This window comes from Capsicum annuum, chromosome 2 (genome assembly GCF_002878395.1).
Source record: "Capsicum annuum cultivar UCD-10X-F1 chromosome 2, UCD10Xv1.1, whole genome shotgun sequence".
In the NCBI taxonomy this organism is placed as follows: domain Eukaryota; kingdom Viridiplantae; phylum Streptophyta; class Magnoliopsida; order Solanales; family Solanaceae; genus Capsicum; species Capsicum annuum.
In genome coordinates this window covers 143,617,254-143,687,078 of record NC_061112.1, presented here as the reverse complement: position 1 = coordinate 143,687,078, position 69,825 = coordinate 143,617,254, and the positions used below count along the sequence as shown (strand labels likewise).

Sequence of the window (69,825 nt, the reverse complement as noted above, 5' to 3'; positions counted from 1 at the left end):
AGTGGTGAAATAACACAGTAAGTAAAAGAAATCAGCTCAACATCAATTGGTGACATTTCTTTTTAAAAGAAAGACACATCTAGTTTGAATTTTTGGCCCTAAAATGTTGCTTTCGATATATCATAGAATGTTACTTTCACTTTCTTTTTTCTTCGACAGTCAGAAGCAAAATAATTAATAAATGAGAAGTTGATCACATATATACCCAAAGAAAAAAGAACTAATTAAGGTTAAAACTATGATATTGTGACAGGTCCATTTTATCTAAAACTTTAAGTTATTCATGTAAAAACTAAACCATCAGAGAAGGGACATATGTGTATTTTGCATTTACATTGGGCTTCAATGCTATAGGAAAACAATTGACTTTAAAATTTTAAGCAAAAACTAAAAAATCGTAGATGAAAAATTTTAAGTACCAAACAAGAGACACACATATCCAAATTTCTTCAGGTGAAAATATTTTCATGCATAGGTAACGGAATCTGATCAAAGTATCTATAATTAGCATCAATTATTGAATGTCAATAACGACCTATAATTAAGCACGAAGTAAAAAGAACGCTCGAATATAATCAAAACAATCCGAGATTAGCTAGGAAATATTCTTCAAAATTGATCATGATGATCCCCAAAGCCATAAAGAATACGAAAAAACCAGACTTGATTTGCGGCAAACAATTGAAGTTTACATCACTATAATTTATAATATAAACAAATTTATAAAAATGGGGATCTATATAATTTAAAATTATAAATCTGTTTTGTAGATTTTTCCATCAATGCATGCAGCTAAAAGTCTATCTTGGTCCGGATATTTCTGACTATGATAAGGTCGTTGGTGGGGTGGCAATAGAACAAAAGATTGAAATAAATTAAATAAGGCAAGTAGGATTTTTGGACTATTTCCATCTTTGTCATGTTGACTATTTGCATGTGCCCTAAAAAAATAAAAATACGAACTATATATGGAGGAGCACTAGTAGTATATACTATTATTTGATCTGCTCCTGTATTATTTTCTAACGAAATCATTAACAATCATTCAGTATCTGATACGGTTCTATTCACACTGATTCATCGAGCAACTATGAGATTTTGAAAAGAAAAAAATTATGAGATTTTGGACGGTCTTAAAAACCTTGATATTCATAAATTAACTAACAAACATACATTTTTATATTAGACGAAAACTTGTTCTTTTCTAGCTAGTCGACTATATATTATAATAATCTGTGTTCTTGAAAAGGAGCTACAAAACAGGAGAAAAAGGTGAGAAGTTTCAATCAAGGAAATTTCCCAGCATTAACTTTTGTATTAGAAATTAGCTTACAACTTAGCAAAGTAATTAGTCAACAAGCATGTTGCTTACAAAATGGCTTTGAGTGGAGACATGTTCCAACATCCTAGACAAGAATTCCTTTGATTAATGGAATTGTTTAATGTTAAAATGTGGAAAACATCTAATATTAGATGTAGACAGTAACCACATTAGTCTGACAAACCGTACTAAACTATAAAAATTAAGGGGTCATTTCTCATGACAAAGAGACAGAAAGCTAACCCTATAAGGCTATGCTAATCATACTTAACTAGCTATAATTGAAAGCTACTCCATACAACAGAGTTAAACATTGGAAATTTGGAGTTTCGATGATTTGGATATGTGAAAAGAAGGTGCGTGCATCCCTAAGAGATTGGTTGTATTATTAGTTAGGAGAGGTCGAGGTAAGCCAAAGAAGAAATTAGAGGAAAATGCTGAGACAAGATATGACGCATCTTTAACTGACTAAGGACATTGACTTTAGATATGAAGATTTAAAGGTCAAGATTATGGTAAAGGATCGGTAAATAGCTAAATGTTATCGTCCGTTGTAAATATATCATTCAGCCGACCCTTCCGGCTTTTAGTTATGAAATTATGTTAGATGTGTTATTTTTCGTGGGACTCTTGAAATCTCCTAGTTATTTTCAGTTTATTAATATAATAAACTACTAGCAGCTGCTATATGGCAGGCAAGAGGACAAAATTTGATTGAGTTGGTATGGAGAGTCATGTGGGTTTCACATGAAGAAGCCCATGCAAGCACATGCAAAAGAACAGAAAAAACCTGCACAATAATCTCTCTATACATACAAGTCGGGTATTGGAGTTTTTCCTCGTGCTTCATTCAAGAGCTTAACTGCTATAACTTCTTTCCCTTCACCATAGACAATATGTTGGCCTATTCACTCTAATGAACATGACACTTTGTCTCACCTAATAAATTATACCTCTGACTCTGACCCTGCCCCTGCCCCACTTCCCATACTTGTATATTTCACTAGTACGTAATTACTTTACAACAGAGATCGATTCGATATATTACTTGAGCAAAGAAACAATTTCATTGGATGGAGACGAGTTTAATATCAGTAAGGCGATATATATATGATTAATGAGAAAGCTAGCAAAAGGGAAAGCATGCATGCAGAAGAGAAATTGGAAAGAAACTGTGGCAGAGACCCTCTACCTCCAATATAATATGGTTATATTAATTCTTTGGATTTCAACTAAAAAAGAAAAACACTAATTAAACAAACTCGGTAATTATTATGAAATAATAGAAAAGGATCGATAGAATATATGAGAAAAATTGTGGCACAATTGGATAAATTTATATTTGTAACTATCAAATATCAATTGCGAATTGCTACATGGTAGCTAGCTAGCTATAGGTGCAGTAATTAACAGGCATCCCATATCCCACATGCATGTCATGGTTCCGCCAATCATAGGCTTTGCCAGGAGTGGAAGTTAGCAACAACAATTTCTCCATTGTATTTGTTTTATTTGTTGCAATCACTGAGAAAATATTGTGTAGTTTTACCTAATTTGATACAATATACTAGTATATACCTTGTGGTGTGGCTCATAATTTATTGCAAAACTGTTGGCATTCTCAAATTTATGGATGTTCGGCTGATATATTTAATCCTATGCAGTAGCCAGCAAGGTTGATTATTCATCTTAGCTGTGCGCAGGATCAAAGAGTGCATGCAGCACCCTGTTTTATAGTTTATGGCTTTATGCCCCTATATGCTAGTATTAGTTTTTAATTTATTTTCTTTTCATATAATCCATCGGCCAATGAAAACAAATCGGGAAAAATTTAAGATTGATTGAAGTGGAACAACTAAAACGGTATAGTACTGTATAATAAAGACTTCAAAAGGAAATTTATACAATTAATTAAGAAGGCCTTGCAACAAAATGAACCCCTAAATACCTATAAACCTCCAAAAAATAGTTATTTATGTAATGATCTCTTATTCATAATATGCATGGCCTGATTATAAAAAAACAAGATACATTACATTCCTGAAACTCTTTCGTTACATCAAATATCTTTTTTGCGTGAAAGCATCAAAAACTCCTTTTAATTAGAGTATCTGTCAATGCTTAAAAATAAGAGTATCAAATAGGCGAGTTAGAGTGAAATTAGGCGTAAACTAGCGAGACGTTAAGCGGTTCACAAACGACTAAGAGCCTGTTTGGATAAGATTAAAATATGGTCAAAACAACTTTAATCTCTTTTTTAACTTTTTAAGGTGGTTAGTAGAATTAAAAAATACTTAAAAAAAGTTAAAAATTAATTAAAAGAATCAAAAAGTGATAAGCTGGTACTCCAGTTTTTTGCTTTTTAGATTAAAATTCTTTTAGGTTTGACCAAAATATTTACTTTTTTATCACTTATATTTTCCTCTAATTCCAACAATATCTTAAACTTTTAACCCTTCAATATATAGTTTTTTTTTTATTTTTCTCTTTGCCGCTTCGCTTCATCTCTTCCCTCCAATTTCCTCTTCATCTTTCTTCTTTGTTTTTATCGAATCCATCATTACATCGGAGGTTTGTTAAAAAAAAATTATTTTAGAATTAAAAATTATAAATAATTCATCTTATTTTTTGTGTTAACAATTTTAAGGACATTTAAGTCATTTTAACAGCAATAAAGTGCTTAACATCACTTATTTACCAAACATATCAACAACTTTTTTTCAGTTTCAATTTTCTATCCAAACACTTATCTGCTTAATTTATAAACACTTATTTTATACTTTTAATCATTTAACTAAAAAACTATTTTTTTTAATCCTATCCAAACGAACTCTAAGTTGGAGGAGTGACATATTAGTGGACTAATTTTGCTACTCTATACGGAATAACTATACTTGTCAGTAGTCTATATGATGGTTCTTTTCCACAAACTGCGAGAAAAAAAGATATTCTAAGTGGCATGAGGCAAAAAAAAAAGGCCAATTTCTTGGAGCACCTCAAATGCCAGATTCATGGAATACTGCAATCCCTAATGACAAAACAAGAGTAGAAAATATTTTATGGACCACCACACATTCAGTTCCGTTCAATCTTTCCTTCTATCAGATCCCTAAGAGATATGTTTGTAAAGAGACTAATTGGCCATAATAATGGCATTGGAATTTGAAGCCTCGAAACACCGCCCTTTCCTATATCATTGGGAGAAACTTCCAAAATCATACTCCCCATTCCATTTTATTTTACTTGATCCCAAGGCGGCTCAAGTGAATCCGTCGCCTAATATCAAAATCGAACGGAGACCTTAAGTTCTTAAGAAAAATTAATTATGTTTATAAAGTCTATTTTTTAAATTATATAATCGTTTTTTTCTAATAATTATTTTTTAATTAATAATATAATCAATGCATTAGTTTCTTGAGACACACTAGATATATCAAACTCCTTCTACATTTTTTTTATATAATTTTTTTCTTTATAAATAGTATTTAATATTTTTTTTAAAAAAATTGTAATCTATTATTACTAAAAAAAATAATGAGGACCCTCAAATTTGATGGGTTAAGGCGGCCACTTTTTTTTCGAAAGGATATATAGAGCCGTCCCTGCTTAATCCTTATATTAAAACTAGTCAACTTTCGCAAATCAACAGTCAAATTAAAAGTTACAAAACATTATTAATAAGATTTAGAAAATATATCTCCAATTAATATATTTTTAAGAAATGCCAAGTAAAATGAAAACTAAAAATTACATAAATACACAACTTATTTTTTCAATATTACAAAAATTCTCAACTATCTAAATATATTATAAAAATTTCAATATATACACAGAATGCTATATATATGTCGGCTATGTTATGTATATTAATAGAGAAAAAAAGTAAAATAATTAAAAAAATAAGAGAGTGTAATTATGGAATGGGATGGTATTTATGTTATTTATAGAAATGAAAAAGTACTCCGCCAAAGACTGAGATAGACCCCACCCATTTTTCAACAAAATTCTTGGGGCCAATAGTTTGAAGCTAGTGGGCAAATCCTCATGTCCTAGGTCCTTCGATATAACAAGCCCAATAATGAAGCCTGCAAATGTAAGCCCATAACTTTCGTTACTGCCATCACCCGGCCCATGTGATGTGTTATGTTTTTGTGCTCAAGATTGTCGACTGGATTAATGATCAATACCAAGTGGGCCTTGTTGAACCAAATTGGGGTTGTGAGAAAATGGAGATATCCTTCTAGGCTTTCATTATAAAGTAAGCCGAACCAAACACAACCATTAGTCATATATACCAACAAAAATATACACTAGGAAAAATTATGTATTATATTAATATCTAAAGAAAAAAAAAATACATAAAAAAGCTCTCTTCCAAATATATAATTGCAATTGGAAAATGGATCGATTCAACTGATATAATGGATATCAGAGGGAAATTGTGTTATATTTAGTTAGGATCTTTGATGAAGGACTAAATAGCAAGATATAAATGTTTATACGAAATAACAATTACATTCCTTTTGTTAAATAATTTTGTAGAAGGCGTGCTTTTTCATAATATTATTTTCTAAGCAAAGTTCATAGTAATAAACCTTGGATGAATTATATTATTAGTAAACCACATATTCTACTTTATGGATACTTAACAAGCAAAGATTAGTTTAAAATAAAATAAAATGATGGTAGAAAGTTGTGAGGACATGATGATGGTGGAGTAGTTATCGTAGCTTAGGCGAATTTAGTGCAATAATCACGGATTCATTTGAGATAATAAAACTCAGAGATTACCTTTATTTTATTAGTAGTTGTTTTTTTGAAAGTTATCGTAGTTGTTCCGGCAGATGCTTGAGAATTCCCTCTGAATTTTATCACAAAAGTTATCGAAGTATGCGCTCTTTGATATTTTAATATTATTAGTCATTTGAAGATGGAAATTATTTCTTTTTTTTTTTCACTTTATGAAAAAAGTGAAAACAAGATGCGTTTGACCATGAAAATTTCAAATACAATTTCGGATTTGTATTTGGAAAAGTGAAAACAAGTTTTACTTGTTTTCCTTTTTTTTCACTCATACTTCTCTCACAAAATTTCAAAAACAACTTTAATTTCCAACTGCAACTTTAATTCTGAAAAATTATGATTTGCATGGCCAAATGGAGCCTTAGTATGCACAGCCGAAAAACTATGCGCAAGACGATAACTTTAGTTTATCAGGATGCTCTCTTTTTTCCCTTCAGTAATATAATTATTGCACTGGATATGTTATTATTGCTGAACTTTTTGAGTAAAAATGTGAAAGTTGAGTGACTTTCTGAGTAAAGATCAAATTGAGTGACTTTTTGAGATAAAAGTTCAAAGTTGAGTGACCATTCGAGTTATTAACTCAATGTTTTGTTTGTTTTTTTTTGAAAAAAAACTCTTGCCTCCTCCATGATTTTGTAATTAAAGAAGAATAAGGAGTTTCTTAAATTGTAGTACTTCTAAAGTTGTTTAGACTTTTTAACCCTACTCTACTTTTGGACACAATAATTGCGAACTGGATTTGAAGTTGAGAGTGCAGGTTGCAGTACAATGCCGTAGCTACTTTTTTTAACCAACTCTTTGATGCAATAAACAAGTAATCATGAAGTGATCATCCTCTCTATTTTCTTCAAGTTTTTCTTAGATGAATGACAAACCATTTCGCTTTTTTTTTTTTTTTTTCAATCAAATTAGATTATTTTCATTATCTATGTAGAGCTTATTTCAAAAAGAATTGTTTCTTCCACACTAAATATCCGCCAATTCAAATCAACTTTAAATAAGTTGTTTACAATGTGAAAACATTGTAAATCATAAAATAAAATTTTCAGCATTTGGATTTTAGATTCAAAAAAAGTGAAAATTACTTTGCCATAAAATATATCAAAGAAACATAAACTGAATATTTTGTTAGGTAAACTTATCAAAAAATAAGTAGAGTATTTTCTTTCAAAGAAAGAAATAAGTTGAAGTAATTCCATTCTGCTCCAAATTTTGAAAGTTTGAGTATCTTCTTATCAAGATTGGGAAACAATATCTATTCTTTTAATCATGGTCAATTATCAAATTTCTTTAGTTAAAAAAAACCGACAAATCTAGACTTTTGATATTATAGCTGTCACATATAACTAAGCAATAGCTCGAGAGAGAGAGTGAAGAGAAGTAACATTTCTATATATGATGATCAATATTCAGATTGTATATAATTTGTATAGATTGTATAGATTCATCCAGATAATTATAAGAGAGAAATTAAAATGACAGTATATAATTTGAAGGGTTTAATAAATAGGCATAAAGGTGTTACTTTGAATAAAATGGACGTCTGCTATCCGGAAATTCCTCGCATGTGCCATCAAGAAATTAACTATACATTTGACAGATTTATTGTCAAATTAAAATTAAGTGCTTTTGGTAAAAAGGCCTATTATGATAGTAGAGAATTGATCAAGTCCCATCTCGAATGAGATTGCACCTCTGTCAAGATCATTAAAATCTACCTCTTTCAACGATTTTGCAAAATCAATTGGCAAAAAACGTTAAATCATGTATGTCACCTACCACGCTGATATAGGTAATTGGATTGGGGTGATTGTCTAAAAACAAAGAAAAGTGGAAAAAAGGAACCAAAATAAATTTTACGTACTATACAAATTTTGTGCTGACCGGGTAAAAAAGAATAAAGTGAACAGTTAGGTAACAATCCACATCAAAAATGAGAAACAGATCGTATTCTTGAAGAAATGTATGTATAAGAATATGTCACTCTTTCCTTGTTGAAGTTAATAGTAGAAAGGTTATTCATAAAGAGAGTAACAGTTTAACTCTGGTTGACGCTAGTACTACTTGCAATTTGAATCAACTAAAAAAAATAAGTAACACTAGGTCAATCCTTTTGGTGTTTTTGTGTGGCCCATTTCTTTTTTTTTTTTCATCTGCTTTTGACTTCATTTCTTAGTTACACCAACCAGCAAGTTACACTGTACGTATCTTTTTCTATTTTCAGTGCAGGAAAATATGTATATGATGAGTGTCCTGTCAAAGAATGGAGTGGAGGGTGAAGAATTTTTTGGCTAGTGAAAATCTTTGACAAGTACAATTCAAAATCATGTGAGTGGACTACAAAACATTCTGCTCTATATATCCAGATTTATTTAGTATTAGTTATAGTTATTACTAGTAAGATTGCACATCAACTACTTTTGCGTAAACAGCAAGTGAATTATTGCAACTCCAATTTGCTTCTTTGATTGGAATTAAAACCAATTGATCTTTTGCATCTTAAAATAGATTGCAACTATAATTTGCTTCTTTAATTGGAATTAAAACCAATTGATCTTTTGCATCTTAAAATAGATTGCAACTCTAATTTGCTTCTTTAATTGGAATTAAAACCAATTGATCTTTTGCATCTTAAAATAGGTGCAGTTTTTACCAAGTACTCCCTCTCTTCCTTTTTAAACAATTTTCTACTTTTTTTTATTTGGTCCCAAATAAGTGGGTTTTTTTTTTTTTTTTTTAAAAAAAAAAAAAAAAATCAGGAAAGTGTAGTAATTTGTTTCCAAGAATACTCTTGTCTAGCAATTGATTGATCAATAATTTTTTAATAAGTCTTTACAATTTCCATAAATAAATTTGAGATGAGATTAATAGCATTCTTTTTAATGTTTCAAATAGCTTTCTTAAGAGTAGGGAGATATTTCTTTAAGAGGATCAATAATGTTTTCATTCACCCTCCAGCCTAACCCGACGTTTCCCTCTATCAATTGATCACGAAGTACCTCAACCATTTAAACAAACCTCACTTATAGATATATTTTGATTTAAAGCTGATAAAAAAAGAAAAAAAAAAAAAGAGAGTACGTAAGCAAAGTGCAGCGTGACGATCACTTTCTAATCAAAGAATGGGCAAATGGGTCAGTACGCTCATGCAAAAGGGGCTTCCTTACAACTTTATTTTTTTACGTGGGACTCTTATTCTGCCTAGGAAAATAAATAATCAAATAAACAAAAGTTTGATGATTACCAAATTCACATGGAAATTTAATTTGAAGCGTGAATTTCAGTGTTAGGGCTTTTTCTAGTGCAGGCACATTCTTTGTTCAATCATCTCTATTTAAAGAATAAGGACCACTAATAATCCATAGAAAAAAAAAGTATATTTTGTGTATATAGTGCTAAAAACTTCTCCTCACATAAGAATATTGCAGTTTCTAAGAGAGGACAAACAAGTAGTACAATATTAGTGTTCATGTTGAAAGGCACCACTTGTGATACGGTGACATTGAAATATTGGAAAGCGATATATAATTTCAGTAAGGGTTACTAATATGACTTTTATAAATAAATGTTACCTATATATCTCAAAAATGGAGAATCAATATCCGACATTTTAGTCTTTCTGTTCCTATTGGAACAACATGACACGAACCTTATTATAAGCTTTTCCTCGGCTTGTTGTTATTTGTATTAATTGAACTCAACATAATACTAAGAAGAAACTGACATATATTGATACCCTACATGCTAAAGCCAATCAGGTTGTGGCCAAAACTTCAAAGTACCTTTCCAACTTTCATTGCCAATTTGCCTTTTCCAATGGAGATTTCTCAATATGCTTTTGTCGTACATATACTTTAAAACTCCATGGATCGTGTATTAAATTGAATTATTATCTGTTGATTAAATTTATCAAAGATGAATGCGTATATCCAAAAAGGACCCTGTGCGTGGAGGAGCTAGAGTATCGGCTACGGATTCAATTGAACTAAATAACTTTGATATAACCATGTCTTTATCTTAAAAATCAATCAAAAAGTTATTATTTTAGAACCGAGTAACTTAAAAATATTCGAATCACGAACTCATCTTTGGCTCAGCGTCCGATAGTACTTATCTAGTATAAGTAAGTACAATGAGGTAAAGTTGTAAACAAGCACTGAAGGTCTCTATCTCTAGGATTCCATGCTCACAACAACCATGTGAGCTGGTACAAAAACTATCTAAGACAACAGATATAGCACGTATATATATATCATGAAATATGCGCACATATATCGAGCAAATACAAAGAATTTTATACTGTAGTAGTAATAAAGATATGTGAAAATGATAGTACAAAGTAACCAAACATATCTCTAAGTTTCAGTGAATAGGCACACTGAAAAGTCGACTGAAACTCGTAAAGTTACATAGTAATATATATGTGGCTAAAAATAATGTTTTACTGTTTCAACAACCCCAGGTACCTTGGCTCTTCAAATACATAATAAGGTGATACGGTTTCGAATACTGATGCAGGATAATTAACAAGAGGGCTCAATTCTTCCCAGCTTGTACTTTGATCTTGTGATGTGGTACTAATAGTGCTACTATTGACCATTTCCAATACACTTTTATCTACTTGCTGAGAATGAGCAGTACTAGTACTGTTGAGCACGTCATGATCCAGCCCAACGGAAATGTAATTGTTATACTCTTGCAGACCGTTGTTGCAAACCCCGTTGCTCGGGTAATAGGCGCCACTGCTTACCATCATTGAGGAATTACAGGTAGCGCCATCTACCGGATTCATCGATGCAAGATGATTGGTGGAGCTAATTTGACACAATTGATCTTGGGAGAAATAAGCTTGATCAGTGCTGGAGTATTGAAAGTTGTGGCTATTTGCACTGCATTCTGCCAGGTCATGATTTTGTGGTGCAATTAGTGTAGAGAAGAGTATTTGTTGCGGAGACCAAGAATATGCATTGTTGGTGGTTTGATGAGTAGCAAAGAAATCCTCCTGTTCCTTCATCATATCTACCTTATTGTGATTGTATCCGGTCCGCGGCCGATGATCCTTTCGCTGCTTATTGCATAATAGTAGCTTTTTCTTCAGCCTTGTATTCCAGTAGTTCTTGATATCATTATCCGTTCGCCCAGGTAATTGTGCAGCAATAATTGACCACCTTTGGTATTGAGAAATCGTAACATGTTAATGAATTATCGATGTAGAATCTTAAATTACCTATCTAATACAAAGGGAATGAGCAATTACTTATACTATACCTAGCCTTGAGGGTAACCCTAGAACTGAAAAATTAGGTGATGCATATATATTACCTACTGCCAATACTCATGTAGAGAGTGCAGATTATGTTGTCTTCCTCATCGGTGAACTCTCCGTGCTTGATGTTTGGCCGGAGATAATTCAGCCATCTAAGCCGACAACTCTTGCCACATCTCTTGAGACCTATTTAAGCCATATAAAACCAACATGAATTATAAATTAAACCTCAATTTGTTCAAATAGAAGCAAGATCATCACAGAGATGTTACGTTAAATGTTGGGAGAATGCTAGTAGGACTTGCAACTATGATGATTACTTGGCTTGTGAAGATACAATAATTAGGATTTAGAGACTTTTGGATGAATTGATCACATAATTAAATTCATCGTTACTCACCGACTTTCTGTGGAAGGGTAATCCAGTTACCACCCGTGCCATGTTGCTCAATATAGGCCTTGAGTTTGGAATCTTCTTCAGGTGACCATGGTCCTCTCTTAACATTGGCTTTATCACAGCAAGGTGCTCTACCCATTTCGAACTCAACTTTAATATTTACCGGACAGCTGCTGACACTGTTCTCACAATATTAGTCTCTTAATATATATAGATAGAGAAGATAGGTAGATGGAAGAGGGGAAAGTGAGTGAGGGAAAAGATATATGGTGAGACTATAATAGCTGGAGAAGGAGAGGCATGGGGATGGGAATGATTACCGGCTTTTTCAATAAAGTGGAAATGGAAAAGAGAGTAGTCTTTATTGATAGAGATTAAAATAATAGGGCACTTTGAATGCCAGAAGAGTTGTATATCAAATGTTTTCTCATTGTCTTACTTAATTTATAGGAATCTATCTATATACCATCATGCAATTCATCATCCACTTCCTGTTCACACTCACAAATACACAGAGTACTCTGGTGTCAATTTAAAGTTAATTAGAGCCTGAACGTTCTTTTTCTTGTGTGTATACTTGAATATTTTATGTTCTTATACATGGTACGTCCATAGAGTACATAGTATATATATATACACACGAACTTAGCACCGTATGCATAATGATCTAAAAGATATTGTGCCTCGTTTATTCATCCTAGCTTTATGTGGAAATGTAAGATGGCAATTTATTTATGTAACTCTTGTATTATATTAATAATTATTGAAATTTTTTTTAAAGGTTATTGAAAAGTAAGCTAGGAGGAAAAAATATCACCTCAAAAGTAATCAATTTTAGCCAAAGGCCGAGAAACGTATGTAGTTATCTTTCCTATTGTTTTGTGTTTAATTATATTTTCATCTTACTTTATTGTTGAAAGAAACCAACAAACTAGACCTAGCAACGAAAAAAAATTCCTATTGCTGTATATTTTCTTTGCGTTTTCTATATATGTTTCTAGTTTTCGAAAGTTACCATTCATCAGTGCTTCAACCCCTCAAAACTATTATTTAAGTCATAACTATGTGTGATCTTCATGCAAAACTTCCCCTAATTAATTACATCCTCCAATATCTCAAGGGTCCAAATAACAATAGGATGAGGTCGTGATCGGTTAATTTTGAATTTTTGGTCCCGTTAGCTTCAAAGTACTCTAGTAAGAAATTCCTTGTTGGATAGGGGATATTGCTTGCAAAGTCCTTTTCGGTCCCTATCATGAATATTTGAAGTATGTCTATCTATTCATGATCAGTGTTTTTCCACTCATTATTACGGTACAATGGGAAATTAAATTAAATGTGTACTCATATACTAGTTGGTAAAGGTTTGTAGTAATTCTTTTAACACTCCTATATGCTATTTGAGCAGTAAATACTAATTTATATATACACCAAATCAATAAATACAAGTCACATGGAAAACATTTTTCAACTATTAACTTTAGCCTATATGTTTTATGGCTTACAATTAAATATTTACACCGAATCAATAATGTAACTGCTAAGGTTAACTGATTAAAAATTTGAGTTTGGTGTTACAGTGTATAATTACCTCGTCCTATGAGCCGCCGAACTTTTGTTTCCAAGCATATAGTACATGTAATTAAACAAATTAAGAAACAAGTTGCATGATGCTTTGTCTAGGCGTCTAATTTAGGAACAATAATAATCAGAGCGAAGATAATGGAAGGAAAGATACATCATAATCCTGTATATGAATGACCATATCTTATTAAGGAATTTAGGATTAAAAAATAGAGTCCACTATCACATCTTATGCCAGAATTGCCGTCATCGAAATTGACCGTTGTTGTCCCTACTTTCCTATTGTTGCTCTGGTAATTTAATTTCTTGGACGTCGTCTTCACTTTTCAAGTTTTAATTTTCAATAGTAAAAAAGTGATTCATTTTTTTCAACGTAAGAATATAAAATAAAGAACTCAAGATTACCGAAAAGTATTCTTGGTTTACACGCACCTTGCGTCGGTATGGATGTTTATTTTCAACTTTTCAAAAACAAGGGGAAGAATTAGGTGGATTTTGGTTAAATTATTTTGAAGAATATATATTATTTGCAATTATTTTCTTCTTCAATTATATACAAAAATTATAGCAATCAATAGCCAAGAAGAAAAGTTCTTCAACTCTGCAAAACAAAAAACTACTCTAATATGACTTTGTCTAAAGTTGAGGAAATGTATGTCCATTAATAAGAAGTAGAACTAATTGTCTAAAGACTTGTTCTTAGTTTTCGGACAACAATTTTAATTTGAATTCTAGATGGTCAGTCAGTCTTAGAGCTCGTACTAGTTTTCTTTCACCTAGCCACAATTCTGAGTAATTTCCTTAATCAAAGATGTCATGATAAACTGCAAATTTAATTCTTTGCATCTCTAAAAACATACGTGCTTAGCAGCAAGTAGCAACATTTCTTTTGCATGACATGACATCAATCCTTCTTTTCTAAAATATATTATGGAAAGAAGAAGTCAAGTATAGCACCTGGATTGCAGCTATAAAGCAATGGAGAAGAAGCAGCTGTTCGGTACATATTACCTGCACACACACACACACACACACAAAGGTAAAAGAAGTAAGAAAAAGTCCATCCTAAAAGTAATGTTAATTATTGGCTTCCATACTATAAACACTGCCTGGATAAGAATGTCTCAAATATGAGAGAGAATATATGGTGGTGGCCTACTCCATAGACCGTTTTCTTCTTTCCGTGTTGAAAAATCTTAATCTTCTCTTTAATTAACAATGTTTTAATTAATTTTCCTGAATCATGATTAACTTTATGAACTGGTTTATTATACATAAAATATTTTCAAAACCACTGAAATTCAACAGCCCCATTTTTAGGTAAATGATAAAATAAAGAAAAGCCACCTTTGACTTGTTGCAATTTCATAGCCCATAGTCAGTCCTCAGATATTGTTCTTATTGGTGTTCATACACCTTTCTTTCTTAAGCGCAATATCACTCTATGTAATATATATATATATATATATAAAATCTATATCTATGTATATAATCTATACCTATAATATATTAAAAGTATGAAAACCCTTAGAAAAATGATTTGAACTTTTTACCCATCATTAAAAGACTCTTTTTTAGACAAAATTGTCTTTTCACTATTTTTTAATTTATTATTTAATTATTTTTTATTATATTAACTAGACTTCCTAAAATATGTGGAACTCCTAAAATATATGGTAGGAGAATTAATTAATATTTTCTTTTCAACTAGACTTCTTAAAATATATGAGACTCCTAAGATATATGGTAGGAGAATTAATTAAAATTTTGTATCCGCGTATTGATAGTGATTCTAATTTGTGTTTTGCGCAGAAATACTAGCAATCTGCATGATACTTGTGTTTTGTTTTGTACAGAGAGATACTAGAAATCTATGTGATATTTGTGTTCTATTTTGTGCAGAAATACGACTAATCTATGTGGTATTTGTGTTAGCTTTGGTTCTCGTTTGGGCTGCTTAATTAAGATAAAAATCTTCTACCATTCAATTAGAAAAATATTCCTAAAATAGGACTGATTAAAGAAATACTTCTATAAATATTGAGATATAATTTCTTCACTGTTTTTGTCATCATAATAGAATTCAACATCTGTGTGTATATATATATATATATCTTCTTTATTTTCATTCAAATCCTTCTTTATGGTCAAAATTTTCACTCAAACAATAATTAGTTGGATCAAAATCAAAACTTTGTAATCATTATTATATTTTTTTATAGTTTACAGATCCTAGATGAATGTCGGTTGACTTTAAAGAATTTCTTATGTAAAACATTAGGTTTAATTGTATTGTTTTGATACCTTTATTATCTTATTATTTTATTTTAATTTACAGATGCTAGATGAATGTGAGTCGGCTTTGAAAATTTTTTTTAGGTAAAGGTAAGGTTTAATTGTATTATAGTAATATCTCTATTAGTTTGTTATTTTGTGATAGTTTACAGTTCATAGATGAATCTCGATCGGGTTTGAGAAATTTTTGTATGTAAAATTTAAGTTTAATTGTATTGTTTTGATATCACTTTTATCGTATTATTTTGTTGCAGTTTATAGGTGATAGATAAATGTTAGTCGGCTTTGAGGAATTTTTTTATATAAAGATTAGGTTTAGTTGTCTTATCTTGATATCCCTATTATCGTATTATTTTATTATTATTTACAAGTGGAAGATGAGTGTTGGACGACTTTGAGAAAATTTTTGTGTATAAAGATTAGATTTAATTGTATTATTTTGATGTATCTATCATTGTATTGTTTTATTGCAATTTATAGATGGTAGATAAATATCGATTGTCTTTTAAAAATATTTTTGATAAAGATTAGGTTTAATAAATAAATTCTCCATCTTTACATACTCAAAAAATATTAAATTTAATTATTATATTTATCTTTATTATTTAAACAAATATTCTATTTAATGTAATATTTAAACTCATTAAAAAGAGGTACACGCACGAGGCGCGTACGCCTAAACTAGTATATATATATACTCCTAATCGTTTTTTTCTACATTTTGTTTTCTAGTGGTTTTGGTGACAAGACTTTAATTTTTCCCCTCTTCTTATGACTTGGAGTGGATTTTTCTCAAGTTTTTAGCGTTATTTTAGTTCTCTGATTCTTTATCTTAAAACAGTAAATTTTTGTATCAAATAGCGCAAGTATTGTGGAAAAGTTCATGAGAAAACTTGAATAAGTTTGTTCTCAGGGATAAAATGACAAATGAAACATGGAACTACAAGAAATAAGATAAGTATTGAGAGGAAAAAGGAGTAATGATGTATGTGTAAAAAAATAAAAATAAAAAATCAAGTAGGAAGAATATGATCTACATTATGATATTATTCCATTGTTTCATTTGTGAAATCTTTGGAAGGTAGAACTTCAGTTGTCTTTAAGAAATAGTTCTTGTCATAAAATTTGAATTTGACAGGCGAAATTTCATGATAATATCCTATAATTTCACATGTAAAAGTTGAAATTTTATGATAATGACTGTTTTAAATAAGGTCAAAGGCATTGATAGGCACTCAAACTTGTTGTCAAAATTCCCTTAAACCCCTAAATTATGGCTTATACCTATCAGGATCCTAAACCCCTCAAATTTTGTTTCAATTGGGGAATTTTTGCCTACATGGCACTGCGCGTGTTGTTTAGTCGCGGGTGACGCGTGGCTCATGAAAAAACTGTCTATGTGGCAAAAGTTAACGTTATTTAATGTATAGTTTTGTCATCCCCTTCAATTTCCCTCTATTTTTAACCTAATTTCCTCTTCTTCTTTCTTCATTCTCTCCTCCATAGCTGATTTCTCTCTCAACTTTTCTCATCTCACTATCAAATTTATTTCATAATTTCTATTAAATCAATTTTTTCTGTCATTTTCGATGAGAATTTCGGAAAATTTCGTTAACATTGAGGTTCCCGATTTGTGTTATTGTTCCGAATTTTGTCCATTAAGAACTTCAAGGACTCCATCAAACCCTGGTCGTAGATTTTTCGGATGTAAAGTTCCAAAGGTTTGTATCATTTTCACAAATTTTAATTTTATTTTTTTAGTGATTTTTTTATTATTCTACGGTTTTTGCATTTTAGAAAAATGGTGGATGTGAGTACTTTAGATGGATTGATCCAAAACCTTCAATTTCTGTACATCAATATCCTGAGGTAGAATCGAGCTTAATGATAAAGTGCAAAGATGGTGGAAATCCGTGTGATCGATTGAAGCAAAAGCTCAAAGACGTTGAACAAGAGAGGAACACTTTGTGTGAGAAATTGAAAGATAGTGAAGGGAAGTTGATTGCATTGAGGCAAAAACTCAAAAAAGTTAAACTTGAAAGGGAATGTGCTAAGCTCAAATTGAATAGACTTGTTCTATTTCTTCTCATTGTTCTTACTGTAAAGTGGTTCTTTAATATGGTATAATGGTTAGTTTGTTGTAGTTGTTTGGTTAGTTTAGTCCATAATGAATTTGTAATGGTTAGTTTGTAGTAGTAGTATTAGTTTGTTGTAGTTGTTTGGTTAGTTTGTAGTAGTAGTAGTTTGTTGTAGTTGTTTGGTTAGTTTGTAGTAGTAGTTTGTTGTAGTTGTTTGGTTAGTTTGTAGTAGTAGTAGTTTGTTGTAGCTGTTTGGTTAGTTTGTAGTAGTAGTAATTTGTAGTAGTTGTTTGAATGAATTGACATGTCACTACTAGAAATTATCCTTATTGCAACGAACTTTTTGGCAACGGTTCCAAAAGCGTAGCAATAGACCCTCTATTGCAACGGTTACAACCGTTGCAAAAAAAAATTGTTCTAATAGAATGAGTTTATAGTATAACCGTTGCTATTGTTGAAGAACTGTTGCAATAGAGTGTCTTATAGCAACGGTTGTACGAACCGTTGCCATAGAAGTCATCTATCGCAACGCTTTATTGGGAAAAAAATACTATTGCAACGCTTTTTTTATTTCCCTCCCCAATATTGCTAAAAATCAAATAAATATAAACATTATGTCTCTAATTTCACTGATGTTTCCTTAATTTCACTGTGCTATTTCATTGAGCTCCGACGAATTCAATCTTAAATTGACCGCCTAATTCGGATCGTTCTTCTTCTTCTCTACATCATCAACTTCACTTTCATCCTTCTAGAAACTTCGGTTCTATAAGCATGGATGAAATTTTCAAGAACATTTATTCTTATTCTAACCCTTTTGCTTCTGACCCCACTGCTACCTTCACTGTCACCACTATCGCTGTTGTTAATTCTGTTGCGGTGGTCGCCGGTGGTGGTGGTGGTAGGGATGTGGTGCCCAGTAAGACTGTGAATGAGGTGTGGATAGAGATTGTAGCAGGAAGTGGGGGTGGGGGTGGGAGTAGGGAGACGGAGATGACTTTGGAGCACAGTGCTCCGACCGCTGCTACTCCGACTTTAATTTCAGCTCCTTATATTTTACTTGTACTGATGCTACTATAATCTTTTAATTTTCAGTCCTTGAAAATACAAGGAAAGCATTCTGAAGCTGTGGTGGAACTGTTTAAAATTTGTGTCATTCATCAGATATTTCCTCCTGAAGAGTTCTCTGTTTGTATCTCTTCATTTTGTATGTCTGATTTACGCTCTATTTGTATATCTCATGGTGTGTTCTGCTTTAATTCTTTTGGAAGCGTCTTAGCATTGAGCCATTGATTTCCTTTAAAAATAAAAGAATTCAGGAAAAATAATAGTTATAACTTATTCTTGATCCCAATTTCTAATGGAGTATAATTTACTATCTGAAGAAAATGGCTAGCGACCATCCTAGGTTATGGAATATTTACCATTTGTAGTAATTTTTCTAGTTGTCACTATTTTAAGATGCTATTGGACTTTGCACCGCAGTTTCAGACTATTTCATGCTATTTATTGTTTTATTGGCTATCGCTACAGCCTGAGATAGAGATGGTGGTTCGTGGACTTGAAAAATACTTTAAACTAGACCAACGTGAGTTCCTAATGAACAGTTTTCCACCTGTGTGTGGTGATGAGGCCAGGAGAAGTGTGGTTGTAGCATTAGGTCTGGTATGTCTAGTTTATTACTTCCCTTCTCTATCTAGTATATCTTGAATTTGTTGTTCATTGTTGTTGTGCTTATACTTGAATGACATTTCCAATTGCGAAGTGGCGACTCCTGCTAATTTCACCTGTTCTTGTGCTATGCGAGAGAATTTTGCCTAGAGCTGTGTAAAATAAATCTTAACAAGCAGTATGGAGAAGCATCAGTTCTATCCTCAGTTTGTACTCTATGTTATTTTAGATTCCAAGAAAATTTACCTGCTCTAATTTGGGACTCTTATCAAAAATAATTTTCTATTCTCTTAAATCCTCTCCTAGAGTTCGTTTATGAGAATCCAATTTTTCGATTCATTTTTAATTTTTTGAAAGAAAGAAAAAACCCACTAAATTGAAAAATCAAAATTTCTGAGATATAGCATGAAAATTTATCTAGGATTACTTGATGAAGGTATTAGCCACAATCACCTTACTTAACAAAAGGATTATGCGAAAGAGTAATTCATGTCCTGGCTGCCCACATGATTCTGATCATTGTCCTTGTGGCTTGAGTCACTAACAAGATGTGGTTTAATACTTCACTTTATTAAGTCTCCTAAGTTCCTAACACTTGATTCTTTAATACTCTCTCCTTTCGTTCCTAAATACTTGTCATCCTTACTATAATTGATATTCCACAATACTTGTCATTTTAGAAAGCCAAGACATAATTAAGTTTATTCTTCCCATTTTACCCGTAGAACGCTTTCCATTTAGTAAAGAGATATCGCACTTTTCATTAATTAAAGAAAGATGATTAAAGAAATTAAATAAGGTATGATGGTAAAAATACGTAGTTTTGTAAGGGGTGTGCAAACCATAATATGATGAGTATTTAGGAATGGAAGGAGTAGTTCTATCACTACCAAAGATAACAATTGTTACATTCTTATTTTTGAATGACTGGATAAACAACAAAAACAAACAAAATTTTGAGGGAAATTTACGAGGATTACTTTTTTTTTTTTTTTTTGAAAAGTGAAAGTTGGCTACTCACCTTTGGTCATTATCTATGAAGCTTGAATCACCGAGGTTCAAAACTTCAAGTTGCTTTCAGTTCTTAATTATCATAGCTCCTAGACAAGATTAGGAGGTCTATGTGTGCGCGTGTGTGTTTGGATGAATTACGAGGTTTGTGTATTTTAAAAAGATATAATAAGTAATTAAACCCTTTTCTTTTCATTGATGGGTAGGCAACTCATTTGAACATTAACAAATTGCTCCTTAGTTTTACCCTATCCTAATCTCACAAGCCCGATAGATACAACTACATTAATATTTAAGTAAACTTCTCATATTCATATATACTCTGTCGAGGGTCTACAGGAAACATTTGCTCTACCTCTGAGTTAGAGGTTAGGTCTGGATACACTCTATCCTTCCCGACCTACTTTGTGGGACTACACTGGGTATGTTTTTGTTGTTGATATTCATATATACCTTATTGGGGATAGAGCTAGGAGCATTAACCTTCTCCTAGCCAACAATCCTTGATACAAGTATGATCGTGATTGTGGACCAATACGTAAAAACTCGAGCTCGGGTGGCTGCCCAACCAATGGAATAAGCATTGAAGTGTAGAGAACAAGTTCCAACACTCCAAAACCATCCAATATGTACACTCTAAGGCAGCCCCTTTGCCATGGCTCATTAAGGGCATTTTAGTCATTTTGTAATAAGTTGTAACTTAGGTTATAAATAGAACATATTAGGTCATTTTCTCATAACTTAGATGATATTTTGAGAGATCTTTGAGAGTGTTCATACAAGTGTGGATATCACTTGTGACAAGTGTGGAATCACTTGTGTTGGTTGCTTGTTTTGAAACGTTGGTTGCTTGGGATTCCGTTCCTTTGAGGTCACCGTAAGAACTTGATGTTATTTGTATGAATTCTTGGGTCTTAGTGTTAAATATACACTTTGGTTCATAGTGTTTGTGTAGTGTGTGTCAAGTTATCTATCATTCTAGCTTATTATTGGGTGTCCAAACCCAAGACCTTGTTGTTTCATTTTTGTTTTTGTTATTGTGTTGTAATCTTAGTTTGTGGCTCACTGATTATAGGTGTTCAACACCTTAGAATATTGTTGTTATCATGCTTGTATTGTTATTGTGTAGTGAATCCGAGAGGGGTCACCAAAAGGGATCCTCAGTTCTTCAAATCATGGACTATTTTGGTGTGTGTTAGTGTCTTCCTTGTCGATCTTGTATCAATCCTCTTATGTGATTGGAGGTTGATGTTAACAATCACTGCACATGGGAGTGTGCAAGGACAAAATTTGGGATAACGACAGATAAGATCATAAGAAGCCCAAAAGAAACAAAATTTAGATGCCCATAAGAGGTCCAAATCAGAAAAATGAAGCCAAGCCAGATGATGATCCATTTTCCTATCTACAGATGGTAAACAAACAATCTTAAACCCTAATATCTCAAAACAAAACTAGACCGACCACATGCAGATTCTTACACATTGCATGAGTGGAATAAGCATTGCGTCTTCATTTTGTCTTTTTTGGGTCCATACTGTTGTCGTGTTTCACATAAAGAAAGCATAGAAGTCATATTACTTTCTTCTAAAGTAAATTTGAATTTTCTTTCTTCTTCTTTTATTAAGACAAAAGGCACAGTAGCACCATTCTATAAAAGCAACATTCCCTTTATCTGCCAAGAATAAGTGTCCTTTTTTGCATTAATATGCCTCCAGTTTCTACTTTTACATGACATAATTGTGGTAAATATTGGTCTTAGTTGGCTTATTGAAGTAGAGTGAATTAGCTTAAAGTTGGGGTATTCGCGATGATACCACAAGAAATATTACTATTCTGGCTCTTTTTAAGTTGTTCATTACACACTAGTTCATTCTCGTTTGGATCAAAGTTGCATACTTTATACTTACCATCAAATCATGACTTCCACCAATTCCCTTCCTTTCTCTTTGGGCGCAGTTTAGCTTCGGTAAGCAAAAATAAATATAACCATTTAACATTTAGAATTCAGATGTGAACAGTTTCGTCATTGGACAAATTGTAAGGTGTCGGTGTGGTGCTAAAATTTGGCACAATAGATTGAATTAGTGTATCAACGAACGTAAAGGTTTGCCAGCTATCCTATATTGGTTAAACAATTGTTGCAATAAGTTTTGAGAAACTGAAAGATGATTGCTTGGCTTTGAATATGTCATACTTTTTCTGGACTGATGGACATCAATGAGTTGTTATTTACTATGTTTTTCCTAGTCTAGTGAATATTTTTGCCATCAGGTTCTTGCTTGAAATAGTGATTTAAGTAAGTTACTATGCCGTATCAGTTTGTGAAGTCTATATTATCAAAATCTTTTAAAATAGTTGTATTACCTTTACCATAATGAGCATTGTTACAATATGTTGTAGAAGTTGCATGATTTGTGATTGAGTCGACGCTATTCTTATCTCAACTAAATGACCTTTGTATTCTAGGAGAACATGCTTTTAGAGGTGCTAGCGCGAAGCTTCCATCTCCATGCTGTCAAGTTTAACTGTGAAGGTGTCTTTCCTGTATTCATATTAATGTTAATTTGAGTTGTTTTTATGAGATCCACCATGTGAAAAGAACTTTTGTTTTAAATGTGTCAGAACCTATTTCGTCCTTGTCTGTTTAAATATGTAACACACCACATTGTTCTACAAAGATTCTCTTCCTTTATTTTAGTTTTTGTTCTTATTAGTTCCCATCACTTGTGCAGTAACGCCTTGAAGATAATGACCGCTATGTGAAGAACTATAGAAATGGCAGATCACCTAAGGAAACAAGGTGGTGTTTCCATGATGATAAGGTGTGAAGGGTGTCCATCCCATCCTTAAGGCAACATTATTGCTTTGGCTTATTTGAATCAAATGCTAATGGAAAAACATTTCTACATATCAATGGCCACTGCTAGCGCATAATGTGCAGCAAATTGGCCTTTATTGTCCAATAGTTGTAAATGGAGATGATTTTCCTTTTGAGATCCTTGTGCAACATTATATATCCTTATGAAAAATAATGCATCCTCTCAACACTAAGTAGGAGAGAGATTAATATGTACTAATTTCATATTTTGTCACAGGTGCTTTAGGTTCACGATTAGACCGTAATCGATCTAAACCTCGGGTGTATATGGTTGCATGAAATTTGGACCTGTTCTCTCGCAGAAGTAAGATTCTAGAACCATAATGAGCTTCTACAGTTCTACTTCAAGGTTTGAAATTTTCAAGTACGACATACTTTTTATGCAGAGTGAAGTACAATGAACCGGAATACTAGAAAATTGGTGAGGAGGGAAATAAATGCAACTGGATAAATATATGCGATCTCTAAGGATTTGGCTACTTACACATCAATAAATGGGTACACGTTTTGCTTCGTAAGTTTTTTCTCAAGCTTTCAGTTTATTGCATAGCCATATACTTTACTGGTCACAATCTACTGTTTATTCATAAAGAATTTCTCGTCAGGCACATTCTCCATAGGTATGCAAATGAAGATGTTGATTGATGAATGAAGTTTGTGCTGTGGAACACCCCCAGGTAAGGCGTTAACGCTTATTTACTCAAATACTCTATGTGATGTGCTGGTTTCTGGTCTTTGGCTTTTGCTACTAGAGTTGATGATTGTTGATATGTCTCGTTTCAAACTCAAACAATTTCTTCATTATTTTCCGTAGCCAAGAAGTCCTTAGGTATATGTTATCGCATGAAAATTCCAACAAAGAATTCCACTGCAATTTGCACCTTGGCACAAAGCAATAGAGGTCACTGAAGATATTAATGCTTACTGTTACTCTGGCCAGGAGTCTTTACTCTTTTTTTCTACACAGTGATTCTACCCTGTTTTAGACCTCCCTACAAGGCTGGCTCAGAAAGTTCTTGTAAAAAATTGTAAGCACCTATCTTTATTTACACTTGGAGAGCAATATAATCAGACCGTCCTCTAATTAAATCTTTCTTGCTTACATTGCTATCAAAACACTCCCAGAATCTTGTTCTCAGTAATATCTGAAGATTGTACATTTTTTTTGGTGTCGTTACCTTAGGGAGTTTCAAGATAGTGTTTGCACTAAATACTCTTTGGGTTCTTAGCATAGATTCAGACGATCCATTTGTTAATCTCTTTTAGTTCTCATCAACTTTTACTACCAGTTAGTGCTACATTTATTTATAATGAACTAAATACCATCACTGAATTTCTTTTGATTTTATTATATGGTTAAAAAAAAATTAAAAAGAAAAAAATATAAAATGAAGCCACAGAAGTAGAAAATAGATTTGAATATAGACGAAAGGGCAAACTAATAAGTTATCCTGAGTTAGGGATATCGAGGTTTTTGACTTAATATTAATGCTTTATTAGTTGCTAGAAGAAATTTAATTGTACATATTCAGTCCATTGTTTCATTACAGTTGCTTAAGATCAGAGAAATCTCATGTACCTGTCATGTTGGATGCAAGTATAATATCTTTTTGTGAGATTTAGATACCTTCGCCTAGCTTAACGAAATATTACAAAAGATTCTGACAACTGATGGCTTAGTTTGTAGTTATCAATGGTAGACCTTGGTAATGCCTACGTTAATTATCTGGCCTTAGTTGAAATTGTTACCAAATAGTGATCTGCTGCCTATTATCAGAAAGCCAGCCTTGAAGTGGGAGTGATTATTTGATTATGTAGATTTGGTGATAGAGAATTGTAAATATTGATAGTGATTTACATGTGCACTTTTTTCTTCATGATATGACTGTAACCTGGGCAGAACCTAATTCTTTTGCTTTGAAATTTACTTTCTGTTGCTAGTTAATCAATATCCATCACAGAGGTATTGAAATTTACTTTCTCTTGCTATCTGACTTTGAATGTAGGTATCTCTTGTCATTTCACTGGTGTCACCACAAATAGAACTTGATTGTGGTGGTGGTGGATTCCTTGAAGCTGTAGGATGAGTGCTAGGTTGACTACTATTACTGCTCCCCACACCATTCTAACATACAGACAGAAATATGAAAAGTTAAGAAATATGTTAACTTTACAAAGTATTATGAAATTCATTTAAGGCTTACCATTTTGCCACACATAGTCTTATTATGGCCAACTTACTTGCAACTTGAACAGGTGATTTTGATACCTTTTTTTGAGAGTTTGCCCTACTTTTTTGGCTCATCCTTGCTTTTCCTTCTGTTCTTTCCAGGTCTGCTTGGCATCTTTCTTGATTTTGGAGGTTCAATTGATGGGTTTGTGGTTTTCGGCCACATTCTCATGTTGGTAATTGGTTGCATGAAATGGCTAGAAGACTTAAGAAAGGTTTCTTTACTATACCAGTGCTCTACATGCTGATCAGGATCTTCATTCAAGTAATAATAAGCACAAATGGCATGAGGACAAGAAATACCTCTTAACATTCATAACCTACAATCACAATACTTCTTATCCAAGTGAACAACAAATGTGTAACCCCCATCCCCAATTCTAAAACCATTAACTCCATTCTATAGTACTCTACACCTATTTGAATATTCCTTATTAGCTTCTAAAATAATTCTTGCCATAGGTGCAATGTCTGAAATCCATGTTTCTGCAAATTTGATCATATCTACATGTCTATTCATCATTTTATGCCTGGTATCCTCTAACATTATGATTATGGATTTATGTCAAGCAGCTAAGATCCAAGAATTGAAAGTCTCACACATGTTATTTTCTACAACATCACATTTAGAATATGTTTTGAAATATGCCCTACACCAAGAAGTAGGAGGATTAACTAACATGTCCTCAGTTATTTTTTTTCTTACCTAGATTTGATGTTGCTTGCATCTCCTCTCTAAACTTTACTTCAAAGCTTGCTTTTGCACATCTTCAAAACTGTTTCCTTCTCTCTTCTCCTCTCCAATGCACATGCCAATTACTTCAAATATGTCTAGCACACATTCTTCTCTCAGCATTTGGTAACAAATCTATCAAAACAAGAACAAGACCCTGTAATAAGTATTAAGTATTATTAAAATAGAAATATTACTGGAAAATAAAGTCAAATAATGAGAAAAATAATTAAGTAATGGTACCCTTTGTTGGTCTGACATTACAGTCAAGCCTTCACCAGTTCCTAGATTTAGATCACCAATCAGATGCCTTATGAACCAATCCCAGCTATGTTTTGTTTCAGTATCCACATCTGACCATGCAATAGGATACATTTGGTTGTTGCCATTTTTCCCCACAGCAACCAATAATTCACCCTTACAAGCTCCTTTTAGAAAACATCCATCAAAACTAATAATTTTCCTACACCCATCTAGCCATCCTTTCTTGAAGGCATGAAAGCACACATAGAAATAAACAAAGAGGTTCTTCCCTGGTTCAATTTCTTTGTCAATTTTTATCCAACAAGAACTTTCAGTATTTGTTGTCTTGATCATATCTGCATAGTCACATAATCTGGCAAATTCTAGCTTCCAATCTCCCATATTCTCTCTCATAACAATCTATTTAGTCCTAAAACAAATAATTTTACCTACATAAAGACCCAACACCTCTCTTACCAAATTCTAAATTTCTCAAATCCTAATGTATGGTTGAATCCCTATCAGTAGAAGCAAACAACAACCAGTTGCAGTTAGCTGCAATGCATTTCACCCTTATTCTATTTTTTTCATTAGCTTTTAACTTCAACTATCTTCTATACTCTATAACATAATCTGCAACAACTTTTCTAAACTGTTTTACACCCTAAAAAATCATTCCAAGCTCACACACAAAAAACTCACAATTTTCATCATACCTAGTTTTCTTGTTTCTCCATCTTATGGGTAGATCTACTCCTCTAACAGCATCTACATCTAAATTTTCACTATCTTACTCCAACAATCAGAACTATCAAGATATTCCTCATCTCCACCCAACTTTCTAGAATATTTGGTAGCCTTATTTTCCAATATCCCTAAAGCCTCTATCTACACAACCAGCAACTCCCACAGGTACTTCTTCAGTTTCAACAACCTTTTTTCTTACTTTTTGATTTCTTTCTTTCTTGTTGGCTTTGTTTTTCCTTCTTGCTTGTCTAAAATCCCTCAACTCCTCATCAACATCTGACCCATCTTCTGAAGAAATATCTCTAAGATCTGAATCACTACTCAAGTAATCTGATAACTCACTAGCTAGCCTATTAACATCTTCTACATCAGCCTCATCACCTCTTTCTATACCAACATCTTCTAGGTTAACATCTTCTACATGGATATCTTCTATATTAGCCTCGTCACCTTCTTCTACACCAACATCTTTTACATAAGCCTCCCTCTCTTTACCTAAGTTAACATTCTCTATCTCAACATCTTCTAGGTTAAAATTTTCTAGATCAGCCTCCCTCTCTTTCTCTACTCCAACAGATTCCCTCTCTATGTTAGCACTATCATCAACATCAACACTTTCTCTTTCTAGGTCTGCACACTCAATAATATCAGGTACAAGTAAAAAATCAGTGGGACAATCAAGGTCAAGAATTGATTCATCTAAAATATGATAGACATAAAAATTAATAGAGTCCTCATGTTATAAGTCTTTAGCTAGTTCAACGAGATGTCTGTCTCTCTCAACTAAGTTGAACTGCTTAGTTACTGCATCTTGATAATAAACCCCCCTAACAGTGTCATACCCTAATTCTTTAGTATAAAATAATAATTTCAGCATGGAAGAGTAGTCCTTGTCAATATACCTTAGCTCTGGCATACAACTTGTAACATATGTAGGGACACCCTTGTTGAAAAAAGATCCCCATGGTGAAATTTTGTGAATATTATCTCCATTTGTTACGTCACCTGCAATAAAAGGGTAAGAATTCAAAGTTAGTTAACGAAATATACCCAAAGTACACACCAATAAGCTAAAAGCTACAACCTTTAATACATGTTAAGAAAGAGACGAAATATTCCCAAAATCACAGCCCTAATAGTGAAATTTCAAAACCCTAAAAACTGAAATATGCTAAAATTCAATAAAATTTAACAAATATAAATAATAATAACACTTACACGAGGAAGATCTGTGGAAAACCCCTAAATTTCTCCTTTGATTGAGTGAAATTTTGGTTAAATTAGGGTTATCTTAGAGAGAGAGAGTTAACGGGGAGAGAGAAAGAACCGTTCAAATAATTTTTTTTTCATTTAAAATGTAATAAGTATATGTGGAGTTAGTTTATCCACGTGGAAAGTTTTATGTGGACAACTTTCCACATCAACGACGTTTGGAGACACGCGCAAACAAGCCGATGAGAACAGGGAAAAAAATGTCCAATTGGAACAAAATTTGGGGGGTTTAGGGGCCTGATAGGTACAAGCCATAGTTTAGGGGTCTACATGAATTTTGGCAACAAGTTTGAGTGTCTATCGATGTCTTTGACCTTTTAATTACTAAAGTTGACAAGTGCCTATTTGTTAAATATTACCAATTTAAAAGGTAAGGATTTGATGGGCTTCTGGTGGTGATTGAAGGCTGGAGTGGATGTGGGCTGCTCAAAAGGAGAGCCCAATAAACTTCATGCAGCAGCTACATACGAAGTCCACTATTAGGTCATTTGGATCAAGAAACAGGATTCCAATGGCCCTTCCTAGAACTGCAGATACAATCGCTCGATTTGTTTATTTCATTTTCTAACTAGTAACTTTTTCAGTTAGTGAACCACTTGACGTTTATTTATTTATTTTTACCCCTCCTTAGAGCTCCCATTTTTACGTTCTCTGAGTGACTCGAACCACTACCTTAAGTTTGGAGGTGGAAGGTGCATAATGTCTGCGCAATCTCCTTTTGTCGAACAACTTAACATTAAGTTACGGGATACTCCTCTTTCGGAACACACAATTGTATTTGCTAAAAAGCTAATTTGTGATTACGTAGGTCCAATCGTTGCCAGAAAGGATAGCCCAGCGTTATTTACTAGCCCATATGCATGGTTCGGCCCATTTTTAGGTTACGCAATATCATTGGGCTCACTGCTGTATTAACCTCTAGAGTAGAACATTTCTTCTTCCTCCACCAAACCCAAACCTAGAAACCCCACATATTTTCTCTCAGAGCGATTTAGCAAAATGATAATATTTTAAGTTCTGTGCACCGTCACTGTATAAAATATTCTATACTATTAAGTAAACTAAACTTGACTTACTATTGTAGGTTATCTAATTTATTTTTATTAAATATTTATATAAATAATTAGGTAACCTGTAACAGCAGGTTAAGTTAACTGATAGTGTAAAATATTTTGTGCATCAAACTTAAACTCATATTTCTTATCCCTTCCTCCGCATAAATGATAATTTAAACGAGCTCATGGAAGGTACAAACGTAATGCAACAATCAGTTAATAGAAACAAAGTAATACTTTTTCTCCCGTGTTTGCAAAAAAATAAAAAATAAAAAATAAAAATTCAGAGAACTTCTATAATTAAAAAATGAGCTACTCCAAAAAAAAAAAAAAAAAAAAAAAAAAAAAAAAAAAAAAAAAAAAAAAAGGTATATGGCCTTTTAATTTTCAGATGGACCCCAACAGACTAACCGACGCCTATTCTGAACCAACAACTTGCTCTACCAAGACTTTATGGAAAACATGGTACAATTATTATCAACTTTAGTCCTATACGGCCTGATCCGCTCATTCCACAGTTAAAAGATTTAAACTAGGGTTTAATATTACCATATCACTAATTAATTTTTCTAATTAGAAAATTTGGTACGGTCAAAGCCTATCAGATACATCTGTAGTAAAAAGACGAATCAGTCTTTCCAAAAATACATTGTTAATTTTATAACGGCGGAGCTTAAGCAGAGACAGACACAAAAGAGATAAATGGAGAGCGTCGCCGTGTTCGCGGGGCTTCACCCTAATCCCGGCCACCACAACAGCCTTATTGGTCCATCACGAACTCCTATTAACCTTCTTCCTCCTTCTATTGATAGAAATCATTTTTCTCCTCTCCCTCTCAAGGTCTTTTTTTTCCTTCAGCTATTCAAATCTCAGTTTTTCTCGTTTATTTTGATTGAAATTGATGCTGTTTTATGGTGAATTTGTTTGATAATTCCGTGCATAAGTATTTTTTTGTTTTGTGTGTATAAATTGGCTCATTTCTGTAGATTTGGTTGACTTTGCGTGTTGGAATTTGTATTGCAGCTTCAGAAGCTGTCGCATTTTACTTCTTACATTGATAATAGTGCCATAAACAGTGGAAATACATTTCGCGTCGCCTCTCCTTTAAGGTATTTTGCTTTTCTTCGACTGATTTTTTTTTTTTTTTGTAAGTTTTAAGAAATAATCACACACTTTTGTTAATGGTGAATTGTTGTAAAATATTGTAGACTAGTTGATTTTGGTGCAAGGAATTCAAAATGATGTCATGTCACGTTGATTTTGATACGAAGTGATAAATTTTTGGGTCATGTCTGTTCCCTAGATGTATTTTTAGTTACCACGTTGGGCAGAACCTGGTAAAATATAGAAATTCATAGGTCGTTTGTGGGAACACACTGGGTTTGTTGTTGTATAGGTCATTTGTGTTCTCAAGCTGCATTGAGGTGACTACAGCGTACATTACACAAAGGCGCAACTTCTGTTTTGGCACTTTTGCCTTCTTCGAGATGATTTATCTAAGATTATACTTTTTTGAAGGGAAGAAATGCCTTAACATGTCAACCAACACTCATTCACATATAGAGAGGGATGTGCTATTTCCCAACCTGAGAAACCGTCCTTGTAATGCAAGTACCACCAGAATAAATCAATTAAAATGAAAAAACAACCTCATGTTAGTGCTTGCTGACTTAGATAAGTCGTATGAAGTTCCCTATGGGTTGTAAAGTTCTTTATCTACAGATAATCTATGAACTATGAAGTGGCTCTAGATCCTTTGCTTTGCTTCCCCACTAACTGATACAAGCTCTTTATATAACAGCAATGTAACATCTGAATTAGCTGACATCGATTGGGACAACCTTGGCTTTGGCTTTATGCCTACTGATTATATGTATATCATGAAATGCGCTCAAGGTGAAAATTTTTCTAAGGGTGAATTACAGCGTTTCGGTAACATTGAATTGTGTCCGTCTGCTGGAATATTAAATTATGGTCAGGTTAGTTTTTCTCTTTTGTATTATGATGGTATTTGTTTCTTAGTCTTTGATATATTTCTTGCTTGTTATTCATTTGAATGATCACACTCAGTGAAAAGGCTTTGAAATATTAATAGGGATTGTTCGAAGGTTTAAAAGCATATCGAAAACATGACGGCAATATATTGTTGTTTCGACCCGAGGAAAATGCAACACGTTTGATGATGGGTGCTGAACGTATGTGTATGCCTTCACCATCTGTTGAACAGTTTGTGGAAGCAGTGAAAGCCACTGTTTTAGCGAATGAAAGATGGGTAATATGTTCCTTCAATTTCCACAAATCACAAGAAAACTATGTTATTGAGCGACTTGTGCCCACTAAATTCATTTTCTTTGCTTACTTCAGATTCCTCCTCCAGGTAAAGGTTCATTATACATAAGACCTCTGCTTATGGGGAGTGGAGCTGTCCTTGGTCTTGCTCCAGCTCCTGAGTACACATTCCTGATTTATGTATCACCTGTTGGAAATTATTTTAAGGTAATTTACCAAGTCCCTGCTATTTTTAATCCACACTTATTAATTCTTTTGTCGTATCTTCTCTTTTTAGTGGTTTCTGGCGTAGTTTCTGCCTGGTAATCTCGGAAGTACAGCTTGTAGACTATTAAATGTTTGAAACGTAGTTAATGTGTCTTCATGAATATGACAATTGCTGACTAAGGATCATGAGAAAAGCTAGAATTACAATGTAAGAATGTACACTATATCAAAATATATATTTTTTTTAAAGATATATTAGAGTAGTCATTTGAATAATTTCAGCTAGCTTTGAGATCTTGAACTTGAATGTGGTGTACCTTGTCAAAACAAAGAAAAGAAACTTGAGTTTGGCATGCAAGTCTTGACATGATGGATTCTAGCATATAATAGGGACTGCCAAGAGGAGAGTGTCTCAACAGCTGTTAGCTGAAGAGGTGAGAAACTTGTCGAAAGTAATAGTATCTTTTTGAGAAGTTGCGAATGTGAAAAAGTTGATGGCAAGACAATATCACAACCAAAAACACAAAATAGTTTGGTGTCGCTGATCCAAATTTAGAAAGGACTGGACGATTGTTGATTTCTTGTTGAACATCAAGAAACTCATGTGCTTGGCAGTCTGTTACTATAAACTTTCATATTTATGCTTCAGACCTTTTGATAATCAGGTGTACGGCAGGTCCCTCTCTCAGATCACTCGTTTCCTTTTCCCTTTTGTCTTTTTCTGCAGGAAGGTTTGGCACCAATAAATTTGGTAGTTGAGACTGAAATGCACCGTGCAACACCTGGCGGTACTGGAGGCGTCAAGACAATTGGAAATTATGCTGCAGTAAGCTATCCTTATGAAGTTTTGTTTAAACATTTGTTGTTGTACAAGTTTTATCTATTGAACGCTTTAATGGAGCCTTAGTTGCATTTCTTCTTAGAGGTTAATGAGAATAAACATACCTGCAGTTCCCACATGAGCTTTTCTATTTCTCCTTTATGTCATCATCATCTCTTTGTATTTCACCGAGACATATGATCAATATTTTGCAATTTGCTTTCCCTTACACTTCTATATCTAACAAGTTTGTGAAGTCATTTTCTAGAATTGTTTGAATTCTTACGTAGTTGACCTAAGTAGAGTCGATCTCATTCCTTCGTGGTTCTTAAACTTTCACTCCATGTCATTAATTCACATGTATCCAAGGTAAGAATATTAGGGGTCGTTTGGTTTGAGGTGTTGAAGCAAATAATCCTGGGATAAAATTTTCTATTGCATGTTTGGTTGGTAATATTCGGGATAACTTATCCCGGGACTATTAAATAGTCCCGGGATAAGTTATTCACTCAATTGGTGGGATAACAATCCCACCATAATTTATCCTTGGGATAAATGTATGAAAGGACAAAAATACCCTCAAGCTCTATTATTTTCATTTCACTCTCTCTTTCTCTCTCTCTCACGCACACACACATATATATATATATATTATATATATTCATAAATAATAAATTATGTTTAATTAACGTATAATATATTCATAAATAAATTATATATATATAATAATAATTAACGTAAACTGGTAAACTGTATAATAATTATGTTTTGAACGTATAATATATATTATGAACAGTTTAATATATTATGAACATAAATATATATTATGAATAACGTATAATATATTCATAAATATATATAAATTATATATTCATAAATTATGTTTAATTAACGTATAATATATTCATTAATTATGAACATAATATATTATGTGATATATAACGTATAATATTATGAATATATATACGTTAGTTATGTTTAATTATATATATATTATGTTAATATATTTAATTATAATATATTATGTTTAATTATATATAACATAATATATAACGTAATATATTCTCACACACACATAAATTATGTTTAATTAACGTATAATATATTCATAAATAAATAAATTTTGAATAGTTTACCATTCAAATGGTTGTAAAATATATAAATTATGTTTATTTATATATTTTAATTTCTCTAAACAATACTAAAAAATTTTAAGAATGAATATTTAAAGCTTAAAAAGAAATATATATATATAAAAGGTTAAATAAGATGGAGGGTATTTTGGTAATCAATCAATTTATTCCTAAAAATTATACCATGCATATTACTTTGAATACAATAAACCAAACACTCAATAAAAAATAATCCCAGCGTAATTAATCTCAATATAACTTATCCCATCATAACTTATCCCAACATAACTAATCCCGGTATAACTTGTTTTCAAACCAAACGACCCCTTAGTGTAATATATTCCTGGACATATGTAAAAAGAAACGAAAGATGGTTTAGTGAGAAGAAATGTTGCTTGTTGCTTGCACCCTTCACTAGTTATTTGATATTTTATCAAATCTGCCATCCTTGATGATTCGATGTTCATTTTTGCCTTATACATGTAGGTGCTGAAGGCACAGAGTGCTGCTAAAGCAAAAGGCTATTCGGATGTTCTTTACCTTGATAGTTTTCAGAAAAGATATCTTGAAGAGGTTTCCTCTTGCAATGTCTTTATTGTGAAGGTATAAAGTCAAACCAATATTCTGTGTCTTTATTGTAAGATATTTAGCTAGTGGTGCCTGAATGAGAATGTGATACTGGTTTATAGAATGACAACATAAGAACTTAATTTTGATAAAGATGAGGCAGGGATTTCCTTTTAAAACTCATCTTGCAAAGAATACTTTTATGTTCTTTTATCTTTATTCTTTATGTACTGCTTACGAACATGTGATTTTTTTGCTTTTAGATGGATCTTGTAATTTCTTAACATTTCACTTTTCACTATCTTTTTTCATAAATCTGATTCCTGTATTTGAAAGTTTAGCCCTTGAGCATACATTCTTTCATACACTTAACTTGGTATTGTAGAAGATAATGTAGTGTGGATGTGTGAGCTATTATCTTGTACATTTTGAAATCAATTTAAAATTTTCGGTAGTCTTAGAGAAGAATTTGCTTGATCGATCACCCCAATATAATGATCTTACATTTTTTCTATGTGCAAAAACCTTTTTTCAAATATCTCAAAGATAGCACATGACTTACTGCTATTTTATTTATTTATTGTCATACATGGATACTATTGAGTTATTTGAACAATCTTCTTAACTTCTTTTTTTTTTCTTTAAAGTGCAACTGAATCTTCTTTATTTAAAACTGATGCAAAGCTTTCGTGCTAATGAAAAAACTAAGTCGATATCATGTTCACAGGGTAATTTGATAGTAACACCTGCAATTAAAGGAACCATTCTACCTGGAATTACGCGAAAGAGCATAATCGATGTAGCTATTAATCAAGGATTCCAGGTACCCAGTTTGTCTTCAACATAATGTGCTTATGTTAATGCTGGTTTAAATTCTGTTTTTATTTATATATTTGGTGACTCTTTTTTAGAAGAATTTATTTAGCGACTTTGATATGAAAGAATTAAGATATCAAGGTGCATGAAACTGTCCTGGTCACCACCTTTATAAAAAAAGGAATTAAGATGTTTGATAGCCATTAGGAAATTGATCAGTGTGATAAAAGTTATCGTGGTATTGGATTATCATCCACCATTTCTGGGAGCATTTTGCCCCTGGGTGGTGCCTTGGTGATATTTAAAAGCTAAATTAGGTGCAAGACTACCGTTTTATCCTCCACTGTAGTTAGCATTGAGGAGCTTTTTCCAAATTCTCTTCCTCTTAGCTCCAGCTATATGCATGCCCATCACCATCTGGTCGCCATGCCCCCCACCCCGGAGAATCGTCCTCCTTACCATTAATGTCTTCTCCTTTGTCTTCCTTGCATTGTGCCGGACGGCAAGCACTGTTCTCTTCACATTGCCTTCAACACAAGAAACCTATTATGCATACCAACTTCTATTCTGAGACCAGACTGTCAATATGTAGGTTGAGGAACGACAGGTGTCTGTGGACGAATTGCTTGATGCAGATGAAGTTTTCTGTACGGGAACTGCAGTGGTTGTATCTCCTGTTGGTAGCATTACTCATCAAGGGAGAAGGTATACATATTTTAAGATTATGTTTTACTCCGGTGTATGTGTAATTGATCATGTGAATGCGTGGATATAATGTGTTCCCCTATGTTCGTGTGCATCTATTTGCCGAAATATCAGTTCTTATTAGAGTTATTCATGCAGGGTAACCTATGGAAACGATGGTGTTGGTCTTGTGTCGCAGCAGTTATACTCTGCACTTACTAGCCTACAAATGGGACTCTCGGAGGATAAGATGGGTTGGATAGTTGAGCTCAAGTGAGCTTTCCAACCAAGTGTAGTACTTAGTGTTGATGCAAAAATGTTTTGACTGGGAAGTTTTCAAACACTTGTGATCCAGAGCTTATCCTTGATCTTTCATCCCATGATGCGTTTCAATTATACCTACCCATGTGTTTGATATGTATCCGTCATCTATAAACTAGTCGTTTCCACATCAAATTTGTAGACACTAGTAAAATTTTGAGATTCCGTGATTGGTTGTTGCACAGCAAATAACTTAACCTCAGATGCTAAAAGATAAAAAGCTTCGAACTTGAATTTTGAATAGTTAACCAACTAGGCTAGAGAGATTCCGACATTAACATTAGGTAATTCTGTAAATGTTAACCAAGAACTCCAGATGTTTTCCTAGACCTCTTACATATCTTTTAACAAGTTCTTTCTTTTGTAGAACAATAAACGTATTGCTAGAATGTTTGCTTAAATTATAGTATAATGGACCTCACATTTTTGTCGACGTTTGAAAATTAAAAAATGTCATATTTGAAGAATCAATTCAATGCTATACGTAACATTCAACCAAACGCCTTTTTTTTTTTGTTTATTCGGAAAACTCGCAGTCAGTTCCTCTCCGTACCGAGAAAGGCATCTCCCTCATTCAGCCGTAAGATATCTGATCTTTGCACAAGCAAATATAGATCTATAAGCCAAAAAAATGCTTACAAGCACACCCAAACACCTTCATAATAAGCTATTACAAACACGGGGATGAAATAATGTGTAATGAAATAACTCTAGGGCAAACATGCTGAAATTAAAGATTTATGTGTAATGAAATAACTCTAGGGCTAACATGCGCCTGTTTCTCTCTGTGAAGCAATGGAACCTCCTGTTGTGGTGTACATTAGAGGATATGGCAGGCGGGATTAATTGTGTTTGAGAACAAGAGAATCAGGGCTGGGGATGATAAAAGAGAGGGGATAAAGTTTAAATGTGTTAGGACAGCACGTTCGGAAGGAAGGTGGGCCGTTATTGGTGAAGACGACATCTACTGGGTTGGGGTATACAGTGATCATGGTGAAGAGTATACAGTGAACATGGTGAAGAGTACGCTTGTTTGGGATGTGTTTTGGGATGTGTTAACATGAGGACCTAACGGCATCTCGTTCAAAGGGTTATATATGGCAAGTCTTGTTGGTTCTTTAAGTTGATGGATGCAATTTCTTTTTAATTATATAATTAGTTTTGTTAGGAATGTCATAGTTGGTTTATGCAATAGTTATAGTCAAGCCTAGGTAATACAAAGGCCCTAATGGTGTATCTCGTAGCATGGGAAACAGCTACTATGTCCATGGAGGCAACTTTGTGTTTTGTAAAGTTGGACAACCTCTGTAATCTAATATAATACTATAATCTATTTGAGTAAAACAAAAAGAATCTGCATAATCTCCAAAATCTCATTATTAAGTTGCATTTACCACAATAAGCAAACACACAAACCACTTTCATTTACTTACAACCACAGCTCTTTGATAAACACCTAAACACTCACATCTGCTAAGAATACCTTCTTACCATTTACAAAACACTTGAGGGTACGAGTTAGCACGAGACATTTACATGTTTGGGGATCACATGAGTCACACCAAACATGGCAGGCATACCACCAGTCACAATCAGTCGTCAGCTTGAAAATTTTTGTAGGAAAGCCGCAAAAGTTTCAAATGAAGGAAACAAACAGCAAATTAGTCAAGGCTCAACCTGCTACTCCTCTCACATATAGCGGTATCATTACTTCCTTGTTGCCCTAGTTCTTCTGGATCTGCCCTCAGGCTTCCCATTTTCATTTGATTCCAAACTACCATTTTTCCCAACCTTCTTATCACTTTCCCTAGAGAGAATCTCCTGCACAAATATGCTTTTATGATTCACATTGAACAGAACATGAAATATAAAAGTATGTTGAAGAGGCGGGCGGGCAGAATTCAAAAGCTTAATTGAACAGTAAAAAACCAATATTACTAGGATAGCCTCTTCAGTTCAAAGAAGCAAAGTCTTTAACTGGGCGCACACAGTGTGTTAAACTGACTCTTCAAGTTTTATGATACTTAAAAATATGTGAGGGTGTCTAAAAGTTTGTGAAAGATTTCAAACTTCCTTGGTGAGAAATGAGCCCATGAGAACACCGTTACAGTTGGATGTTAAAAAGGTATTGGGTATCATAGGAAAAGTTTTTCTTTCTAGGAGAGTCGATACGAATAACACACAACTCAAAGTAGAATCTAGGACTGAAAACTGAGACTCTGAAGCATGCACCTACTTTTAGTGCATGCGTCAGAATTCGACTTGCCCTCTCAAGCCCCGAAGAAGCCCCCCCCCAACCACCCTTCAGATTCCATATATCTTTTGACTTTATATATGTGGGCACCGGATATCTATGAGGGCTCCCAATTGACATCTATCAGAGCATCGCATGTACACTGACAATGAGGATACATGCACTGTCCGAGTTTTTACATAAGCAGAATACTGAATAGTTATCAAAAGTTCAAAAACATAAAAGATAAAATAGAAAGAAGGAAGAAAAACGAGTGCAGTAAAAAAATTTAGGCTGTAGAAAAGAAAAGAGGTTCTGAAACAGAGAATACCAGACAATCAAGAGAGAGAAGACTGCCCTATCAATCGCATAAACACTATCAAAAAATATATGCAGTGCTAACACAGAAAATATTGCATAAATAAAATTACATAAGTCGATAATTTGAAATCATCATGAAGCTGTAGAACCACTTGCACTGTTTGAGCCCTTAATTTTAAAGAGAATAGAGCTTACTGGACTTCCTTCAGGGACCTTTTGTACATTGATTTCCGTCACTTCATGAACTGTAACAATTTTATCAATATACACAGTGGTTTCCTCTGCAGCAATGGGAGTTTGGTCAGATGGTACTTCCAGGTGTTCAACATCTGATGCATCTGGTGCCGGTGATAATGGACTAAAAGAACCAGAAATAAATGAAATCTACTTAATAACATACAGAAGGGCAAGTGCGAAAAAAGAAAACAGAAAACTAGTGCTAGTTTCTATGTCAGTTATTTATTTATTTGAAACTGATAACTTTCTTTATGTGTCAATAATTAGGAGCAGGGAAATACCTTGATGCACCATTCTCGGTCTGAGATATAAAATCTCCACCTTCCCTCCGCCTTTTGTTACTTGGGGCACGATCAAGCAACGTATCAGCACATCTCTTAAGCCATGAAAATGGAGTAGAGAGAGGAGAAGATGAATTTCCGTTCTCTTTCATGGTAGAAGAAGTATCTTGCCTAAAACCATTCTTACAATCCCCATCTAGACCAGAACCTAGAACCGAGACATGCTTCGGAGATCTTTTTGCAGAAGGTTTATCTTCATTGGATTGTGGACCAGAATGTAATTTTTTGGCTGTGACAATACGATCTGGTATGATCTTAACATCCTCCAATTTCTTCAGCTGCTCAATCTGAGCAAGAATCTCCTTCCTATCAGCATGAAGTAATTCCCTTTGTTTTTCTAATTTCAGCCTTTGAACCTTAAGTTCTTCAATAGCATTATTTAGCTCTGCCCACTCTTTATCCCTTCTCTCACGATCCAAATTGATCTCTTTTCTCGCAGCGTCTAGTTTCTTCAACTCCAAACCAACATGCTCCAATTCCTTTTCCACGGTCTCCCTGAGAGATGCAATATCCTGAAGTTCTCTTTTCTTATATTCTGCAAAGGCTTTCTCCTTTTCCTTTAGGTCAGTTTCTATTTCTTCACGCCTTTTTTCAATGCGGTTCTCTAACTCCTTTTTCTGCATCTCAACATCCAGTAAAAAGTTTTCGCGTTCTTTCTGAATTTTGCTAAACCATTCCGCACGTTCACTCTCAATCTCATACATGAAGGTTTCACGATCACGAGAAAGTGACTCCAGCTTTTGCTTATATTCTTCTTGAATTGCAATTTTCTCTTCTTTCAGGCTGTCACGGCTATCCTTAAGGAGCTTAGAAATGGCCAATTTCTCTTCAGCTACACGTTCAGCTTCCTTCTGCAATTCTTCTCTTTTCTCATCGATTACCTCCCATTCGGTCTCAAATTTAGCTTTCTCTGCTTTCAACCGATCTGCCTCCTCCTCAATTTCCTCCTTCTCCGCTCTAATCACATCAATCTCTTGCTTTAGCCTTGTTTCCAGAATCAGCAACTCCTGAGTTTCAGTTTTCATAGCCTCCACTTTTTCTTCCTCGTGGTCAACGCATTTTCTTTTTTCATCCAGCATTTTCAGAGAGTTCTCAAGATCATTTCTCGTTTTGTTGATCCGTTCCCTTTCTTGCTGCAGAACTATTCTCTGCAAATTTACCTCTTTTTCAGCAGCTTGGAGGTTTCTTTCTTTTTCCTCAATAACACGTACCCTGTCTTCCAACTCTTTCTCCTTCTCAGCTAGTGTTTTTGATTGCCTCTCCAAATCATATTCTTTGTCAGAAATTAGGTCCTCCCGATGCTTAATATCCATATCTTTCAACTCCCAAGCACGCCTCTTGGCCTGGATCTCATCTTCCACCAATTTTTGTTTTGTTTCCAACTCTGCCTCGATAGAAGACATCTTAGTTACTAATGTGGCCTCCTGATTAGCCATAACATTCTTAATGCCATCCTGCATGGTTCATCATAGTAAGAAGATAAAGGGATCTCAAAGTAAAGGACGGAAGCATAATTTTCTTTTGTGCTAAAACTTACATTCTCCTTGCTTTGTAGTTTCCCCTGTAATAGCAGTAGCTCTTCCTCTTTCTTGTTAAGTTTGTATTCCTTTTTTACTATGCCCTGTGATATATACAGCAATTGTTTTAACAAATTCCTCAATACCCTCCATCAGAAAATGATCATATACATTAAGCACAACATATGTAAACAAAGAGAGAAATGGGCTTACTTCTTCTCTTGCTGATAGAGACTTCAGTTTCAGCTCCAGATTGCATTTTTCCTCATTCAGGGCTTTCACGTCATTCTCCAAGTTTGATTTTTCAGCCGCCAAGTCTTTCTCACGTTTGTTCAGTTCTTGAGATCTGTTGAATATAAAATCTTCTCTCTTATTGAGCAAAGCCTGAGCATCAAGTAACTCTTCTTGAGACCGCTGTAGAGTGTTCAGCCTTTCAGATAAAGATTGTTTCTCCAGATGGATCTCTTTCTCTTTAGCTTCACAACTGACAGATCAAAGGAAAGAAAACTTAATCATGTGCATGAGGATAATGATAGCACAAGTGCCTCCATAGAGGATATCTTCATTCCTACCTGCACTACCCTAAAGATACGGTCATTCTTCTGTCAATTCATGTAATTTTTACTTATTTAAGTTTCAACAAATATGAGTTCCCAATCCCTTTTTTAGGATAAAGTAGAAATATTAATTAAAATTAGCACCAATTGGGTAAAGAAAGCAATCTTATCAAAAAGAAGCATTACCCAACTATCTATGAATTAAATTCCTTTAACTTGAGCAACTAATCTATGAAATCCAGTCCACAGTTTATTTACAACAGATTTTCCATGCCAAAACCCTAAAGTACATATTCGTGAACACCTTAATTTTACAGAAGACAAGGGTAAATTATAATCCTCATATCCATGACTTCCTACTAACCAGGACTGACCAAAATTCATAATGCAGTCAATCCGGAAAATCATACTTCAAAGAGGGATAAGCATATTTTTTTTTCCTGAAAATAGTGAAAGCCGCTTCCTAAAGTTCGAAATTTGGGGAATAATAGGTCTGTCCCTCTACTCTTTTCCTCTTGAATAACAGACTTGGTTAATAGAAGGATTCAACCTTGTGACGTGGGTTGACCACACATCCCGGTTTTATACACCTTTGCCATTGAAGGAAAGTCCTGACAAAATCAAAGTGCATAGCTTACAAAACAAGGTACAACACACGCAAGCAGTTGAACCTGAACAGTATTTTGACCGTCTAGCTACTATAGGAACATGAGCTCAGCACCCATCAAACCAGACAACAAACAGAAGAACATCCAAAAAAAAATAAAGAACTTTAAGCACATACTCAGATTTGAATAAGAATTTCTGTCTCCTAAGATCATCTTCTCGTGACTCAACTTCACTTAATTTTCTTTCTGCACTACGATTATAAAGGCTGGCTTCGGCTTCCAAAGATTTTGCTTTATGCAGCTTTTCCTCCACATCGGCATACTTCTTCTGAGCATCCTCCATCATGCTTTGTGCTTCAGCCAACTTATTCTCAGATGCAACTTTTGCTTCAGCACATTCTGCTCGCATCTCATGCAACGCTTTCTCAATCTGTTTACAAAACATGTCAGCAAGATAAAGAAAGAACTTGGAAAAACCAACAAGCGGGGTAATCATACGTTTGCAACACATTCTTTCTCAATTCCAAGAGCTTTCTTCAGATTAGTTTCAATTTTCTTAGCTTCAGCCATATCAGAAAGACGTGCAGCTTGTTCACGCTTGTACAAGAGTTCAGCTGACTCAGAAGCTGCTTTATATTGCTCATTCTGGGAAACCCAATCCTTCCTTTCCAGGATGAGAAGCCCCATCTGATATTGATGGTCATACAGCTACATCCATCATAAAGATACAATCATGAACCATGTTAGCAAATAAATAGAAAACATTCAGGTACAATAAAGACAAAAATAGACAATACAAGCCTAGCATTTTTGGATTGGTCTATCTCTTCGATCAAATTAATATTCCTAAAGAGGCCGAAAGAACATTATTAGAAGGGAACTTATGCCAATTAAACTGTAGGTGCATTTAGTATGGAAGAACATGGCTTCCATAAACAATGTTACCCGTGAAAATTATGTCATTTTCTACGATCAACAACAACATCAATACCTAGTATGATCCCACAAAGTGGCGTCTGGGGAGGGTAGAGTTCACGCAATCCTTACCCCTACCCCTACATCAGAGGTAGAGACTGTTACCTATAAACCCTCAAACTCAATTTAAGGTAACCAACAACAACAACATACCCAGTATAATCCCACAAAGTGGGATCTGCCGGAGAGTAGAGTGTACGGCTGTATGCAGACCTTACCCTAGAGGCCGTTTCGGATAGACCCTCATATGCTCAATTTAAGCCGATCAAATACTTGAAAACATTTTTCCTTGATGATACCATAACATATTTAGCTATAACAAAACACACCACAACAAAGACTACAGCCTACTCATATTATTCTCCTGCAAATGAAAAATTTTCAAACAAAGAAAGTAAAAATCAGCCTTAAAAGCCAACGATTTTCCCTTTAGGCCTCAACAAATACACTCGACCCCCAAAAAAAGAAGGTACATTATTAACCAATCAATAAACCACATGAATAAATGAGTCGCAAAAATGTAAATACCTCAGTTTCGAGTTTAGCAATATAAGCAATAAGAGCAGCTTTATCTCTACGTTTAATAGATTCTTCATCAAATCCAGCTTCACGAAGTCTCTTCCATATGACTTCATCAGTCAAAGGGGTTTTAGAAACCCTAACTGAAGCAGAAATAGGAGTCGGATTCACCGGAGTCAAAGCCAATCTCCCTGACCCAGGATTAGGACTAGCCATTCTTGATTTCACCAAAAATCAACAAACCCACAACAAAACAACTCCAAGATTTCACTTTTTTCTTGTTAAGTTGATCAATTTGTTTGAGTTTTCTTACTTTCTTGAGTTTATTATCACTTCAGAAGAACAATGGAGGCTTCCTATGTTAATGGTGGACTCCACACACACAACTTTGTGTGCTTTCTTCTTTGCCTTTTTCACTCTTTTCTTTGTTGGCTTTGATCGTTTTTACCCCCACTCACTCTATATGTGTTGTGTGCGTGTAGAAAAGCGGACTTGGCTGCTCCACGTTTGACTAGTTGGAATCAATTTGAACTCTTCTTGAAAATTGTACTGGTTTTTTTTTTTTGGCTTCTGTGATAAGCTAACCTCAAACGACGTAGTTTTTCTTTTGGGCAGAAATTTTAGGTCGAATTTTACCGTGTGAGTAGTTTAAAAAAAGAATACTAGCAAATTGTATTACCTTAATTAGCAGCTAATTTTGAAATTTAAAACTGTGATTACTTTAGAAATTTTTTGGGTTTGTGAATGGAGCCTTAGCTGGCAACGTCTCTCTTCCAGATTAGTGAAAGGGTAAATTTGTGGGGTCTGAGGAAAGGATAAATTTTAGCTTTTTTTTTAAATAAAAAAATTATCTATAAATATCTTTTGGTAAATAAAAAATTCTTTGGATTTTGTTTAATATTATAAACTTAAGTCATTATCAAGATACATAATATTCCAAAGGGACTATTAAATTTACATATCAAAAAGTCAACCAAGTTAAGTTTAACTGAGGTGATCTAACGGAACTGTGAATATTGCATCGATCTACTCTTTCTTTTGTTCTTCTTTTATTTTTTCAGAAACCTAACTGAAATTCAAATTTACTTTAAACTGTAAAGTTAAAAATTTACACAGTATTATCATTAATAATAACTGTATTAGCAAATTAGTAGACATTGTGACAAGTGACTGAGTGAGTGATTTATTATCTTATGTCTCGTATTGATATTGGAGTCCGACTAATTTAGTTTCACGCTAGAGACCATTTGGAGTTAGAACTTCTTGTTGGGTTCAGAGTATATGAATGAAGTGTGAATGAAAAAAAAATGAAGAAAAATGGTGGAAGGAAGTAGATACCAATTAAGAAGGTATACTTCCAAATTGAAAAGTCCACTAATCCTCCCACATTGGTGGGAGAAGGAAACTTTGTAGTGTTTATATTAATGAACACTTACTTCACATGACAAGTAAGGCAAGAAAATAGAGATGCCTCGCGCCGTCGTCGTCGTCGCTCGCTCGGCTCCAGATTTGGCAAATGATCGATGAGATCTATCTTTTTGTGTCCTCAGCAAAAGGACACACTTATTCATGAAACAAGATGACTTGTTCAAGAAAAGATGCAACCTTTGAATTGAACACTTTAAATACTCTAAGTGTGATTATTCAAACCGTGAGTGTGTTTGAAGAATCCGCCTATTTGAGGTACCGCTATAGTCGGATTGAAGGCCATTTTATCCTGGGAGGAAGATTTCATAACCTTGGGTACAGTGAGGGGAATTATTCCTTAAGCAAAGTTCATGAATTCGGACGACTTCGCCTTAACAATTTTTGTTTCATCTATATTTCTAAAATATAAAATACACCTCTTGTAAAGATCATTTTGATCTTGTGTTGAGGGTATTTGTTCAACTTCATTGTGTTCTTGTTCATACTTGAACTCGAGTTGAAGTTGTTATTCTATTATACAAATTCTACGTACCCGTTTGTGGAAAATAACAATCTAAAGGAATATAAGTTTACAGAATATGTATTGCTTGTTTATGGAGATTAAAGCTTAGGTTTTCTACTCCGCTTGAATTTAACTAGTGATTAGAAGACATAAAATCTTCATCACAAGTTAAGGTTCACTCGGTTGACGATTCGAAGTAATAAAAACTTCATCGTTAACTAGAAACAAGAAGAAGAGTTTCAAGTTACTTAACTTTATAAATAGTATTCTGAAAAATATTAAGTTTTCTATCTTGTGGTGACAGGAAAAATGACAACTGAAAGTCAAATGATGGATGCGACAACGTCTATGAGGGCAAATAATATTGCCACATCAAGTCGCACAAATACTCCGCCAACGATGGCACCGGCGGAGAAGCCCAAAAAATTTTCTGGCATATACTTTAAGCGGTGGCAACAAAAGATGTTCTTTTACCTCACCACTTTATGTCTACAACGGTTCACTAGCGAAGACGCTCCCGAGGTGCCCGAGGGAACCTCGGACAAGGACCACTTCGTTATTGTAGAAGCTTGGAAACATTCGGATTTCCTTTGCAGGAACTATATTCCGAGTGGTCTCCAAGACGACCTCTATAATGTCTATAGTGGAACCAAGACATCAAAAGAACTGTGGGGGGCACTTGAACGGAAATATAAAACGGAAGATGCGGAAATTATGAAATTCCTTGTTGCACGGTTTCTGGACTTCAAAATGATTGACATCAAATCTGTTGTCTCTCAAGTACAGGAATTGCAAGTCATTATACATGATCTCCTAGCAGAAGGTATATTTTTGAAAAATATCTTAGTTGAACAAATTAAAAATGTTCTTAATACTCACATAAACTGTTTTGTAGGTTTAATTGTGAATGATGTTTTCCAAGTAGCAGCGATAGTTGAGAAGCTACCACCTTTGTAGAAAGACTTCAAAAACTACTTAAAGCATAAACGCAAGGAGATGACCGTTGAAGATCTTATCGTCCGACTTCATATTGAAGAGGAAAATAAAGCTGCCGAAAGAAGGTCAAAGGGAAATTCTACAATGAATGAAGCCCATATTGTAGAAGATGGCCAAAACAAATCGAAGAAAAGAAAGAAAGTTGAACATGGAAGCAATCAACCCAAGAAAAAGTTCAAGAGAAAATGCTTCAATTGTGGCAAAATTGGCCACAAGTCCACTGATTGTCGAGCCCCGAAGAAAGGCAAGAAAAAGGACCAAGCGAACATGATTGAGTCCAACAAAGAATATGATGATTTATGTGCTATGTTCACGGAATGCAACTTGGTGGGAAATCCACGCGAATAGTGGATGGATTCTGGTGCCACACGCCATGTTTGCGCAAACAAAGAGTTGTTCTCGTCATTTGCTCCGGCTCAAGCAGAAGAAATGCTTTACATGGGCAACTCCGCTACTGCAAAGGTGGAGGGAATAGGAAAAATTTGCCTAAAGATGACTTCCGGCAAAGTCTTGACACTGAACAATGTGCTATATGTTTCGGAGATACGGAGGAACTTAATTTCTATTTCACTCCTAGATAAGAACGGATTCAGATGTGTAACCGTTTCTGGGAAAATTGTAGTTAGCAAAAGAGAAATGTATGTAGGAAAAGGGTATCTCGCGGAGGGCCTTTATAAGATGAATGTAATGATTGTTGAAATAAATAAAAGTTCAAATTCGTCTTATTTGCTTAAGTCTTATGATTTATGGCATGAACGTTTAGGCCATGTTAATTACAAAACGCTACAAAAATTGATTAACTTAGAAGTTTTGCCAAACTTTGAGTGAAATAAATCAAAGTGTCAAACGTATGTGAAATCAAAGTATGCAAAGCATCCTTATAAGTCCGTTGAAAGGAATTCCAATCCCTTAGACTTAATACACACGGACATTTGTGATATGAAGTCAACACCATCTCGTGGTGGAAAAAAGTATTTCATAACTTTTATTGACGATTACACTAGATATTGTTATGTCTACTTGCTAAATAGTAAGGATGAAACAATAGATGCGTTTAGGCAATATAAAACTGAAGTTGAAAATCAGTTAGACAAAAAGATCAAAATGATAAGAAGTGATAGGGGCGGAGAATATGAATCTCCCTTTGCGCAAATATATGTAGAGAATGGAATAATCCATCAAACTACGGCCCCGTATTCACCTCAATCTAATGGAATTGTGGAAAGAAAAAAATCAAACTTTGAAGGAAATGATGAATGCCTTACTTATAAGTTTCGGTTTACCGCAAAACTTATTGGGGGAGGCTATCCTTACGGCCAATCGTATACTCAACAGAGTTTCCTTTAGTAAGACACAATCAATTCCTTATGAAAAATAGAAAGGAAGGAAACCTAACTTGAAATATTTCAAAGTGTGGGGGTGTCTAGCGAAGGTTCAAGTTCCTATACCTAAAAGGGTTAAAATAGGACCTAAAATGGTGGACTGCATGTTCATAGGATATGCTAAAAGTAGTAAAGCATGTCGATTTTTGGTTCATAAATCTGAACATCCGGATATTAGTGAAAATACGATAATTGAATCAGATAATGCTGAATTCTTTGAAAATATTTACCTGTATAAAATTAGACACGAACAGTCTAGTGGAGGTTCCAAACGACCTCGAGATGAACCAAGTGAGAATGTACATAATGAAGAAAATCCAAGACGTAGTACACGTCAAAGAACGTCAACTTCGTTTGGATCGGATTTTGTAATATTTCTCTTAGAAAATGAGCCTCAAACATTTAAAGAAGCAATGTCTTCGTCAGACTCATTCTTTTGGAAAGAGGCAATCAATAGTGAGATAGATTTAATCTTAAGCAGATTTAATCTTAAGCAACCATACATGGGAATCGATTGACCTTCCTCCCGGAAATAAACCTTTAGGTTCTAAATGGATCTTCAAAGGGAAAATGAAGGCGGATGGTACTATTGACAAATACAAGGCAAGACTTGTAGTAAAAGGCTTCAAACAAAACAAAGGCCTTGATTACTTTGATACATACTCGCCAGTAACAAGGATAACCTCAATTCGAATGTTAATTGCCTTGGCGGCGGTATATGATCTTCAAATTCATCAAATGGATGTAAAAACCGCATTCCTAAATGGAGATTTGGAGGAAGAAATTTACATGGAACAACCTGAGGGTTTTGTGGTTCCAGGAAAGGAAAACAAGGTGTATAAACTCGCCAAGTCATTATATGAACTAAAGCAAGCACCAAAACAATGGCATGCGAAGTTTGACCAAACCATATTGGCAAATGACTTCAAAATAAATGAATATGATAAATGTATTATATTAAACACACTCCAAATCACTTAGTTATTGTATGTTTATATGTGGATGATATGTTGATCATCAGTAGAGACATCTCTGACATAAATGCAACAAAGCGAATGCTCGAGAGCAAGTTTGATATGAAGGACCTTGGAGTTGCAGATGTGATCTTAGGTATAAGAATCCATCGAACTCCACAAGGGTTGGCATTATCACAGTCTCATTATATTGAAAAGGTACTTGACAAGTTCAAGTATATGGAATTCGGTATTGTCAAGACTCCATTGGCTGCGAGCTTTGCACTTCGAAAGAATGAAGGTGAAAGTGACTCGCAATTGGAGTACGTAAGAGTATTAGGATGTTTAATGTATATAATGAATTGTACACTACCGGACATAGCATGCGCTATTAGTAAATTGAGTCGGTACACGAGTAATCCCAACAAAACTCACTGGATGGCAATGAAAAGAGATTTGGGGTATCTTAAATACACTCAAAATTATGCTTTGCATTATAATAAATATCCTGCGGTACTTGAAGGATATAGTGATGCAAATTGGATCACCGGATTGAATGAAGTAAAATCCACAAGTGGATATGTATTTACTATCGGTTGAGGAGCAGTTTCTTGGAAATCATCCAAACAGACTTGTATCACTCGCTTTACAATGGAATCTGAATTTATCGCATTAGATAAAGCCGGTGAAGAAGCAGAATGGCTCCAGAATTTCTTAGAAGATATTTCTTGTTGGCCCAAGCCAATGGCACCAGTATGTATACACTGTGATAGCCAAGCGGCAATAGGTAGGGCAGGGAGCATGATGTATAACGGTAAATCTCGTCATATAAGACGAAGACATAATACTGTTAAAGAACTTTTCTCTAGTGAAATTATCACTGTAGACTATGTAAAGTCAAAGGATAATGTGTCGGATCCACTTACAAAAGGCCTATCTAGAGAAGGAGTGGAAAGAACATCCAAGGGAATGGGTTTAAGGCTTAGGACAAGTTAGCATGGTGGTAACTCTACCTAGCAGACTGGAGATCCCAAGAGCTAGGTTCAAGGAGATCAAACAAAGTTGTGTCTGACAGGTTCAACATTGTCAATTACCCAACCTATTCTCATGATGTAGACAATGGTTAGTAAATAAGGATAAGACTTAAGGCGAAAAGTCTTTTAATGATTATCTAAATTTGGCAGATTTGACCAAATAGTTTAATCTATAGGATTGAACGTTTAGAAATCACCTATGTGTGGGCGAAGTGGAAGCCACTTCAAACAGAATGTTAGTAAAGGCCTATTCTCTAAGCTCTCATAAAAACCGGGACGTGTTCATGGTTGAAAAGAACAAAACCGTAAGAACCATAAACGGTAAAAGGTTGGTTGTGTGACATGTGTTGTCTAGGTGTACATTAAAGCTCGACGGTTCAAAGATATCAAATCTACTGATTGACCGAGTGCATCCGATGCATGTTCACTACGGAAAGTTCAAAGGAAACCCACTTATCCAAATGCAATCAGTCTTACTTGATGATCACATACTTGTCCGTAAAACTTTTATGAAAAATAGCCATTCCCCATTCATGTGGGGGATTTTTGGGTTCATAGTATATGAATGAAGTGTGAATGAAAAAAAATGGAGAAAAATGGTGGAAGGAAGGAGATACCAATTTAGAAGGTATACTCCCAAAGTGGAAAGTCCACTAATTCTCCCACATTGGTGGGAGAAGGAAACTTTGTAGTGTTTATATTAATGAACACTTACTCCACATGATAAGTGAGGCAAGAAAATAGAGATGCCTCGCGCCGTCGTCGCTCGTTCGGCTCGAATTCAGATTCGGATTTGGCAAATGATCGATCGATGAGATCTATCTTTTTGGACAAATTTTATTTGACGAAAATCTGATCTGAATATATGTAAAACGCAGGAAATATTTTCTGCTGGACTCCATTTATATTCCGAAACAGGGTTTCGAAACTGTGTAGTGAACAGTGTTTCAAAACTGTGCAGTGAACAATGTTTCGAAACTATGCAGGCATTGTTTAAACTAATGTTACTTCAGAACTGCTGTATTGTTTATGAACTGATGTACTGGTTGAACAAGCTGATGCAACCATTTAGCAAAAGGACATACTTATTCATGAAACAAGATGACTGTTCAGGAAAAGATGCAATCTTTCATGAACAGACATAAACTTACAGAAAAGGTGCAACCTTTGGATTGAACCATTGCCTCTCTTCAGAAGAGGCATGTTGTGGCTATAAATAACCTGCTTTCTTCCATAGGTTAAGATAAGAAAAAAATTTCAGAATTACAAACTTCTTCTTCTTCTTAAAAATACACTTTAAATACTCTAAGTGTGATCATTCAAACCGTGAGTGTGTTCGAAGAATCCGCCTATTTGAGGTACCGCTATAGTCGGATTGAAGGTCATTTTATCCTAGGAGGAAGATTCCATAACCTCGGGTACAGTGAGGGGAATTATTCCTTAAGGAAAGTCCGTGAATTCGGACGACTTGGCTTTAACGATTTCTGTTTCATCTATATTTCTGAAATATAAAATACACCTCTTGTAAAGATCATTTTGATCTTGTGTTGAGGGTATTTGTTCAACTTCATTGTGTTCTTGTTCATACTTGAACTCGGGTTGAAGTTGTTATTCTATTATACAGATTCTACGTACCTGTTTGTGAAAAATAACACTTCTTACCAAAGATTTTTTCACCCTCAAGCTCGACACCAATACCTCTAATTAAGCAACGAACATCCTCATTCATTATATCACATCCTTGAGTATAGTAAGTCGCTTAACAAAAATCAGCGAACATGAGCTAATATGTACAAATCTGATTCTCTATCTTGAGTTAAAGCACGTCCAAGTTTTGTGGGTGCTATGAGACTCGAAACACCAAAATCATAGTTTGACCTGTTGACTAATCAACAACAACAGCATATCCTTATCCAGTGTATTCCCACAAAGTGAGAATGGAAAGGATGAAGTGAACACCATGATTTGCATGATTTGGTATGGCTAATAACATTTAATATAACATGCATGATTTGCTGCCAAACATGTGCTTCTTGCAAAAATTTTGATGTAGATCGTTTATTGAAAAGGACATTAATTAGCATTGTTGCCTTACGGCAGCTAATAATTTCATGACTGACAAATGACACTCAAACAACTTTTACTAATATAGTTTTTAGTTGGTTTTGATTGATGACCTGTTCAGTACTTCCTCCGTCCTAAAAGAATAACAAGACTCAAAAGTTAGTAAATACTACATAAAAAGCACAGCGGATTTTAATTTAAGAAATGTCCAGTAGAAGTAAACAATTGCTCTAAGTCCAAATATGGGGCATTTTTAGGGATAATAGGGGGAACTGGGTTAAAGGGTTTATGGCGAAAATTAGTGTCAAAACTCCCCTGGAAGCCGAAACTAGGGCCCTTTACATAGGTCTGCAATCAGCGGTGCAATTAAGATGTTCTAATATATGTATTGCTGCAAATTCCGAAATGCTAGCTAATGATTGCAATACTTGTACAGAACCAAACACTAATTGAATAGTGCTTTGCAGGGATCTTCTTCGGAAGCTGGGGGATCCACAGATCGGGCATGAAGGGAGAATGACCAACAAAGCTGCAGATAGGCTAGCAAAGGAGGGCAGAAGGATGAAGTCGCACCCCTTTTTCGAAGAATGGACAGTTCCCCGTTGTTTATCTGTAGAACTATTTAAGTAGACAACGAGGAAAACTTGTAGTAGTAGTTTTTGTAATGCCGAACTATCTCCTGTTATGTACTTCAGAAATATCTGTTCAAGTTAACGGTTTGTTGACACTTCAATATAATACCTTAGATAGTTGAGTACAAGAAATACAAGTGATCAAGTGTTGGTGGAAACGAAAGGCATTACAGTTCCATATGCTGCACTGCAACCGGTGACTTATCCCTTAAAAGTAAAAACCAATATGTACAATGACCAAAACACCAAAGGCATTTGAAGAACGAGGATTTCTTATGTTAGGAAAGGCAAGTAAATTTGGCAGTTCCCTGATGAAGAAAAGGTCGAATCTACATGCTGAAAGTTGCCTTCTTTTCACCGTAGTACTCATCCAACCAGTCCCTGATCATCTTAATCTCACTTGACCTTTGATCCAGAAGCCAATCAGGATCTTCAGCAGTTGCAGCACGTAGATCTAAGTGATGGGCACCTAAAACATAAACCAAAAAGTTAAAAGTTGTTCAAGTTTTAGTCTACTGCTCATGTTGTGGTTTTCAGACATTTTCTTAACATGCATATAAACAAATACATTGATGTCGAAGCCATTTTATCCATTGCACATCTATAAAGAAAAATGAAACGCAATCCCGCTCTCAAGTTTTGCTGATAAAACCTATTAGATTCCTACATGTTAGCCCATTTAGACATTATTTGGTTGAAGTTGAAGAAAATGAGTATCTGGACTTGAAGTTGAAAAGTTTGTTGTGTTTGAACATGAATTTGATTTGAAAAAAAAAAAAACACAAATTGGAAGTTATGTGAGTGAAATCCATTATTTCACTTGAAATGCTCCCTAAACCAATTAAGTTGAAAAGGTATTTGTGTTTGAACATGAATTTGATTTGAAAAAAAAAAACAGAAAATGGAAGTTCTGTGAGTTAAATCCATTATTTCACTTGAAATGCTACTTCAACCAATTTTATAGCTTCAAATTCTCTATTTTTAGTTTTGGTGACGAAGCTGCAAACCAAAATTTCATCTGAGCAAATGATGAAGTTGAAAAGGCATGGTTACCAGATATTTTCTCAAACACCAGCATACACTAGAAAAAAAGACTTAGGGACAGAAAGTTGATAATGAGCTTTTTTTATCAACAGAAAGTTGATCATGATCTTCTGTTCAATCAATGACTCATCAACTAACAAATGTTTTCTGTGGTATCATCTTAAGTCCATGTAAACAAATATAAGGTAAAACAGAGAGTAGAAATACAAATGACAGATATAATTGGTGGATAAATAAAATCAAAAGCCAAGAGGGACTTCGGAATGGAGTTCCATCTCTCAAGACAAATAATATCCTCCAGAAATTGGAGTGCCCTCTAATAGCGGCTTTCTTTACTTGCTCACATAAACTTTAATGAACCCCTGACATTATCAAAACTTTCATCACAAAGATAGTTGAGATTATGTGTTCCCATCGGTAACGTAGCATTTCCTAGTGGAGAAGTTAAGAGTACCAGTAGCTAAATGTGCAACTTCATCAAGTTGAGTTTCAATAAGAAGACCCAAGAGCCTAAATTGCTGCCTGCTCACTAGCTATAAAGGCGAAAAGAGGAAAGCAGGAAGCCATCACTAAGTTGTGGTCAAAATATAAAATTGAAGAATGCATAAAAAGAATAATGCAAGAATTCCAAATGATTTTCATTTCTACTGAAAAACATGCTGGCTATGGTGCTTAAGACAGTAGTAATGTGCTAACCCCAGCCTGGGGCATTAACAGGAATTACTAATAAAGGAAACCAAAAAGAAGGGTGAGATAGTTATAATTGGCATCGACCATGATTGTTTGAATAAAACAAGCAGAGGATGAGGTCACAGACACTTCACAAATCAACTCAGCAGACAGAAATAACTACAGCAGCATATCCAGTAAAATTGGTTATTACTTAAGAGAAAAGACAGGTTATTATACTGTTACTTTATCCAAGAGTGAGGATACTGAGGAATTATATAAAAAATAGTTAGAGAATTACCTTTCTCAGTTATTAGAGCAACAATAGTATCTGACACATCCTTCAAGACACTACAAAAATGTTTGATATAAAATTTTAGTAAAAACTTTTAGATTCAGTTGCATAGTCTACACAAGAAACTAAAGAATACCTGCCACCACTCCATGGATCTAACAGGCCGTTTGAGAATATGATGTTACTCCCGAAAGCTTTTAGCGCACTCTTGAATGCCTTCAGCACAAGAAAGAAAGAGCAAATAACTCAAACTAGGGAGCTGAAAGAAAGTAAAGGACAAAAAAAACAAGCAGCTTGGAACCAATGAACCATTACTAAACTCTAGATCCTGGACATTGTCCAACCGCCAGAAAACCATTGAAATCCATATTCTATGCATACTCCAAACAAACAAATTTACTATACTGAGTAATATAAACATAAAAGAGTTATTTAATCCTTTTAGAAGATTTAAAATACTCTCATTTTCTCATAAAAAAAAAATCAAAATAGCTATCTCCTGTGATATCCAATCCACACCTACAAGAACTTAAACCCATCATAAGCTCTTTGACAGAGTGCAGTAACTAATTGATCACATCATTTAGACCTCAAAAGCTCTTATTTTTTAACTCTACACACGCCACACAGGGTAAACAATTTCCATCGAACTCTAAAGGATATACAGAGCATTGACAAAGTTTTTGCACATTGTCATACATGTCCACCAAATTCAGTTGTTATCCATGTCGGCCTCGGTTTGACATGATAATCTTTCAAGCACTGCTCCTCATTTGACTTTGGGTCATAATAGAACTCTGGAAACATACTAGTTGTCCTGTTACTTGCCATAGGCATAATCATCTCAGTGCATGCCTGTAGACATTGTATGAAGGAATATACACAAGTAAGCAACCTAGTCAGGCGGAATTTTGGTAGGAATACATCCTATTATGACTTAAGAACTCAAATTATGACCAACTAAAAGCAAGAGCATGTATATTTATCACCACCATACCTGCCAATTCCAACCACTCATACCATGAGGATCGTCGTCCAGATTGAAACAGTTAACTTTTCCGGTGTAGTTATAATAGACACTAACTCCTTCAAATATACGCTGCAGCACACTAGCACCATCAGGCAAACTATCAATCTTCCTACATACCTGAAAGCAAAAGGGTTGGAAGGATGTTATTCACAGGAAAGAAATTGCTCCACACAATTGACTACTTGTTGATCCCCATGCAGGGAAAATGCGTGTGTTATCTGCTACATAGTATCAATTGAGAAGTAAATGCTTTTCCTCATAAAAATGGCTCCTGCATGATTTATTGTAATCTTGAAAATGCAGGCAGTTTCGCAAAGAGTATAAAGGCCCAGCGCTAACCTCTTTTATGGGGTTTCCGGGTAAAGGCATCAAGAAGTCTGTAGGATAGGGGTAGTTGGCCATTGCCAAGTAACTATAGGCAGATTCTAACCAGTTAGTCAGGCTGTCAGCACTCTCCAGTTCCCTGCCATTCACAACGTAGGATCAAATTGCCTCAACATGAACCTTGAATCTTGAAATTCTATAGGTCAATGATACCGTTAGCTAACAAGACGGCAAATGATGGTGTCATAGGAATCTTACCTACAGATGTGGAAAGTCTTTGTTAGTTGCGCAAGTCCACCATTTATCTGTCCCACCTTGTTAATCACATCCCAAGACTCTTTGATTGAACGAAAGCAACTCATACTCTCACGCTGCAGCAGGTGATACAGCGAAGATGTCATAAATGCTAAACTAGAGCTTCCAGAATGAAATTACAAGAACTAGATTAGTGAAGGATCCCTGTTCTAATTCGGAAAGGCAAAAATCTGGATCCAGTTAGTCAAATGTGATCGAATTTTTGGTCAAGCCCATACTAGATTCAATTTCGGGTTGAGATTGATATTAATGTTAATTAACTATCAGTCCTGAAGCGGATGGTGTAAACTTTGCAGTGGTTTGTAAATATATATTTTATAGTTTATAAATTACAATGCACTATATAGTTTTATACATTGAACATTTTCACAGGCTAATGTGCTCTAAATATGAATTATAGGTAAACTTTTCTAACTAGGATCAATTTAAGTCCTACTTATCTCCAAATTTTAGGCATATAAGATTTGACGGCATAATAGTCTTCAATTGCACAAAAGCTGTGCAGAGAACCAGAAAGAGTTGTGCCTGCCATCCAATTTTGGACACATGGCAAGATTACTTCGCCACTCTATAAGTCCTTCATCAAATTCAAATCAGAGAAATGAAGTAAGACCAAACATAAGAAGACTCCTCACCCCCACCCCCACCCCCAACCACCACCACAAAAAAAAAAACAAGTTTATTCTGGTAAGAGATAGTAGGAAGGAGTTCATCCTTGCTAGCAGGTAGGAGGATTTTGTTTTGTTATCCATGCTAGTGGCCATAGTACTAGTCTTGTTACAGAGTGTATTATCGTTTGTCGTATTACTTAGTGATAGTCTTGTTTATGTTATTATTTGGTGCGTTAATACCTGGTGTTTCTTATTCCCTTTACTTTTTCTAGACTGTTTTTTATTTTGAGCCGGGTTCTATTAGAAACAGCCTCTCTATCTCACCTCTGAGGTAGTGTTATGGACTCCGTACAATTATCCTCCCCAGACCCCACTTTGTGGGAATATACTGGGTATGTTGTCGTCATTGTTGTTGTTGTTCATAAGAGATTTTATTTGGTTAAAATTTATCAAATAAGATCTGATCCTACTCTGTAAGTTTCCCAAACAGACAGTAGTTGATTATAGATGTCACTAGAGATAGAAACTCAGTCTTACAGACCCTAAAATCATTGGAGACAATGTTATAAAAGGTTTCAGGAGGCACAAGATCTTCAAACTGAAGAACTGGCGCAGAAGAAGCAAGTGCACCAATGGAAATATGGGGATATTTGAGCCTCATCCACGCTGCAAGCACTGTTTCAAACACAAGAAAATAGAGAACGTCTGAGTGAAGCACAACTCATGAGATTGATTGAAAAAAGTGCCCCAAAACACAGTACCAGAGTTAAAATTACTGATGTACTAAACTACTGAATGCTATATTACTTACTTCCACCATATGATCCACCAAATAACACAACAGGGCATGCCTGTGCAGATAAATTTCTTTTAAGTTCAATGATTAACACGGCATAATCAGCTAGTGCTTGTTCAGCTGTAAGATACGACAAAGTCGTTGCGTTCTTATATGCTTCTTCCTTACTTCCATATGGCATCGACTCTCCATAATATCGATGCTGCAAAAATCAAAATGTAATAATTTATCAATCATATAACAATGTAAATAAGTTTTCTGATTATAACTAGTCTACAATATTGAGGGGAAATTTACTACATTTTCTCCATCAAGAGTCTAATGCTCTTATTTGCTTTCTGATTCACTAAACTACATCTCCTTTTGTGAAGTATTACCAACCTTCAAGCTGTTGGTTGGCATTCCTCTATCAGCATCTTAACTTTACCTTTATAAAAAAAATCATCTACCAGCATCTTCTCTTGCGGAGGCCTAAGAATCTCCCAACTTGTGGCTCTGCTAGCCCAAGAGTGACTATTAACTTGGTACTCCCTCTATCCCAAATTATGTGGCACCTTTCAGATTTCGAAATTCAAATAAGCCTATCTTTAACCATAATTTTTCATATATCAGTTAAATATTTTGAATTGTCAATCATTGTGACTTATAGTTTAAAAAAAGTTCAAAAATTTCATACCCAAATTCAACCGTCAAACTTAAACAGTTTGACTCTTGATATATGGACTGCGACACATAAATTGGGACATAGGGAGTACTGTGATACTATTCATTTTGGGCAAAGCCTACACTTTTTCCCAAAAATCTTGCCAATTAAGAATATGTGTAGCTCTATGTCGTATCAATTTCTGATATAGGACGACACTCAACATAAGCTTGTCCCTAGCTAATGTTCCAAATTTTACGAGAACAGGGCTTGTTTTGGAGCCTTTCAATCAACTATCTCATTGCTAACCTTCTAACCAACATGGGTTGTAGTGTAGTAGTGGAACTATAAAACGCCCTTAACCAGAGGTCTCGGATTCGAGACCTGTATATGAAAAAAATCTTGTTGGGAGCGTCACTCCCAGAATGAGCCCTACAATGCGCGATCCACACCGGGTGGAAAACCAAAAAAAAAAAAAAATACTATCGCATTGCTAACAACAAAAGATATAAACTTTATGCGGAAAATAATAAGAAAAACAAGTGATTCACCTCAGGGAAGATAACCATGGCGCCGAAACGAGGGGCAATTTCCCAAAGAAAACCCGTATTAGCAGCGAACCATTCGATATCACCTTCGTTTCCACAGTAGAGGAAAATAGGGCCCAAACGAGAAGGACCCAGCCAGTATTGGGTATTGATTAGATAACGTTGTCGAAACGAAGGCAGATGAGTGAAGCTAAAGTGATCAAGCTTCTGCTGGAAATATTTGGTCTCATAATTGTACTTTGGGCTCACTGAAAGTGTTCTGTTTGAGCTCCAGAAAATGCTGAGATATCGAGCACCATTTTTTGAAGGCAATTGAATAGACGATGCTTGACATAAAATTGAGATAATCAATATGAGGATAAGGCAGAGACATTGCCAAGGAGTTGCCATTTTTGCTGGAGGTTGTCTTCCAAGACACTGCAGACTCCAAAAGCTAAAAGACTTGTTTGTTCGCTAACTTTATATTCCACTGACACCCGTTGCTTCTGTATGTGTTGGTAAGTCATTATTGCACTGTACATATATTAGCAATAACAGTAATTGTCTCCATATTGTTGGTACTTACGACTTGATAAGTAGGACTATCAATAGTGGCTCCATTTCATATTAGTTGTTGGCCTCTATAAAGTTAACACATTCATTAAGAAAATATTAATCTAAATTTATTTTATTGAATTAATTTTATTAATTATACTTTAAGAATATAAATTGAATAAATATACTTTATTTAATCATTTAATATTAAGAATAGTATTGGAAGAACTAATAGAATCATCAAAGGACAATTAAATGGAACAAATATTTTTAGAAAGAGGATCAATTAAAAATAAAATAGAGGGAGTAGTATACAGCATTGATGGCTGAGCAAACGTTTCTATCCTCTTACTTTTCGACGTGATAAACCTTTATTTTTATCGACCTGTAAAATATTTACAGCAAATATAGGAGATTTCCACATTATAATAGTAGTAGTAGAGATATCTAGTCTCACCGATGCATCTATCAACTTATTTTGCTCTTAGTAGATATACTTTAAATGTGAATTGTACACCTCCTATCAGAAAGTAAAGACGAACTATCATCATATAACTTATTTAGTAGCCGTTTGGTCATGAAAATTACTTTTTTTCGGAGTTGGAGTTGGAGTTGTGTTTGGTCATGTCTTTTTGGAATATTTTGTTAGACTTTTGCAAAATCTTTTTTAGATATAATTTTATGCCCTCAACTTTTAAAAATTATCAAAATCACCAACTACTAATTTAACTGCTAACATACAATCAAATGTTGAGAAGATAATTTATATGTCTTCAATTGATAAAATAATTAACAACAAACTAAATTATTGTGATTGTTATTCGTCTAAAATTTGAATAAAAACATCACAAGCACGAGCTAAATAAGTTTATCTAACCATAATCGATTGAATTGAGAAAAAATATAGCATTTTGATAAATATGATTGATAGATATAAATATATTTTATATATTCTTAAATTTGTTGATGAAAATTCTCAATTATTTTCACTTGAATAATTATTTTATTGAATTAGGTCTTTTTAAAAAAAAAAAACTACAAAATTTAGTTTATAAGAGGGATTTGTGTAAAAATTTAAAGATTGGGGTTATATGTAAGGCAAAATGACTCAGTGGACCCTTGTACTATGTCCGTTTTGTAATATGGACACTTCTACTTACATGTTTGTCATCTGGACCCTTAAACCCACTAAAAATCAATATTTTAAGCCCTATTTCGGTGTGTGTAATACAATTGCTGCCACGTCAGCTTCCACATCATTTTCATGTCATTTTAAATGCTTCATTAAATTTCACGTCATAATATCTTCATTAATTAATTTTAAAAATTATTAATCAATAATAAAAATAAAATGATAAATTAAAAAAATTAAAATAAAATTCATTTTTAAAAAAGTAAGCCAAAAATATAAATTTAAAAAAAAAAGAAAAAAACAAGGAACCCTCACCAGATTCCTCTTTCTCTCTCTCTCTCTTCCCTTGTCATTCTCCATCTCCTCTTTCGCCTCTCCATCTCTCCCTCGATTCCCTCTATCCCTCTCAATTCCCCCATTCTTTCTCTACAAATAAAGTCCTCCCAATGATACACCTTTGAGACTGTTGCCATTATTGCTAGGGATGGATCCTAGTTATCGACGAAAAGTTGCTCATGAGAAACCCTAATTTGCAAACTCGATGGACTATGATGCAAGTCAGTTGAGGCTTTTTATGCTAATGCATTGCTGGTAGGATTATGAACAAAATTCCCAACTCAATTCAAATTTTCAACAATTCCGCCGCCGCCGCCGCGGCAAGAACTTAAAGAAAGAGATGTTGACAAAAGCTTCATGTTTTTGCTTCTTTCCTTCGATCTACTCTAAAAAAAAAAAGAATTAATTGAGAAATCAGCCATGGGAAAGGGAGTTGTTGCATTTGTTGTTTTGGTAGATTTTGTGGGGGTTGGGGTAGTTAATTGAGGAGTTCTTGAAGTGGGTTTAAGGGGTTTTTATTGTTTCTTTGGTGTTGGTGAATCCGGTTCTTCAATTTTGATTGCCATTGCAGAGCTGGGAGGCAGCAGCAAGAAGATTATTCCTGAAAAGCACTATTTTTTTCTTTTGTTGCACAATTTCTGGCGGTTCTTGAAGCTTTTTGTTCAACTATTTGTTTGTCTGTGTTTGAGCTTTGGTGGTTGTTAAAGATGATGATGATCTTAGGATTACTCAAGTTGTAACAGCTGGTGATTAGATTCTTGTTGTTTGTTTGGAAAAATTGAGAAGTAAGAATCAAAGAAGAAAGATTCTTGTTATTTGATTCTTGTTGTTTGTTTGAAAAAAATTGAGAAGTGAGAATCGAAGAAGAAAGCAAACCACATCATTTGTTTGTTTGTTTCTAGTTGATTCTTCATCTTCATTTTCTGATTCTTGTTGGTTGTGTTGATTTGTTTGAAAAAAAAAATTGCTCAAAGTTCTACTTGATTTGTGAATTGTTGTACTTTAGGCTTGAGAAGTTGCACTTTACAATTGAAATTGTGATTTTACAATGGCCATGGCAGCCGGTAGGGGTGGGGGACTGGTGGACGGCGGTGGGGTGGGGTGGGGGTGCTGGACGGGGAGGGGTTGGGGGAGGGGTCCTTTTGATTTTACTTTTTGAAAATTTATTATTTTTTAACTTTTAAAAATATATTTAAATTTAAAAAGTTGTAGTTTGATGATTTTTTAATTATTTTAATATAAAATTGGTCAAAAATTGATCCTCACTCACACCACATGAGAGTGACTACACTCTCCTTGTTCGAGTCAGCCATTTAATGCCACATAGGTAAAGTCAACGATCAAGGGGTTTAAAATATAGCTTTTTAGTGGGTTTAGGGGTCCAGATAACAAACATGTAAGTGGAAGTGTCCAACTTACAAAACCGACTTAGTACAGAGGCCCACTGAGTCATTTTGCCTATATGTAATAATAATGAAAGTTGAAATTGGAAGTGAAAAAAAGGGAAAACAACAAAAAGTTATTTTCCCTTTTCAGAATTTAATTCCTGAATTGTTTTCCAAATTTTTATGGCCAAACACCATAATTTTCAACTCTAAAAAATTTTTTTGAAAAAAAGAAAAAAATATTCATGACCAAACGGGCCCTTAGTAGTTCCACAACTTGACATCAATCCACATTAATCTTCAAATTTATATAAAATTATTGAATTAATGTTATTTCCCAAAAAATAATTAATATTAAGGATTAAAAAAAATTATCTTTTATTTATTTTTTTTATATGTCAAAAATGTCAAGTACAAGTAGAAATTTAATTAAAAAATTAATGACAAATAAAAGCAAACTCAGGGAGTACTTTCTATATTTAAGGACAATTTAAGGAGTATTATTATTTTAAAATTATTTTTAGAAAAACACGAAATAGTTGAGAATCATGTAAGTAGAAGTGTCCAACTTACAAAACCGACTTAGTACAGGGGCCCACTGAGTCATTTTGCCTATATGTAATAATAATGAAAGTTGAAATTGGAAGTGGAAAAAAGGGAAGACAACAAAACGTTATTTTCCCTTTTCAGAATTTAATTTCAGAATTGTTTTCCAAATTTTCATGGCCAAACATCATAATTTTCAACTTCAAATTTTTTTTCGGAAAAAAGAAAAAAATATTCATGGCCAAACGGGCCCTTAGTAGTTCCACAACTTGACATCAATCCACATTAATCTTCAAATTTATATAACATTATTGAATTAAAGTTGTTTCCCCAAAAATAATTAATATTAAGGATAAAAAAAAAATTATCTTTTGTTTCTTTTTTTGATATGTCAAAAATATCAAGTACAAGTAGAAATTTAATTAAAAAAGTAATGACAAATAAAAGCAAACTCAGGGAGTACTTTCTATATTCAAGGACAATTTAAGGAGTATTATTATTTTAAAATTATTTTTTAAAAAATATGAAATAGTTGAGAATCAAATTAAATGGAAGCATAAATACGAAAAAGAAAAAAATGAAAGCTTTTTTAATTTTTGGGAAATTCTTTTACTTAATTTAAAATTTAGTGTTTGCGTGAAAATTTTATATACTACTTAAAAGTTGTGTTTAAAATGTGGAAAACAGCTTAAAATCTTGTTTCATTTTCTAAATTTTATCAGAAAGTTCATAAATATTTATTTTCATAAAATAACCTTTGCACGTGATATTTCATATTTAAATCATTATGTTGTTTTAAAAATATATTTGAATTCTACTATATCGTAAAAAAATGATTAACATAACTTAACTTTAAATTTTTTAAAGAAAGTGATTTCTTTTAATGACCAAACTGCCCACAAAGTTTACACTTTCATTCATAAATCTTGATTTCACTCTTTAGCCAGCCGCATGATCGAGCATTTCGCTGTTAATTTTTTTAATTCTTCTTTTAGTCAATTGATGTGATTTAACGTTAAAAAAAATTGTTCACGTCTCTGCGTGCGGCTTTGGGAGAGAAATGAACAGAAAAATGGAAAACGAAAGGGATAAAGGGCCCGTTTGGCCATAGGTTTTTTTCCTTTTTTTTGAATATTTTTCTCACTTTTTGGAGAATTGTGATGTTTGACCATGAAAATTCAAAAAATTATTCCAGAGTTGGATTTCAAAAAGTGAAAACAACTTTTTGTTGTTTTCACGATTTTCCACTTTTATTTTCAACTTTCATTATTATTACATATAATCCAATCTTTAAATTTTTACACAAACACCTCTTATAACTACAACCAACCACCAAAAAAAAAATTATTATTTGTTTTCCATGGTACATAGAGGTGGACCTACGTGTAGCGATGGGAGTGCACGTCCACCCGTTAACGTCGAAAAAACTTGTGTGTATATATATATATATACTTTGATAAATTGGAATATATACTATAGTGCATCCATAATTGACAGATAGTACACCTTTGTGTGGTGGTTGATGCCCACACTTCTACCCACGCGACCAAGGGTTGATTCTCGAGAACCGCACAACATTTTCTCTTTTATTTTCAATTCTTCAGATTTAAAGACTTATTAACAAAACTTGACGAAATGAAAATTCGAACGAGTACCTAATATGAACTCTCCTTCACAATTGAATAAAAGTAAACTTCTTATTTTAATTCTTCAGATTTAAAGTGAACTCTCCTTCATCATTGATGTACCACAACTGATTGCTAAAAATTAAAGTGAACTCTCCTTCACCATTAACCTACCACAACTGATTGCTAAAAATTGATAAAAGTAAACTTCATATTTCAATTCTTCAGATTTAAAGGCTTATTACCAAAGTTGTAATAAAATTGATGAAATGAAAATTCGAACTCACAACCAATCCATGAACACCCCTTCATCACTAACCTAATGGATATAAAAGTAAACTTTATATTATAAGAAAGTAAAATTGTTATCTTAGAATTCATATTCGTTCGATATAATTATTTTTGCATTATTATTTATGTCTTTGGCGACCAATTGAATATGATAATATTTCTTAATCGACACTCAAAGTTTTTCTAACATCTTAAAGATAATATTGATGCACCACAATATTATCAAAAGCAATAAGCGTAAAAAAGCTTCAAGATCTATTGTGTTTAATCACAAAGTACAAATAAAGTATGAAATTTAACAAAAAAGACATAAAGGGAGAAAAAAATATAAATATATGTCTAATCCAAGACTAATAATATAAGTATGAATGAGAAATATATGAACAATTTATTACAAGTCATGGGTCATGTGAACCCACCCGACCCGATTTTAATTGTTTTTGGTTATCTAACATATTAAGAGGAAAAAGAGTACATAAAATTTTAATTTTGAATCCTGGGGGAACGATTTCTTCCACTTCCCATACATGACACAACTCTTCTCCCTCCGTTAAAAACAAGCTAGCAAAAGACAATAACAAAAATATCAACAAAATCCAAATACGAAGCTTTTAGTTTGTGAATCTACTCTTCGTTTTCTTGAAAGAAAAAGATTGACTTGGGGCAATTGTATCAGTAACAAATTCAACACTTCTGCTGCAACAGATTAAGATACATACACTCTGTTTTTATTTCGAATTTACTTTCAATGGCACCAGAGCCAGGTTTAATTGCTCTATTTTGCTTGTTAAATTTGTGTTTAAGAAACTGATGACATTTTTTTAAAAAACTTCTGTTTTCAAGAAAATCAAAAAATTGTATGTAACTCACCGGTTAAATAAGAAAAGAAACTGAATAGATCAAGGGATTGAACCCAGCCTGAATAGATCACGAATCTTCGTAACTTTCTGATATGAAGACGGATATTCAACCGTTGAATCACAGAGAAAAGGATAACATTCATAAGGAAGTCACTTATATTTTTTTTTATAGAGTTGGATAGAAACTTTCAGTGGAAGTGTTACCATTTTTTTTTTATATTAATGAAATAAAGATATTTCTAGTCTTTTTCTTGGAAGCAGCATGACTTTGTCTTACTAGAAAATACTTTGGGCAGATTCTTAGTTTTTAGAATGGGTCATATATATATATATATATATATATATATATATATATATATATACTTATTCCTCTTATTTGTTTTAGAGTAAAGTACTACTTCTAACTTACTGCAAAGTGAAGAATTTTTTTGGCTTAATAATCATTTTATTTTAATTAACCCTTAATTATATTTTTGGATTTAATCTTCTACGATAAATTGTGATATAAGTGTCACATTGAGTGGTTAAATCATTCTTATTGTTTCTTGGTTCCTATTTCAGTAATGGCTGAACGGGGACAAATTCAAATCACTCCAAGTGGGAGTTCTGGATGTCGAGCAAAGAAATGAAGTGGAAGAGGACGTCGCCGAAGGTCATGTTTTCGAGATCGTGAAATCATACGAAATGGGGTCCCCAGAGTGACACAAAATCTGTTACGAAATAAGAGGGCTATACGAAGGGAAAGACAAAAGAAATTGAAAGAGTTCAAGTCTTTCAAGATGTCACCTAACATTAGTGTTGCTAGTTTTATACATCTGTTTGAGATGAAACGTGTAGAACTAGAAAATTATGTAGAAATCTCGGATTGGGAAGCATTATCTATTTTAGCAAATTCTCTCCGTGACCCTTGGGGCGAGAGATTAATTGATGTTTACCACAAGATTTGGCCTAGCGAGCCTTTTTGGGTGTACATAAGTCGTCTAGAATATTTATGGAATGACTTTCATTTCTAGATTGCCTTGTATCATAAAGTTATTATATATATTAAGTTGTTTATCTCCTTTTATATGAATTTCATTTATTTGTTTGAGTTTTAAACGATGTAATTGAAAGTTATCATTCTAATGCACATTAAGAAATTAATTTATAATTTTGGTTAAGTGTTTAGTTAGTATATGATGATTGGATTCTAAAGTATCTTTTTGATTATACACTAAACATGAAACCTTTATGTGAAATGATTTGCTTGAATGTGTAACTTGCATGCATAATTAATAATATACTTGCGTAATTGTCTCTTAATAACAGACATGGCATCTAAAAGCATAATTATCGACTTGAACAAAGGAGAAAAACTTAATGGAGACAACTACGCCATTTGGAGTCGTAAGATGTGGTATGTACTAGAAGAGCAAAATGCTCTCAAAGGTATTAACCATGTATTAAGTCTACTGGAATAGGGCAATACTGCACAACACAGGAAAGACCTTGAAGTTTATAAGGCTTGAAAAAAGGCTGATTCTATTGCACGTGGAATCATAGTAAGTTCTGTGGTTGATGACCTCATACATGAGTGTGAGGAATTTCCTACTGCCAATGACATCTGGACACACTTGCGAGGAACATATGGGGGTACTTCTATTACCTGCCTGAGACAGCTGACTATCAAGTTTGACACTTACAAGAAGCGCCATGATCAGAACATCAAACAACACCTTAAGGTGATGTCGAATATGATAGCTCAACTCAAAAGTGTTGGTCATATTCTCTCGGATGAGCAGCAGGTTCAGGCAGTGATCCGATCTCTTCCCAATAGTTGGGAACACCTAAAGGTCAACTTAACCCACAATGATAACATCAAAACTTTTTCTGATGTTGCATGTCACGTTGAACTTGAAGATGAGCATCTTGGTGCTGCTAAAGCTGCTTCTAATGCCTTTATGTCTGAATCAAGTGGTAAGGACTCTTCAGGATTCAAGCCTAAGAAGAAGTGGAAAAAAATGGGAAAGGTAAAGAAACCGAAGAAGGACCCTCTGAGAAAAAAAGCAAGCCAAACTTCAAGAAGAAGAAAAAACTTTTCAAGAAGAAATACAAGAGCAAGATGAAGTGCTACAATTGCCAAAATCTGGGGCATTTTGCTCGTGAATATCCTGAAGGGAAAAAGGTAGCATTTCTAAACGTATCTCTAAGTACTACATATGTTTCTAGCACTGTTTTATTAATTGAATCTTATCCTATATAGATTGTAGACTCAGGAGCCACCGACCATGTGAGTCAAGATCGAGAAGCGTTTGTGGAGTTCCGTCGAGTTTCACCTGGATCAAGGTGGATCTATGTAGGAAATAATGCAAGACTTGAAGTCAAAGGGATTGGCACTTGCAATGTAGATTTGCGTGAAGGCCGGTTTTTAATGTTGCATGACGTCCTATATGCTCCAGAAATTTGATGAAACTTAGTGTCTGTGTCTGTTCTCTTAGATGTTGGTTTTAATTTGTTCTTTAGTCGTAATTATGTAAGAATTACTCTAAATAATATTTTTTATGGTTTTGGACATCGCTATGACCGCTTTATTGTTTTAGATTGTAATCCTTCAACTTATGATTATTATGTTGACCGTTATGTAATGTCATGTTATTCTAGTAATAATGATGTTGATATAGTTACATGGCATGCTAGATTGGGTCATATAGGCCAAAATCGAATGAATAGATTGGCAAAAGAAGGACATCTAGGTTCTTTCTCCAAAATTGAAATGCCAACTTGTCAAAATTGTCTTGCCGGTAAGATTACACGTAAATCATTTGGGAAGGCTAAAAGAGCCAAATTCTCATTGCAATTAATCCATTCTGATATCTGTGGTCCAATGAATGTGAGAACAAGGACTAGTGCTTCATATTTCATTACATTCATTGACGATTTCACACGTTTTGGTTATGTTTATTTGATATCTCATAAATCAGAAGCACTTGAATGCTTCAAAAGATATATGAATGAAGTTGAGAATCTATTAGACAAAAATATAAAGACATTAAAAACCGATAGGGGACATGAATATCTGTCAAAACAGTTTGAAGAACTATGTATTGAAAAAGGCATTGTCAGACAGTTGACTACTCCTTATACACCTTAACAAAATGGTGTACCCGAAAGGAGGAATAGAACATTGTTGGATGTGACAAGGTCCATAATGGCACAGGCAAATTTACCAATCTCCTTCTGGGGAGATGCGTTATTAACTGCGGCCTACATATTGAATAAAGTGCCTTCGCGTTATTAACTGCGGCCTACATATTGAATAAAATGCCTTCTAAATCAGTATCTTCTACTCCTTATGAACTATGGACTGGTAATAAACCAAACTTTAATGATCTACGACCTTGGGGTTGTGCTGCATATATTAAAGATCGTTTTGGTAAGTTTGAAAAACTAAGTCCAAAAGGAAAGAAATGTATCTTTATAAGATACTCTGAACACTCCAAAGGATATGTATTCATTGGTGAATTAGAAGATAGAAGTACTACTAAAATTGAATCACGAGATGTCACATTCCTGAAAAATGATTTTTCAAAAAGAAATGAAATAAAGAAAAATGAGCCTCTTTATGAAATGTTGAATTCAGATGATCAAATAATGTCACAGGACATGCTTGATAATTTTATTGATCAAGAAATAATTCCTGGTCCAAGTAGGAGTTGTGAATCCCAAAATCCTATTGAGGAATCTGAACTTCAATTACGTAAGAGTACCAGAAAAGGTGTGCCTAAACAATATTATGAAATTAAGGATTATGTCTTTCTGGTATCTCCTACAGAATTGGATGAACCTAATTCTGTGACTAAGGCTTTATCGAGTTCTGAAAAAGATGAATGGATGAAAGCGATGAGAGAAGAATTAGAGTCCATGAAAATCAATAAAGTCTGGGATCTAGTTGATCTTCCTTCTGGGCGTAAAGCTATTGGAAACAAATGGATTCTCAAAGTCAAACGCAAATCAGATGGATCAATAGAAAGACACAAAGCACGATTGGTGGCAAAAGGTTTTACTCAAGAGGCTGGAATAGATTATGAGAAAACTTTTTCACCAGTTGTGAAATTCACCTTAATTCACCTGCTTTT

The 69,825-nt window shown here is 34.0% G+C and overlaps 5 protein-coding genes and 1 long non-coding RNA gene across 8 annotated transcripts; 3 read left to right on the top strand and 3 right to left on the bottom strand.

Annotated features, from left to right (window-relative positions):
- Positions 1-10,410: 10,410 nt before the first annotated feature.
- On the bottom strand, positions 10,411-12,420 carry LOC107861365 (transcription factor RAX3). Its single transcript, XM_016706704.2, has 3 exons — positions 11,794-12,420; positions 11,450-11,579; positions 10,411-11,295 (listed from the first exon to the last, which is right to left on the bottom strand). The coding sequence occupies exons 1-3, from the start codon at positions 11,927-11,929 to the stop codon at positions 10,569-10,571; spliced, it is 993 nt and encodes a 330-aa protein (XP_016562190.2). The 5' UTR covers positions 11,930-12,420; the 3' UTR covers positions 10,411-10,568.
- Positions 12,421-17,258: 4,838 nt separating this feature from the next.
- LOC107858327 (uncharacterized protein At4g04775-like) lies at positions 17,259-17,796 on the top strand. The gene is made up of 2 exons (XM_016702994.1): positions 17,259-17,390; positions 17,467-17,796. The coding sequence occupies exons 1-2, from the start codon at positions 17,259-17,261 to the stop codon at positions 17,794-17,796; spliced, it is 462 nt and encodes a 153-aa protein (XP_016558480.1).
- Positions 17,797-29,998: 12,202 nt separating this feature from the next.
- Positions 29,999-36,527, top strand: LOC107860159 (branched-chain amino acid aminotransferase 2, chloroplastic). The gene is made up of 10 exons (XM_016705417.2): positions 29,999-30,430; positions 30,614-30,699; positions 31,392-31,569; positions 31,686-31,862; positions 31,955-32,086; positions 32,814-32,912; positions 34,526-34,642; positions 35,334-35,429; positions 36,015-36,127; positions 36,266-36,527. Exons 1-10 carry the CDS (start codon positions 30,293-30,295, stop codon positions 36,381-36,383), a joined length of 1,254 nt encoding a protein of 417 aa, XP_016560903.1. The 5' UTR covers positions 29,999-30,292; the 3' UTR covers positions 36,384-36,527.
- Positions 36,528-37,782: 1,255 nt separating this feature from the next.
- On the bottom strand, positions 37,783-44,307 carry LOC107860158 (protein CROWDED NUCLEI 4). The gene is made up of 8 exons (XM_016705416.2): positions 43,745-44,307; positions 42,740-42,949; positions 42,418-42,671; positions 41,290-41,560; positions 41,097-41,180; positions 39,500-41,013; positions 39,177-39,339; positions 37,783-38,248 (listed from the first exon to the last, which is right to left on the bottom strand). Exons 1-8 carry the CDS (start codon positions 43,949-43,951, stop codon positions 38,135-38,137), a joined length of 2,817 nt encoding a protein of 938 aa, XP_016560902.1. The 5' UTR covers positions 43,952-44,307; the 3' UTR covers positions 37,783-38,134.
- Positions 44,308-52,017: 7,710 nt separating this feature from the next.
- On the top strand, positions 52,018-52,947 carry LOC107860157. The gene is made up of 2 exons (XR_001671493.2): positions 52,018-52,440; positions 52,562-52,947. It is a non-coding gene; the product is annotated as an uncharacterized LOC107860157 (long non-coding RNA).
- On the bottom strand, positions 52,799-65,893 carry LOC107860155 (lysosomal Pro-X carboxypeptidase). Of its 3 annotated transcripts, XR_001671491.2 has the most exons (12): positions 65,721-65,893; positions 59,005-59,486; positions 57,826-58,012; positions 57,556-57,689; positions 56,347-56,459; positions 56,104-56,227; positions 55,732-55,881; positions 55,434-55,589; positions 54,871-54,950; positions 54,741-54,790; positions 54,225-54,303; positions 53,784-54,132 (listed from the first exon to the last, which is right to left on the bottom strand). XR_001671491.2 is itself a non-coding variant. In XM_016705414.2 (11 exons), the coding sequence occupies exons 2-11, from the start codon at positions 59,389-59,391 to the stop codon at positions 53,056-53,058; spliced, it is 1,521 nt and encodes a 506-aa protein (XP_016560900.1). In that variant the 5' UTR covers positions 59,392-59,486; positions 65,721-65,892; the 3' UTR covers positions 52,799-53,055. The 3 variants fall into 3 exon arrangements, 2 of the variants coding, with proteins under 2 accessions (XP_016560900.1, XP_016560901.1); XM_016705414.2 differs by lacking the exons at positions 53,784-54,132; positions 54,225-54,303 and adding an exon at positions 52,799-53,195 and having other exon boundaries at positions 65,721-65,892; XM_016705415.2 differs by having other exon boundaries at positions 53,784-54,303.
- Between the last annotated feature and the right edge of the window lie 3,932 nt (positions 65,894-69,825).

Bases quoted from the DNA above. Each gene is read 5' to 3' on its own strand.
- LOC107860158 (XM_016705416.2), bottom strand. From the start codon at position 43,951: ATGGCTAGTCCTAATCCTGGGTCAGGGAGATTGGCTTTGACTCCGGTG. The intron at 42,950-43,744 runs GTATTTACATTT...TGATGGATGTAG, and splicing joins TTGCTAAACTCGAAACTGAG to CTGTATGACCATCAATATCA. The intron at 39,340-39,499 runs GTATTTCCCTGC...TGGTTCTTTTAG, and splicing joins ACCGAGAATGGTGCATCAAG to TCCATTATCACCGGCACCAG.
- LOC107860159 (XM_016705417.2), top strand. From the start codon at position 30,293: ATGGAGAGCGTCGCCGTGTTCGCGGGGCTTCACCCTAATCCCGGCCAC. The intron at 30,700-31,391 runs GTATTTTGCTTT...TTTATATAACAG, and splicing joins CGCGTCGCCTCTCCTTTAAG to CAATGTAACATCTGAATTAG. The intron at 35,430-36,014 runs GTACCCAGTTTG...GTCAATATGTAG, and splicing joins CTATTAATCAAGGATTCCAG to GTTGAGGAACGACAGGTGTC.
- LOC107861365 (XM_016706704.2), bottom strand. From the start codon at position 11,929: ATGGGTAGAGCACCTTGCTGTGATAAAGCCAATGTTAAGAGAGGACCA. The intron at 11,580-11,793 runs GTGAGTAACGAT...TGGCTTAAATAG, and splicing joins TACCCTTCCACAGAAAGTCG to GTCTCAAGAGATGTGGCAAG. The intron at 11,296-11,449 runs GTAATATATATG...TCAATACCAAAG, and splicing joins TACATGAGTATTGGCAGTAG to GTGGTCAATTATTGCTGCAC.
- LOC107860155 (XM_016705414.2), bottom strand. From the start codon at position 59,391: ATGGCAACTCCTTGGCAATGTCTCTGCCTTATCCTCATATTGATTATC. The intron at 55,590-55,731 runs GTATGGTGGTGA...CAATGTCTACAG, and splicing joins TGAGTGGTTGGAATTGGCAG to GCATGCACTGAGATGATTAT. The intron at 54,791-54,870 runs GTATTCTTTAGT...ACATTTTTGTAG, and splicing joins GATCCATGGAGTGGTGGCAG to TGTCTTGAAGGATGTGTCAG.
- LOC107858327 (XM_016702994.1), top strand. From the start codon at position 17,259: ATGAGAATTTCGGAAAATTTCGTTAACATTGAGGTTCCCGATTTGTGT. The intron at 17,391-17,466 runs GTTTGTATCATT...TTTGCATTTTAG, and splicing joins TCGGATGTAAAGTTCCAAAG to AAAAATGGTGGATGTGAGTA.